This window comes from Marmota flaviventris, chromosome 13, assembly GCF_047511675.1.
Source record: "Marmota flaviventris isolate mMarFla1 chromosome 13, mMarFla1.hap1, whole genome shotgun sequence".
Taxonomy (NCBI): domain Eukaryota; kingdom Metazoa; phylum Chordata; class Mammalia; order Rodentia; family Sciuridae; genus Marmota; species Marmota flaviventris.
In genome coordinates this window covers 102790108-102857921 of record NC_092510.1, presented here as the reverse complement: position 1 = coordinate 102857921, position 67814 = coordinate 102790108, and the positions used below count along the sequence as shown (strand labels likewise).

General features: G+C 56.1%; 4 protein-coding genes across 4 annotated transcripts; 1 reads left to right on the top strand and 3 right to left on the bottom strand.

The window, feature by feature from the left end:
* Positions 1-12858: 12858 nt before the first annotated feature.
* On the bottom strand, positions 12859-14820 carry Lcn9 (lipocalin 9). The gene is made up of 6 exons (XM_027935899.2): positions 14638-14820; positions 14154-14290; positions 13827-13900; positions 13310-13420; positions 12989-13090; positions 12859-12881 (listed from the first exon to the last, which is right to left on the bottom strand). Exons 1-6 carry the CDS (start codon positions 14731-14733, stop codon positions 12859-12861), a joined length of 543 nt encoding a protein of 180 aa, XP_027791700.2. The 5' UTR covers positions 14734-14820.
* Positions 14821-27688: 12868 nt separating this feature from the next.
* Positions 27689-39236, top strand: Glt6d1 (glycosyltransferase 6 domain containing 1). Its single transcript, XM_071600417.1, has 5 exons — positions 27689-27711; positions 31293-31340; positions 37987-38124; positions 38522-38759; positions 38808-39236. The coding sequence occupies exons 1-5, from the start codon at positions 27689-27691 to the stop codon at positions 39234-39236; spliced, it is 876 nt and encodes a 291-aa protein (XP_071456518.1).
* A 3302-nt stretch (positions 39237-42538) lies between these two features.
* LOC117794750 (prostaglandin-H2 D-isomerase-like) lies at positions 42539-45656 on the bottom strand. The gene is made up of 6 exons (XM_034636076.1): positions 45552-45656; positions 44745-44881; positions 43640-43713; positions 43301-43408; positions 42816-42911; positions 42539-42579 (listed from the first exon to the last, which is right to left on the bottom strand). The coding sequence occupies exons 1-6, from the start codon at positions 45654-45656 to the stop codon at positions 42539-42541; spliced, it is 561 nt and encodes a 186-aa protein (XP_034491967.1).
* A 2714-nt stretch (positions 45657-48370) lies between these two features.
* LOC114092801 (allergen Fel d 4-like) lies at positions 48371-51219 on the bottom strand. Its single transcript, XM_034636075.2, has 6 exons — positions 51124-51219; positions 50270-50406; positions 49739-49812; positions 48903-49010; positions 48577-48678; positions 48371-48396 (listed from the first exon to the last, which is right to left on the bottom strand). Exons 1-6 carry the CDS (start codon positions 51217-51219, stop codon positions 48371-48373), a joined length of 543 nt encoding a protein of 180 aa, XP_034491966.2.
* Positions 51220-67814: the final 16595 nt, after the last annotated feature.

Below are 67814 nucleotides of genomic sequence, written 5' to 3'. Positions count from 1 at the left end.
GTGCCAACATGGAAGTATCTCATTGTCACTGCCCTAGAAGTCCTCGAGTGCCACCTCGTCCTTCCTCCTCCTCCTCCTCAGCCCCTGGTAATCACTGTCTTTTTACTGTCTCCATAGCTGGGGGCAGAGGGAGTTGGGACACTCGGAGGGAGCAGGTGCTATGGACATAGGGCAGGGAGGGACTTAAGGATGGTGTCCCGGATGCGGGCCCGGGGGTGCACACCTGTAATCCCAGAGACTTGGGGGTCCAGGAGAAGCATTGTAAGTTTGAGGCCAGCCTGGGCAACTTACGAGACCCTGTTTCAAAACATAAATTATAAAAATGGCTGGGGATGTGGCTCCGTGGCAGAGCACTCCTGGGTTCAGTCCCTGCGCCACCAGGACCTGGAGCAGGCAGGGCCTCCCTGGCCTCGGCAGGCTTGCCGTCCCCTGGGCTTCAGCTGATTTCAGGCTCCTAGCCCGTAGGACTGTGCAGGAGTAGATGTCTCCTGTTTGAGCCTCTGAGTCTGTGGTTGGTTGGTAGCACGACCCCAGGAGGCCACCACAGTAGAGAGGCACCAACACGGGCCGTGGGTGTGACCGCGTCCACCTGGCCCTCATCTGAGAGTTGCTTTTCCCCACACCTGACACTCACTGTGGCTTTTCCTTCTTCTTGGAAAGCCCCCCCCTTTATGATTACAGGGTGTTGTTCCTCCTCAGGGACGTTCCTCAGTGGAAAATCTGCCTTTCCACTCCCGTGGGCCACGACCCCCAAGGTCCCGCACCTGTCATGTGGCCTGTGAGTGTCAGCTTGGGGCAGGGGTTTGTAGATGTGGGGGCTTCAGGACCTGAGATGGGGCGGTCACCCTGGCTCAGCCCCAGGCCAAACACCATCCCAAGCACCCTTAGAAGAGGGAGGCCAAGAGGCTGGACACAGAAGCGGCCGCAGCGGGAGCTGGAGATGCTGGCCGAGGGGGGCCCTGGAGCCAGGCAGCGTGGCCCTGCGCTCGTCTTGATGTCAGCCCAGGAGGACCCTGGCAAGGGCAGCACCTCCCGAACCCTCCAACCTGGAGCGTCCTCCATGGCCACTGCTGCCCATGCCCCTTCACATCTTGGCTCCAGCTCCCCCTGCTCCAACCCGAGCTGTCATGGTGCCCAGAGAGCCCAGCCCCAGCCCTTGGGCCCTGTGGACGCGACCTTGAGCTTCGTCAGGGCCTGGATTGCCCCATTACCTGGGGTTCCCAGGTCAACCACAAGGAAGAAACAAGGAGATCGTGTGCGTCTCTGTGTGTGTGTGTGTGTGTGTGTGTGTGCATGTGCATGTGCGTGAGCAGGCGTGCAGCTCCCGGTGTCTGCAGCAGGTGCTCAGCGGCACACACCCACTTCCGCGAGCAGCCTGCCTGCTGGGCTGTGGACTCTTAGGGTTTGCAGGAAGCAAGGAGCCTTTGGGTCTGGAAATGCCCCCAGTGGAGTCCTGGGGGTGCCCGGCAGGCTCCTGGGGCTCAGCCCAGCGTGCTGACTTCAGGGTGGTCAACCCAAAGGAGTCAAGGCCCCAGATGCTGCAGAGACTCTGGCAGCTCGGCAGGCAGGTGTGAGGGGGGCAGTGTCAGACGTGGGGACGTTTCTTGGTTGGCTGGGTACTTGTCAGGAACGCAGCCGTAGAGGGAGCTGCAGCTGCTGTGGCCCTGGGTTGACTGTCCTCCAAGTCTCTAGGAGGCCATGTTACCTGCTCCAATCTAGGAGGCTTTCCAGCCCAGGGATACTGTCCCCGGCTGCCGGCTGGGGTGAGTTGGTCTGAGCCTGGTTGCCATGGGCAGTCCTTGGCCCACTGCTGGGTTCTCTGTTTATTGGGGCCCCTCCTGCCTGACTCTCAAGCTGGGGCAGAGCCTCTCGGCCCCCCCCTTTATCCATCCCAGCGGGGCGCTGAGTGCGCCTTGGGTGAACAGGTGGGAGCTGTCCCAGCACTTCTCCACTACTGCCCCCAGCAGGTGCACAGGGGTCTGGCTTCTCTCGCAAGTCACCCAAGCTGCACTGGTGCCCGAGGGTGGCCCCCTTCCTGACCTGCTGGGGGTGCCTGGGTCCTGCCGGATGAGGCTCCCTTCCTGTTTCTGGCCTGGTCTTTGGTCTGCAGCAGGGAGGAGGGTCAGAGGTGCTCCTGGCTGGCCTCATCCCCACACCCTTGGTCCTTCCCTGGACAGTGCTCCCAGAGCTCAGGGTGCAAGTCCACCGGTGGCTGGCTGTCAGGTCTCCAGCCTTTGTCTGCGGCAGGTCCTCCCCTCTCAGCCTCAGCTGCTCTGCATGGCTGGGCTGACCATCGCTGGAGGGGACAAGGACCATGACCAGGGCATGGTGAGTGTCCTTTTGTGTGTGCTGTAGTCTGGGTCTTGTGGTAGATGGCCACTGTTTGTTATCCCTCCTGGTGTGATCTGCTTAGTTTGTCTCCCAGTTTTTAAAATTTATGGTAGAATACATGTAGCATAAAAATTAGTCTGAACTTTATTTCCCCTCTTCCGACACGGGCTCATGTGCTGCCCCAGCTGGCCCTGATCTCCTGGGTCTAGTGACCCTCCCAGCTCGGGCCCCTGAGCCGCCGGGACTGCAGGACGCACCTCCACGCTGGCTTCCTTAGCCTTTGTAGAAGCACAGCCATTCACACTGGGGTGGGCACCCTCACGCCGTCTCCATAACGTCCCCGAGGTCCCAGTCTGCTCTGTCCAGCATGGTTCCCGCTCCTCCCGCTTCCTCCAGTGCTGTCCTCTTCCCTGCTTCGTCCCGTGTCCCCCTGTGGGCTTCCTGGTGCTAGAATCTGCTGTGGACCCGTGAGTGTCGCCCAGCCGAGGCCCGTCCTTTCTCTCATGTCCCTGTTTTGGTTTTCATTTACTTTGATCTGTCGACAGAAGACAATCACAAGTGTCGTTTAGAGGTCTTGGTTAGTTGGTCTTTGCCATTCTAGAACCAGGCTGCTCCTCATTGCAAAAGGGGCACTCCTGTGAGCACAGGAGGTGGCTTCAAGGACAGGGAAGGGACAAGGGCCAGTGCTGGCCTGTGGGGGCCTTGGGCTGCTGCTCCTCTGCCTTGGTTCCTTGGGAGGGAGGTCACTCATCTGTGCCTGCTGGGTGGCACTGTGGTCGGTGACCCCGTTCTGCCTGGGTCTGCTGGGTCCGGAGTCCTGGCCAACTGTGGTGCCTGCAGTCTCCTCTGTCACCACAGATGGGGCGATTCCACAGCACAGTTTGTCCAAAGTGGAGTTTCTGGCTCAAAGAGGTATGTGTGTCCAACTCAATAGCTGTCATGTTGTCAGTGATTTGAGGATGAGAAGGAGGTTGGATATCCCCAATGCGGCCAGTCGGGTGGGTGAGATTTGGCATGCCGCTGCTGCATTAATTAGCCTCCTCTGCATGCCCGGGAGCCTGTGTGTGTCTCTTCAGGCACTCCCCTGGTGAGTTGCTGATTTGTAATGGGGCCAGTTGCTCATCCTGGCCTTTACTGCCTCCCAGGTGGCTTTGAGGACAGTGGTGTGGGGGACTGTCCGCAAGGCTGCACAAAGCCCTGGCTCCCTGTGAGTGCCATCTACCTAGATCTTCCAGAAGCATCTCCAGGTGCTGTGTGGTGCAACCCCACAGGAAGGTCAGTGCCCTCTGCCCTCTGGTTCTCCCCACAGGGCTGTCTGGGGGGCGGGGCGGACAGCGTTCTGACCTGGCTGCAGTTCCCTCTGCTGGGCTTTGTTCAGCCCCAGTGCGGCAGGGCCACCAGCACCCAGCCCTGTGACCTGGGCTCTGGGTCGGCCCCCCGGAGGGCTGGGTGTTTGGGGGGAGGAGGCCTCGGCGAAGGGGTTGTGGCCTGGAAGGGTCCAGAGCCCAAGGTGTCCTGGGGGGAACCAGTCCCTTGTGTATCCACTCACCCCTCAGTTCACAGACCTGATTCTCTTGAGAGCCACCCTCTGTCCCTCTTAGCTGCCTCCCCTCTGGCTCCAGGAAGGACATGGGATACAGGCCAGGTCACTGAGTGGCAGCAAGAGCTTCAGCCTGTGTTGGGAGGGCCTGACCCAGTGAGTTCACCACCGTAGGCAAAGCCCAAGAATGTTGGCTGCACCGTGGAGAAGAGAGGCCGAGACTGGCAGAGACATGGCTGGGAAGAGATACACCTGTGCCTGGATCCACCTGTGCCTGCAGGTGGTCACCTCAGCACCTTTCAGACGTGAGAGCCACTAAATCGCATCTGTTGTGTGTCTGTGAAGCTTTTCTGTATTTTGAGCTGAAGAGTCCTAATTGACACGAGTTTGCCTGTGAAGTGGGAACTCGTCACTGTGAACTCATCACTTGGTGAAGACTAACAACTCTGGGGAGGGCCCAGCTGCTCCTGTCAGGTGCCCGGACTGGGGAAGACGCTCCCTCTTTCCCTGTACCTGTTTCTGCAGATGAGAAGAAATGTCCCCTGCAGTCTGACAGATTCAGAGTCACCTTGGATGAAAATCCTTTATTGAGCAAGGAAGGGCCAGGGCCGAGAAGCAGGGACGGGGAGGGGCCGAGCCCTACAGGCTGGTGCGGAGGGACCGTCTGCAGACATGGGCCCCTGGGCGCCTCGCGGCCCGCTGCAGGCCCCTCTGTGGGCAGGGGCTGCACAGGAGAGGTGTTCGTGGTGGGCTTCCTGGAGGGTTAGAAGGGGTGGGCTAGCAGAAGTCCCCGCGAGCCCCATGCCTCCCCGGGTGCCCAGTCTTGGCTCCCTCCCGGCTCCAGGGACAGGATGCCTGGGTCCTCTGGAGGGGAAGGTGTCACCCACCATCGCTGGTGTGGCAGTCCTAGAGTCTGAGCTCTGGCAGTGGTCTGAGGGGACAGAGTGGCCTGGATCAGCCCAGGCCTGGCCCTACCCCAGCTGCCCCTGGCTATCAGGCAGGCCACTGGAGGGCAGGGAGCCAAGCAGGGCAGGGAGGGTACGGCCTTGCCTGAGAGTTGCAGTGGCTGGATCTGCTGCCCGAGGCAGCCCAGGTCCTCGAGATGCTCCCAAAGTTGTCCTGGATCCCCCACTTTGCAGGGAGCTCCTGCACTGGGAGGAGAGGGACTGTGGGAGCCTCCCCTGCTGGCCACGGGGGCAGTATGGCAGGACAGGACATGGAGGGAGCCTCCCAACTGGCTCTTCTGACAGGCCTGGGCCAGGGGCCACGGGGGAGGCTGGGCCACGGGGGAGGCTCAGGCGTTGTGCTCTCGGACCAGGGGAGGGCGCCCATCTGGGTGGGCAGTTTCCATCTGTGGTGAAGAAAGGAGAGAGCTGTGTCTGCCCCTGGGTGGGGAGGGAGAGGCCCAGAGGGGAGGAGAACGTTGACTGCGGAATCCAAAATACCGACTGGCCCCGTGGGGGAGTTTGCCGCCCGCTGTCTAGGAGAGAACAAACCTGCCTTGATTGGCCCCTGGAAGCAGAGACCCTTGGGCCTGCTCACTGGGAGGGGACCAGTCCCCTGCTCGTCCGCCTGCCTCCTCCCTCAGGAGGCCCTTCCTGGGCTGGCCGCCAGGCTGCGCTGACCCTCGGTGCTCATTGATTAGGAAGAGGATCAGATAGTCCTGGGGCTTCACCTTCACCAGGTAAAGTGTGTGTGTCCCCAGTCTGTGAAGGCCAGGACTCACACAGGTTTGGGGCCATGGGCCCTGGGAGGCACACCTGTCCACCCCTGCGGCTGAGCCCCTACCGCCTCTGCTTAGGGCTAGCGCCGGGACCTCCTCTGCCCCCTGAGAGTGGCTGCCAGTGCCCAGTGGGCATTGGCCCAGAGCTGCCTGCCCAGGGATGCCTAGTGCAAGCCATGCCTGCAAGCCCAAGCCCTGCGTCTCCAGGCCATGCTGCAGGCGAACACTCACACTCACACTCGAGGCTGAACTGGTTCTCCACGTGGGTCTTGAAGGCCACCAGGGTCATGAGCTGGCACTGCTGATCCTCCTGCAGTCGGGCGGGGGCATCCCCGGGCTTCCCACTGTGGGACCACGCTGCCGTGGTGCCTGTCTGCGCTTGGCCCCCTCAGTCCCCTGGCCTTGGGACCATGTCGGCCTCCCATGTAGGCTCCTGCCTCCCCTGGAAACTGGGTGCTATGGTCACCCTAACAGGTCACCCTAGGGAGGGGCGATGACAGATACACTTGCTCCTGCACACACCTGTGAGTGCCCAGCCTTGTGGGAAGCCCTGAGGTGACCTGAGCCCATGGGCAGCCTACAGTGACTGTGGCAAGTGTCAGGGGACAGCAGCTGAGAGAGGGCAGGTCAGTCCCCCTGCCCCCCAGGTGTCCACGCTGGACTCATGGCACAAGGAGAACTGCATGAAGGTCGCCGTCTGTTATGTCCAGAGCCTTGACGAACCCTGAAGGACCTGCGAGGCTGGATAAGGGCCGTGTCGTTGGAGGCCAGGGCTGCCATGTGCCGGGGCCCAGAGACCTGTGGGCGGCAAGCAGGGAGGCCGAGGGGCGGGGCCTCCTTCCTCCCCGGAAGCTACCCCCTTATCCATGGTCAGCACGGGGCCAGACCTGTGCAGGAGCCCCCTGAGGCACTGAGCAGGCTGGTGGGTCCCAGGCCCTCAGGACAACCAGGGGACATGGTGCACGGGGTACGTCAGGCCCAGGCAGAGATTCCGTCTTAGGGTTCTGCAGCCTGAAGGTGTTCAGGAGGGGCAGCCTGTGGGTGCTCTCCAGGGCTCTGTGCTGCCTCCACTCTGTCCAGGTGCTCCCTGTGACACTGTCCTCCAGCCCTGTCCTGCTGTGCCTCCTGGGAGCCCTGCCTGCCCTCTGCCCCTTACCTCTGAGGGGTCTGCCTCCTCCTCCTCGGAGGCCTGGTCCTGGGCCTGTGATAAGCAAGAGGGGCTGCATCCTTACTGCGTGCTCTGTCTGGGTTTGGTGGCAGTTGGGGACTTTCCCCAGGATGCCATCTATATAGCTTGTGGTCAGGGTGCCTGGTGAGGTCACCAGGAAGGGCTTTTCTCCGGGTGGGGGCAGTAATCCTCCAAAATGTCAGCCAGCCATTGTCTCTTGGCTTCTCTGCTGCTTTGGATGCCAGCACTGGCTTGTCCCCACAGAGCCCGTTTCCAGAATCAACAGCCGCTGGGACCCAGCCAGCTTGGGGCCTGAGTGGTATCAGGGTCACATTGGGGCACCCTCTGCATTGCACAATGATTGGGACATAATTAGGTGGACACAAGCCGTGGACAGAGGGGTCCTGGGATTGGTCCTGGCGTCCCCCAGGTGTTATGAGCCCTGTGTGCCCAGGAAGCTGCCCTCCTGGCTGGCCTAGCAGGACTGAAGTCTGCTAGGGTCGCCCACATACCCAAGGAGCACGTGGCGGACATCCCAACCCCAGAACCTCAGGACGGGGCCTTGTTTGGAAACAGCGTCCTCTCGGCTGTGGTTGGTAGGAGGCACTCATCCTGCAGCAGGATGGCCGTCCTCCGGGTAGAAAGTCAGAAAGGGGCATTTGGGCCCAGGAGGGATGTCGGGGTGCAGCAGAGGTTGAAGCCATGCTCTCTCGGCCGGCATCCTGGGGCTGCTTGCTGAGTCTGGCAAGACCCAGGCCTTGCCCCCAGGACGCCGTCCAGGCCTCCACCCACAGGTGTCGGGGTGCTGGACACGGGGGCCTTGCCATGTGATGTGCCCACAGCTGTCAGCCTGGCCTTCCTTGCAGTCCCAGCTCTGCACCTTACATCTGGTCCTGACTCCTGTGACCTCAGGGCCTGTCCCCTCTGCCAGACCCTCCAGGGACAGTGCTGCAGCATTCCCAAGGCCGTCCCGTCTGCCCGGCCGCAGTCCCTCACAGACCCCGCAGTGGGGCCACCTCCTGGGAGCCCTCCCCTGTGGGCTTCTCCTGGACTCTGCCCTTGCCCAGCTGAATGCAGGGAGCAAGTGGAAGAAGGCCAGGGGCAGAGCCCAGGGCTCTGTTATGCTGCCAACCTACTCTGGCACCCGCGGGGTTCTCTGGGGTCACCTGCCCAGATGAGTCCCTCAGGCCTTCCGGGATCAGAGAGCAGGTTATTTGAGAGCCTCGTCCTGGGCTTCCTTGGCCCCAGGTTTGACACTCCCCACCCAGATCTGCAGGTGAGGGGTGCTGGCCCTGGTCCTCAGGAGGGCAGAGCTGCAGGAGGCCATGACAGTACATGCCCACCATGCCCGGCGTCCTGGTCCTGTATGTGGGGCCCAGCGGGTCTGCCCACGCTCTGGGTGGCTAGCCCAGGGCTCCTCCCACTGCCAACATAGAAGCCTCTCCTCCCACTCTGTCCCCTGCTCTTTCTGAGAGGGGCCTGGGTTCCTGTGAACTTGGCTGACCAGGACCCTCCCAGTGCAGCCTCCTGGCCTCCTATGCCCATGTGCTTTCCCCCAGGACAATGGCAAGGTCACCTCCATCCATAGTCCACACACGGCCCTGTCAGGTACTTTCTGGTTTTGAATGTTGACCTTTAAGGACAACACAGAGGGCTCTAATGGGTCAGCATCTGGATTCAGAGCAGAGCCCTGACCCTGGACCTCACTCCTGACTCCACGTGGGGACCCTCCTCATGGATTATTTCATCGGGAGCATTTGTGCAGCAGACTCTGGGGGCTGTGGAGAGCACAGTGACGGCCAGGGAGACACCTGCCCTGTGAACCCATGTTTACTGGAGTGACGTGACTGTCCCCCCACCAGCATGGCAGTGCCAATCTAAGCCAGTGCTCCCTGGACAAGCACTCGCCCACGGCACTCAGTACATACCCACAGGCCCTGGCCCGGTCCTCACAGCGTCATCCTCAGGAGCAGAGGCTCGGGTCTCCCAGGCCTCGTGGGTGAGGAACACGCATGGAGGTAGCCAGGTCACAGAGCTGGTGAGTGGCTGGGAGTCCAGGGAGGGGTAGTGTCAGGCTGCCTGCAGGGTGGCACAGGAAAGGTGCAGCCAGCCCTGGAGCCAGGACTTCCCCAACAGGCACAAACAGCCCGGGGCAGGTAGGAACTTAGAGGTAAGTTTCCTGTGACAGACGAGGGTAACCAGGCGGAAGGCCGGAGCCGGGGGGCGGACGGCTGGTGCTCTTGGGCAGGCAGAAGTGGGTTGATGGCCAACACAGCTCAAAGTCAACAAGAAGAAGACAAATGCAAAATGGCAAGGGGTGGGGACAGGCGGTGAGGGGTGGGGACAGGCGGTGAGGGGTGGGGACAGGCGGTGAGGGGAGGAAGCTGCAGGTGACCCAGTGGGAGCCCCAGGCCGCTGCCTGCCTGGGCACAGAGCCCGGGACTCAGGGCAGAGGTCTCCTCTTACAGTGAGGTTAGGTCTCCTCCTGAAGTGGGGGGCAGGGCCAGGGGGAGTCACTTGGAAGTTTCTGGCAAGACCCTCAGGCCTGAAAGTGGGATGTTGCTTGGGGGGATCTGGGCATCCCAAATGCCCACCCTAGAGGAATGGCTAGAGGTGTGGCAGGTGAGACCGGGCGCTGCAGAGCAGTAGGCAGGACACCCGGAGTGCGCCCCTGACCTGGGCGCTGCTGTCCACCCGGGAGTGCTGGAGCCTGGGGGGCCCTGGCTCCATCCTGGCTCTGCAGTCAGTGGAGGAGCACCTGCCGGAGCACCTGTGGCCAGGTCAGGAAGGCAGAAGCGGAGGGAGCTGGAAGAGCTGTGCGGGCAACATAAGCGTGACCGCGAGGGACAGGTGCTAGTATCTGTATGTGCATCTGGGTGTCCGAGCTGTCTCCAGACCGAAGAGCAAAGGGAGATAGAAGACAGTGGCAGAACCCGAAGTCCCTGTTGGAGGCTGAGCTCGGCGTGGCTGCAGGCAGTGGACACACAGGCACACCTGCTGGTGTTGGGACAGGTGACTCTCCGTGGCCGGCAGCCCCTTAAGCAGGCGCTGTGTCTGCCGCCGGGCCAGGGGTCTGGTCAGTGGTGGCCCCGTCCCCCAGCACTTGTCCTGCGCCTCTTCAGGGCTGTTCCCATCTCATCTTGGGTGTGTCCTGCTGGGCGCTGCTCCCCAGTGCCGACTTTGCCCACCACAGGTGCTGGGCATGTGGGCAGCTTCCTGTGTGTCCCTTGTGTGGCTCAGTGGGCTGGACCAGGAATGGATGGGAAGCTGGAAACCAGAGAGGCCTGTGGGACAGCCAGCCCCTCCCCCACCTGGCAGGTTGCTTTGGGGATGAGCTCTGCCAGCCTCTGACCCCGCAGTGCCTAAGGGAAGGGGGGGCGGGCGTCTGGACCCTAGTCCTGAAGCACCCACACCTGGCTCCTTCACCAGCAGGCGCTGGTGCTGGGATGTGTTGGGCAGTGTGGGTACTGAGTGACCCCTGCGTCCACCATAGAACCCTGGGCCTGACCACCCAGGTGGTCCAACCCCCTGACTCCCTCCAAAGGGACTTGGGGTGGGGCCAGCTGCTCCTCATACTGAGGTGCTCTGGTCAGGGAGCCACTCCTTGCCCTCCAGGCTGCCCCACCATCCACCACCCAGTAGGGCCTGGGGATTCTGGGGGGACCCTGACTTCCAGGTGGGCCACAGAGATGGGGGACTGCCCAGGACCGAGGGACAGAGGCTGGCAGGCTTCCGTGGGCCTCTCCTGGGCTCAGAGGCCAAGAGCTTTCATTTCAGCTTTTATTTGGAGAGGACCGAGATACTCATGCAGTCGCGAGGAAGACCACAGCCAAGTTCCAGGGCCCACGCTGGCCTCCCAGGTCACTGGCCGTGTGCCCAGCTAAGGACGCCACCCTTGTGTGACATGGATGCTGCCTGCATGGACAGGGTGCTGTTGCCTGTGCACTGCAGGGTGAGATGAGTGTGAGAGTGGGCAGGGTGTGAGAAAGTGAGTGTGAGAGGAGTGTGAGAGTGGGCAGGGTGTGTGAGAATAAGTGTGAGAGTGGGAAGGCTATGTGAGAGTGGGCAGGGTGTGTGAGAGTGAGTGTGAGAGTGGGCAAGGCTGTGTGAGAGTGAGTGTGATAGTGAGTGTGAGAGTGGGCAGGGTGTGTGAGAATGAGTGTGAGAGAATGAATGTGAAAGTGTGAGAGTGAGCAAAGCTGTGAGTGAGTGTAGGAGTGGGTAGGGTGTGAGTGTGAGAGTGGGAAAGGGTGTGTAAAAGTGAGTGAGAGTGAGTGTGAGAGTGGGCGAGGCTGTGATTTTTTGTATGCTCCTGAGTGTATGTGCACGTGTGTGTCAGCATGAATGTGAACATGCATATGTGAGGGACTCCACCTGACTGTGAATATGTATGTGCGTGTGTGTGAGAGGGTGTGTGTGCATGTGTGTGTGAGTGAAGGTGTTTGTATGTGTACCTGAGAGAATATGTGTGAATACTTGTGATGTTAGTGTGTGTTTCTCTGAGTTTCTGCACAAGTTGGTGAGTCTGTGTCCATGTCAGCATTATGAGTGTGTGTGAGGTGGAGAGAGGTGTGAGGCTGTGGGAGCAAGTGTATGCCTGCAAATGTGACGGTCTGCCTGTGAGTGTGAAAGTGTGAGAACATGTGTCTTTGAGTGTGTGTTTTGTGAGTGTGTGTGACTATAGAGTGGTTATGTGTGTGACTACTCCTGCATGAGTGTGAGCCTGTGAGCATGGTGCGTGTGACTATGCCTGGCTGTGGGGAGTGTGGGAGTAGGTGTATGTGTGTGTTGGTGTGAGTGTGGGGTTGTGATTTTGAGTGTATGTTTCTGTGTGCTTGGATGTAGTTCTGTGCCCTGTCCCATGTGCAGGTGTGCAGCCACCATGGGCACAGAGTGCACAGCCACCTGGTGCCCGCGGGCGTCCCTTTGCACACTTAGCATTCTGGGCAGCTCTGCCGCTGAAGGCTGGAAACCTGATCCGCCCCACCTCCCCACGGGATCCCCAGGCGCATGCGCATTGATCCTCCCCGTGGCTAAGGACGGTGCAGATGGACAGAGTTTGCTCAGCTGCACCTGTTGAGGGACCTCAGGCCGCGTCCCATGATTGGTGCCTGTGAACGGAGCTGCGGGGACACTGGTGATGGGTGAGTAGGGGACAGTGTTTGCTCCCAGCAGGGCCAACAGACAATCACCTGGGACCCACAGGACAGCGGTTGGGCTGCTGCCTCTTTATTCGCCACCATGCAGTGGGGAGGGCCTGGTGCCTACGTGGGTCAGCCCTCTCCCTGGGCTGCCAGCCCCACTCCTCCTGACTGCGAGGCCCTGCAGGACAGGGTCCTTGAAACCTCAAGGACTCGCAGGCTGAGCTGATGTGGGGGTCCAATGGGGGTGGCCTCTGGGAAGGGAAGGAGGACTTGGAGGGTGATCTTGTGGGACCATGGCTCGTTCCTGAGAAGGGACTCGGGAGGCTGAATGGTGGCCTCCAGGAGAGATGCCCAGACCCCGGCTGGGACTCATCTGGAAAGGGGCTCCATGCAGCGGTCCATTTGGGTCTGGAGATGAGACCTGCCTTAATTACTGGGTGGGCCCTAAACCTAGCAGGTGCTGATGAGAGGGGAGAAGGGACACAGACAAGGAGGCTGGAGCAATGCTGCCACAGTGGAGGGACATGGAGCCATCAGCAGCTGGAGGAGGTGGAAGGGTCCTGTGGAGCCCCGGGGGAGTGTGGCCCTGCGAGTCCTGGACCCCCGAGTTCCTGGCTGCAGAGCTGTGAGAGAGTAAACCCCACTTTTCTGCCCAGAAGCCCAGGACACTCCTACAGCATGAGGTTCTTTTCTGCCCAGGTCCCACGTCCCATGAGCCTGGCTCCAGCAGTGATCTGCCCCTGCACCAGGCGCTCCACGCTCCCTTACTTCTGCAGGAGACCCCAGCAGGTGGCTGAGGACGGGTCTCAAGGGATGGTGCTGGTGGTCCTTCTGGGCTGGGACCCTGCCCTCTGACATGAGCCCCAAGGCAACCCTATCCGCTTCCATTGCCACCCTGAGCTGCCCGTCCTGCACCCAGGAAGCTCACGCACCGAGGGCCTGGCTGGGTGCTCTACCTCTTGGAGTAGCAGTGATCTGGGGAGACAAAGGTCCCCGGTTGGCTCGCTGGGCCTCCCCCCAGACCCCGAGCCCTTGGGCCGCTGGGCCAGGCAGCCTGCGCTGGCCTGAAGCAGGAGCCCTACCTTCTTGGGTCAGGTCCATGATGTTTTTGGAAGTCAGTCTGTACTTTCTGCAGACTCTTTCGAATCTGTGTTGGAAGTTGTGGCTCAGCTTTGAGATCCGCCCTGAGGACAGGTTTGGGACCATGTCTGGGGAGGGCCTGGAGGGCCTGGGCAGGGCTGCATTGCTGACCAGCAAGAGGGGCTCGTGCCAGCAGGTGGGTGAGGGATATTGAAGCCCCCACTCACCCACCTCTCAGACTTGGGGTTCTTGGAAGACCCCCACCCACCCAGGGTGGCGCCTGTCTCAGAGCAGGACAGCTGGGACAGCTGGGGCTGGGGTACCGTAGAGCGCCAGCACGCGGGTCTCGGTCCCATTGCGGATGTTCTGCATGTCGAAGATGACATACATCTTGTAGTCCGTCTCCGAGACCAGCACCTTGTTCTCCCCCTCGTCTGTGTGGAGATGCCACTCAGCACAGCCCACCGCCACGCCCCACGCCCCCCAGGTCCTGGACCAATGCGGGGTCACTGTGTGTGGTAGCCCTCAACCACCAAGAGGGAGGGGGAGTGGGAGCACAGGAGCGGCTCAGATGGGTCCCCCGTGTGGCAGTGTGGGCAGCAGGGCGCCTTGGCCCCCTCTCCATCCACCCCAGCCCCCCGGTGGGCCTGAGCCCCTGGCTTCCCAAGAGGAGCTGGTCTGGGAGCCCCTGAGTTGGAGCCAGGCTAGGTCCTCTTGCTTTGGGGTCAGGGTATCAGGGATCTCATAAAGTGCCTTAAGTCGGTGGTCACCAGAAACAGGGCAAGGCCGGGCAGAAGGACCCCTGGCTGTCAGACCAGGAAGAACCCTGCCCGCACTCACAGGAGATGGAGTACTCTCCGTTCTTGTTCGTCTTCTGGCAGACCATGCTCACGCCCACACACTCACCCTGCACCCTGGAAAGGAGCGGGGTGACGCTTGGAGTGGGGCCCCAGCCCCAGGGTCTGTGGCAGGAAGTATCTGTCCTGAGGCACAGGCTTCACGCCCCAGTCCCGCCGGGGGTCTCAGCTGGGTCCACAGAGAGGGCCATCACCAGGCACGCTCCTCTCTCGTGTCTCAGGATCCCTCCCCGAGGGTGGGCCCAGAGTGTGAGTGTGAGTCCGGGTGCTGGTGGGAGGAGTGCAGTCCCCCATGTCCAGCAACACTCACATGAAGCGGAAATTGAACTTGAGGCTGCCGTTTTTTAAGTGTTCAATATTCCGAATGAAGAGCCTCAGGTCTCCGTCTTCTTTAATCCGCGACAGGTTGTTTGAGGCCATGGAAATAGAGTACCAGACCCCTGAAATCTGGAGGGAAAGGTGTGACAATGGGGAGCCCTGGATGCCATGGGGCTCCTCGGTGCCAGTTATAGGTGTCAGCTGCAACTAGGGGTCCTCTCCCTCCCAAGGTCCCCTCTGACCTCCCAGGCCCCCTCTGTCCTTCCAGGGTTCCCTCTGACCTCCCAAGTCTCCTCTGCCCCCCAGGGTCCCCTTTAACCTCCCAGGTCCTCTCTGCCCTCCCAGGTCCCCCCTGGCCCTTTGGCTTCAGTCACAGCTGGGGAGGAGAGGGCCCCCCATGGCAGAACCACGCTGGCATAGGTCAAAGACCCCAAGTTGAGGGGAGCAAATGCCCCAGAAGCCTGGCCTGTCCCCACCCTGGCCATGTTGTAGTTCTTATCCACGACAGCCAGGGGGTTGAACTTCTGCGCCCCAGCCAAGCTCAGCCCCAGGACCAGCAAGAGCAGGGTCATCCTTCCTGGTGGGTGCCTCGGCTGTGCCTGCCCTTTATGCCTGCTTCTGCCCTGTGGTTTCCAGACCCTGTGGGATGACCTGGTCTCTGCCTGTCCACAACATCCTGTGCCCGTGGGAATGCAGTTTAAAGTCCCCTGTGGCTGCTGCCCTTGACTGCTCATGACCTGACCTGAGCTGACGTTGGCATCTGCTTGAACTGGTGTCCAGCTGGGTCAGAAAGGAAGTGACAGAGGGAGTCAGGAGCAGGCCAGGCTGTGGAGACTGGGTGCGAGGGTCAAGGGCCCAGATGGGGCTTGGCCTCCAGCCTGTGCCCTTCCTGGCAGGGGATGGCAAGAGGTGAAGATAAGCATCTCCTGGCATGTCTGCAGCATCTGCTCAGCCTGCGGGTGTCTGGAGCATCCGGGCACAAGGTGTGCTGGTGGCAGGTAGTGGGGGAGGTCCCGGCTCCCACATGAGATCAAAGCTGGGCCAGGCAGCGAAGGACCGGGAAGAGCCGACCCTCCAGAGACACAGAGGAGCTGCCCACAGGCTGCCACTCACATAAAGCTAGGTCTGCCACCTGGGCATGGGCCCATGTGGGTCCTGGGGCCTGTATGAGCTGCTGGCCCGGCCCTGCTTTGCAAGGTTGTGGCAGCTCTGGGGACTGCAGACCCCTTCCCTCCCAGGTGGGCAACGGGGGTCGGCCGGCCAGGGGCTGGAGGGGAATCACTTTTCCCAGACAGGCGGGCCCTGGGCTTCCTACCTAGGAAAGAGCTTCCAGGAGGTCGGCCGTCCCTTCCAAGAGGCCACGCTCTTCTCCACAACTTCCTACCACTTTTTAAAAGAAGAGATTTAAGAAATGGTGTTCAGACGGGCAGAGAATCTCTGCTGACAACGAGTGGCAGAAGTGTCTCTCCCCACCCGGGCCAGGTGGCGGGCAGCTCCTCCTCCCCGTGGCTTCTGGGTCTTGGGGGAAGTCAGCTCCAGACAGACTGGAGAGGCCGCTGCAGAGGGTCGAGGTGGCTGTGGGTTGGCACCTGGGGTCTCTGTGATGGGGGCTGGGCCAGGAACATGGCGTCCAGGAGCCCTTCCCCTTGTAGGGTTGTGCTGGCTCCTTTGAGGCCTTCTGCCAGGCCCACCTGTCATGCCCAGCTGCTCTGACCCCTCGCATGGGCATCCCTGAGTCTGCCTCAGTCCAGAAGCAGAGGTGGAGGCAGCTCAGGATTGGGGTCAATGTGGCACTCCAGGCCCCTGCAAGACTTGGAACATTCCCCTCCTTCTGGGAAGTCTCTGGTGTCCTTCTCCAGGCTGGCACAGTTCTGATTCCTATCCTTAGGAAATCTGAGGAGTCTCTGGGACCGGGAGGTCTGGGTGGCCTGTCCTGGCCAGGGAGTGGCAACACCCAGTGCCAAGTGGGATCCCACCTGGCGTGAGGACACCCGACCCTGGAAGGCACCCCCGTGTAATTCCTGGCTAGCAGTTGAAGAAGGGGGCCTGCACTTCTCTCCAAGACACCACGTCTTGGGGCTGCCCAGTGTCATGCTGGTCTTCACTTGGTGAGGCCAGTCCCCGCTGGAGACACTGGCCGTGCCCTGAGTCAGGGACAGGCAGGAGGGTGCAAGCTGCTGCCTTCTCTGGCATGTTCTAGGGAGCTGCTGAGATACAGAGATGTGAGAGACGCGGATGAAAAGAGGGGCCACACTGACTGCAAAGTGCTGCCTGCGAGGGATCGGTCCACTAAGGTGGCTGTGGGGGCCGCTGGCTGCAAAGAGAACACGTGGAATCAGAATCCTTTGGATGGGCCAGCCCGAGCTGCTGGAAAGGCAAGAACAAGATCTGACCTGTAGTGGGTCGGGAGCTGCCCACAGGAACCGAGCGCCCTTAGCCTGAGTGATGAGAGTGTGGAGATGTGGCCAGCCGCCCTGGGCTGTGTGGGTGTGAACTGTGAGCACGGAGCGCACAGGGTGGACAGACCCCGTGTTGTCCCTCTGTTTGGGCGGGCTATGAATGCGTCCCTTTGCTCACTCTGCCTATGATCCCACATAGCACACGAGATGGGCGTGGCCTTCATAGGTGTCAGTCAACCTGCCGACAGCAAGACATCCTGAAGTTAGACTCAACCCCCTGAAACCTGACCCCTTGCCTCATTTGAATGGCTTTTCCCCAATAAAAGGGTTCAGCATGTGCTCCTCGCTGTCTTGCCTGCCTTGCCCCCCTTGTGGGAGCTGTGGCTGAGGAGAGGTCACTGAACCCAAAGAAAAGGTACTTTCTGTGTTTTTATTTAGTCCCAAAATTCACTTGGAGTGACTCTGACTGGTTTAGACGTGTGACACAACAATTGGCGCCTGAACAGGGACTCCAATGTGAATTTTGAGAATTGGTGGTTTGTTTTTTTCTCTCCAGTAGTGATAGTGTGCATAGATTTAAAAATTATTGTGGATTCATTTGTAAAAGGGTGATAATTAGACAAAAGAAAGTCAGTGACCTTAAACTTATAATATCTGGAAATTTTTGTTTTTAGAGACAGCAAGAATTTTATTTTTTGCAATTCTGGGGACAATAAATAGACATAAAAATGAGGAATTAGAAAATTGCAAGTACCACAGAAATTAAGATGATTGATAAAGGGTATGTTGCTAAGTTCAGTCCTCTCCCATGGGAAAAGCGCTTTGTGGATTTTTTCTGATTGTTTTTGTGAATTCTTATATTTTGAAATATTAGGTAAAGTTTTTTTTTTTTGAGTTATATGTCAGGGATCTGCGCTTGGAGAGCGAGAGAGCAAAGGCAAAGATTTCTTATGGTAAGATTGATATGGGGGATTTTTTCTACTTCTAGAGAAGCAAATTTCGTTTTTCTGCTGTTTGGGGGCAGATGCAGGGTTTGGCTGCTGTCCCTTGTGGAACCGCCAGCTAATTCTGCCCCTCAGAAACCTTGGTAACCAAACCCTTGAGCCAGCGTCTGCTGAGGGGCCCATTTTTCAAATTCAAGATGCTGCAGGAGGGCGTGCACTGCGGGAGGAGGGTGCAGGGAGTGGGTCCTTTCCCTGACAGAGTGCTGCCCACTGACCTGGCTCTGGAGCTCACGGAGCAGGAGGTGGAAACACGGGTAGCAGTGGCTTGCAGGAGCACAGGCAGGGCCACCGCCCTGGACGCGGGGCTCCAGCAGGGCACCCCGGGAGCACCCGCGCGGCGCTGCCCCCGAGGGTTTCCAAGCAAGAACAATAACCAGATGGAGCAGAATCCCACACCTGGGGACGTTCTGGGAGCGAATAACAGCTGGGAGCTGCGAGCATCTGCCCCAGAAACTTCCAAGACGCCACCGTTCAGGGGTGCCAGCTGCTGACGGGGACTCACAGGGTCACGAACCTGGCCATCACATCCCCTGCAATCCCAAGCAATACGGGCACCTGCGAGAACGGCCATTTACAGAGGCAGGGGCGCTGCTGTCACCCCGGGACCACTGGCGGAGTGCCCACGCTAGCGCGGAGGACTGCGGACCCTGGCCTGGCCATCGGTGCAGGCCCACCGCGCGGCTCCCATGGAGATGCTGACAGGGAAAGGACAAATTGCTGGTTTGCGACCCCAGCTGGACAGCCCAGCGGGCAACGCCCACCCCGAAAAACTGGCGGGACACCCACACAGTGCAGCTGCTCGGTGTCCTATGCCCCGGGGCGAGCCGGGCTGCGGGGCCACCAGCGCCACTCTTGCTTCCTCTCCGTCGTAACCGCCTGGCGCCTGGCTTCAGGTTCCCACTGTGAACCTCCACCCGACCTCGGCGACGCGGGGCACCGGCGAGGTGCCCGGCCACGTGGTCGCACGGAGATGTGGAGTGGACATGCAAAGGGACGGCCAACATCGGGGTTCTCCCCGAGGCTCTACACCTAGGAGTTCTCCCGGCACACGGCGGGGACGAAATGGCAGAAAAGTCCCGCCTCCCGCGTTTTCCCTTTCCCTGTCACTCAAACGGGGCTTTTGGCCCCGCCCCCGCGTGGCTGGCCCCGGGGCTGCGGCCCTCGTCTTGCAGGAGATGTCCACTGCCGGTACCAGCCAAAGATCCCTTCCGCGGGCGCCTGCGGGCAGCCTGAGCCCGACTGTTCTCGAGCTGGGCAGCCTCATCTCTTCTCCACAGCTGCAGAGGCCGTGTCGCGACCGCCAGAGAGACGCGGGCTCCTCCTGTCTTCCTTTTGGAGCTTATGAGGATGCATTTTGCTCATCACAGGAACAAAAGCCGGAGACAATTTGTCACAATGTTCCCGTGATGACCGAAAAAATCCTTGTTTTCATTTGTAACTATACAAATACAAAAAATAATAAATGTATTCGCTGGGTTCTTATTTTAACTAAATTAAGGGTACACCCATAGTTAAAATAAGTTGAAATGGATCCAAATAGTTTAAGAACCATGTAGTTTCATAAGGTTGACATAATTATAGCTATACCTTTATTCTTAATACATATTTTTCCAGTTATTTAATCTATGATCAGTAATTCATAAAATAATTAACACATATGTCTATTTATTTAATTAATATGTGTCTATTTGCTTCTAATTGTTTTCCTTCAACAGAAAACACAGAATTTATATTTCTTATACATGCATTTATCTAATGCTCTGCCTTTTATAGTTTAAAACATTTAAGATAGCGCTGGGGCTGGGGCTCAGCAGTAGAGCACTTGCCTAGCACCACATAAAAATAAATAAATAAAATAAAGGTATTGTGTCCATCTACAACTAAAATACAAATATTAAAAAATTAAGATAAATGTATTTTACTATAAGAATTTTGCTTTCAAGAAAATACAACCATCAAGTAATCTCTAATTCTCAAATTATTGTATAAACTTTATTAGATGATAAACAGATATGATTCTGTCTACAGAAATGTCTAAGGGCTTTAATTATATTTTTCATTGAGATATTTCTTCTTATTAAGGTACAATAATTTGTTTAGATTCTAAGATTTACAGAAATTGTTCCAAAGTATAACCAAAAGAAATTCCAAAAGGAGAGGAAAATACTTCCACAGAGAGCAAGCACACATTGGAGATCTGAGAAGAACAAAGAAATTATCTTTGGGTAAAACAAGGTCTTTATTGTCTAGATTTTAATGATAAAAAAAATTTCCTAAATAAGGAAATCCTTATATCATTATCTAGACTGATGATATAGAAAGTTAAAATAATTGGAAAACAAATGTATGTATAACTGGACTGACTATAACAATCTGAACTGATTAATTCTAGGATATTTCAGACTCCCTTCCCTGATTTTATTATACTAATATAAACCAAGATTGGGTCCATATTTCAACATGATAAAGACCTATTAAAATGTTAAGTTTGTTTCCATCAAGTAAGGTCTTTATTTACCTAGTGATTCTTAATGTTTAAGATAAGGATTAATTTTAGTTAATTAATTTACTTCTTTGATTAAATAATAAATATTTTGAAATGCTGACTTAAATTTCAATTTGACACTTCTTCTTGGAGACTAAATTTGATTGATTCAAAGATGCCAGTAGTGATTCCTGTTGATTCTTACATATTACTTCTGTTGTTGGATACTTGTAGGATTTGGGAGAGCATTTTATTAGAACTTGAGCTCTCCAAATTAAAATCATACATTAGTTTTGAACAATAAAATCTACAAACTTTGTTGGAAATTTTTTGTATTATCTAAGTTCTCTGACTGGACATATTATCCATAAAAAAATATGATAAGGTTTATATACTACTCCCTACACTGGGAAGCGGCCTTAATCATATTTTTTAAAAAGACAAGAGATAACTATTTAAAAGATAATATTCTGAGGTATAGAGATATTTTGAGACCTTCTCTCAGGAAGGGATTGAGGGTTCTTCTTAAATTGTCCATTTGCAGGTAACATCAAAATGGATCAGCTAGTCTATGTACTAGAAAATCACAATGATTAATAAAAAATGTCTCAATTTTATATCTAGCCTCATTTACTATTAACAGAGAAGGCCTTAAAAATTACCTACTGGAAACAAAGATCAAAGGGGACCTCTCAAACTTAATACAGATCAGAACAAACTCAGGGAGGTTTTTGAGAGATCCAAATTCATATATTGTAATATTTCAAAATTTATGCCAGATGTCTAACCTTATCTAGAGAGATGTGCTGTTACTTAGCTAAACCTTAAAATAGAGGGCCATCTTAAAAACAGTTTTAAAGGAGATTTATCTTAACCATGTCCTGATTATCTGTCTGGAGCACAGACAACTTCCCCAAACAGATCCAACACATAAACAAAATGCCTAAAAAGGAATTTTAGTAAGCCTTTAAAAAATCCTATTTTCATAGAGAGACTCAAAAAGACAGTGCAGCACCTTAAACTTCTAGGGGGCCACCCATTTTCAAAGTTGGGTTTATCATCCAGTTAGCCCTAGACCTTCCCTGGGATTGGCAAAGGTCAACACAGTCCTAGACAAGTTTAAATGTTACACCATAGGTGATTGGAGACCAAAGGAAGGAAGACAGACATACAGACAGAAAGAGATTGAAATGCTAATCTCACCCCAAGAAAAATAAACTTCCTTGTTAACAAGTTTACTCCTTTTCTAAATTATAATCAGGTTTTGAAAGCCTCTAAACATTAAAACAGGGTCTTACTTTGAACCCTTGTCAACAGTTTATCACTGAGAAAAATGACTCTAAAAATAGTTACCCCTAAAATATTAGACAGACAGCCATAAATAAATCAGCTCAACAGCTGATAGCTTATTTCAATAAAAAATTTAGCATGATAGACCTTTTCTCAACTTTAATAATATAAGGTGATGCCCTACATACGTTGATATTTTTAAAATTAGTAAAGTCATGGATTATGCATGGTGCTGGAGCTAATTTTGCTACATTGAGTGGAGTTGTTAAGGATGTTTGTGCAGCTGTTTCTTTATACACAAAGATTATTTTGACATAAACCCCTCAAAATGTCATTGTAGCTCGATGTCATAAAATTTTAAATTAGATCACTGTCTTAAACCACACTGTTGACTTGTCTTTGCCCATTAATATTTGAGATACTAACTCCCCCTACTTAGGTCAACACTAAGTTTGATAACAATAATGACAGTTTTTCATGAATTTGTAGATAAAAGAATATTCACTTCTCTAGTTCATTCTTTATTAATGGTAAAAAACCAAAACATCTTCTCTAGGCTTATTTAACATATGTACTTCCTATTTTGGACAGATGTCTATATGTTTCTCATGCCCCTACTAAAGACCACCACTCCCAAGTTATAAACTCTTTCTCTCACTTCATTCCAAATTAAGATAATTATTTAAGTTAATCTAGAGCTAATTTCAAAATATAAATTTTTATATACAACTTATTGTATTCTTCATTTTTGGTAATTCTGTTAAAGTAAAAATCAAGTCATGCATTCAGTAAAGGCTAAGTTTCTGTTTACCATGGTCCTTTTAAATAACTTCTGTCAAAATTCAGGACCAACTAAAGACAGTAAATCTTTTCTTATTATTCAAATACGTGTACTATTATCTATAACTTAAGCTTATGATGCTATGGCTTACGCCAGGCCTTTACTCAATTTTATTAAATAAAAAGGGGGAAAAACAGGACCCCACAGGCACATAGTAGGTCTTACAAAATATTTTAACATTTTTTCTTAATCGTGATACCGAGAGTCTTACTGCTGCTGAACATGATTTAGTAAGTTAAGTCAAATTTCAGAAGGTAGAGTTTCAGCTGGTCATCGTGGGGAGGTGGACACAGCACGGTGGATCTCCAGCTGCAGAGTTCACAGCCATGCAGCTTCATGGGCTTGACAGGTCACTAAAAATCACAAACATTTCTCAGGTCCACCTTTAAAGTGCCTTGCAGTGAGGACTAAGTCTACCCATGAAACTGGACTAATTGTACTGGTTGTAGTGGTCAGCTGCACCTCGATGTGGATCCTGTGGTGAACAGGCTGTCGGGGAGTATCTTCTGAGAAACCTCAACCAGCCGGTCATGCTGGTCCTTAGAGATTAAGACTATGTATCTGGACAATCGTCAAAACAGAGAGATTGCTGAAATAGAATTTCCCGCAGGCCAGGTATTTACCTGAACTATCCACCAGTGTATTACAGCCCTGATCCTTCTACAATAGAAGGCGACACCTTTTCTGGGTGGTGGGTCGTGCGTATGCCCTGCCATAAGGGGTCTAGTGGATAGATCTTAGGCTGGTCTCCTAGAATCACGAGGATGCCATCACTCCTAGAAACCTTGATCCTCAGCGAGATGGCACCCCAAAGGATGTTCTGATGTTTGACTTTTGCCTTTTTACCTTCCTGACAGACCTAAAAGACTCCTTAAATGTGAGAATTGAGAGGAAGGATGGATACATATCCTGTAACCTATAAAAGGTACGACTTGCCTAATCTTATCACTAGTTATGGTAGAGAAAAAGGACACTGACCCTGTGTCCTATGGCCAGCCGGCCTGCTGAGGCTGACATTCAGGCCTTGAAACAGGCGCGTGCCATTAACCAGACCTGGGCCAGCTCTTGGTCTTGGGATCCTTGAAGTGACTACTTAAAATATTATTCATGGTTCCTACAATACAGCCTTTGTGGCTATTTTTTTAAACTTACAACATATGGGTTTTTCAATAATTTGACTTAAATTACTTCTAAGCCCCTTCATCATCAGATAAGTGCTGAGGGAAAGATTGGAACTACGCTAAAATCTTAGAAACCACTGGGATGAATACTGCGAATGAGTCTCTGCTCTGTGGTTTGTGGAAAGGGTTAAATGCCAAATAAAAATGCCTGTGTTTCGATGGCCAAGCACAACGCTTGCCAATGAAAATTGGGAAAAGATCAAGAATCTTCTAATGAGTGTTTGGCAGAGGAATACTAATAACCTGGATCTTCCAAAGTTATTTGAATGACCCTGACCCTAAATCTGCGGAAACATTCGATGGGTATGGTATTGAAATGATATGTCCTTTGGTTTCAATAGGAGGTCAAGACAACCTTGGACCAAGAATCCAGTGACTGGAAGATAGAATTCCCCAATTGCCTTCACTTATTAGGAAAGGGGGAATAAGTGGGGAGCTGCCACACAGGACCCGAGCGCCCTTAGCCCTGAGCGATGCGAGAGTGGAGGTGTGGCCAGCCGCCCTGGGCTGTGTGTGAACTGTGGGCACTGAGGGCACAGGGACGTGTCCCCGACGTGGGCCCTCTGTTAGAGCCTCGCTCTGGTCTTTTCGTGCGCCCTGCCTTGATCCCCACACAGCTCATGAGATGGGCGTGGCCTCCCCAGGTGTCAGTCAACCGCTGACAGCAGACATCAGGAAGCTGGACTCAACTCCCTGACCCCTGACCCCTTCTCTCATTTGAGTGGCCTCTCCCCAATAAAAGGGTTCAGCATGGCTCCTCGCTGTCTTTCTTGCCCGCCTCGTGGCAGCTGTGGCTGAGGAGCCGTCACTGAACCCAAAGAAAAGGTACTTTCTGTGTCTGTGTCTTTATTGAGTCCCCAAATTCACGTGGAGTGACCCTGACTGGTTTAGTCGTGTGATGCGATATAGTGGTAGTGATCACGCTAAAATGAGACAGGTCTGTACAAAGTAAACAATGATCTTTCTAAAGACCCCAAAAGAAAATTTGTAAAGAAAAAATTAAATAAAAGGAGAAACACCCACATTCTTGGATGGAGGGCTCCGTACAATGGAATTATTAACGTTCCCTAAGCACGTCTGTGTTCTCTCCTGCCGCAACCTGCACCACAGGTTATTCAGGGCTACTGGACGGGGCTGTGAGGGGGAGCACGGAAAGACAAACAGAGGAAGAGCCAGACTCGGGGGTTCAGCAGCCTCTGATGAGGGGGACTGGCAGCTCTGCACGTTTATTCTGGGGGTTCAAACATCAAAAGGATTCATTGTGAGAAAGTTTCTTCAAAGCACTCAGAGTGAAGGATAAAAGTCTCTGCAGCCCAATTAGCAGTTTGAGCCCATAACTCCCTACCCCCCGGGTCGGTGGCATTTGAACTCGAGGTAAAGAACTGATAAAACTCTGAGACTGGCACAGAATCTCCCTTTGAACGGGGCATCACCATAGCAACTGGGCTATCTCCATCAAAGCCTTGCTTGGAGAATTCTCCAGAGGGGCATGGCCTATGTCACAGAATAATTTGAGACCCATAATTCAATTGCTGCTCCTGACACTTGACATAAGCACAAACACATGCTAATAGGGCAGTGAGGCCATGGCAGCCTTGAACTTGAACTTGAACTCCTGGGCTCAAGCAATTCTCCTGCCTCAGTTTCCTGAATGGCGTGGATACACCACCACGCCTGGTTTCAGGGGTATTCACTGAGAAACAGGGCAGATAATGTATTAGTCAGTTGTTGTTACTATAACAAAATGTCCAAGGTAGCTAACTTTATAAGGAAATGAGGTTTATTCTGGCACATTGTTCTGGAGGTGCAAAATCTAGGGGCTGCAGCTGGTGATGGTCTTCTTGCTGTCAGTCCCAAAGCAGCACAGACATGAGACAGGGAGCACATGTGTGTGTGTGTGTGTGTGTGTGTGTGTCTTGTGGTCTCTTCCTTTCTTATAAAGGCGCCAGGAACCAGGCATGGTGACATGTCCTAAGCCATTCAGGAAACTGAAGCAGGAGAATTGCTTGAGCCAAGGAATTCAAGTTCAAGCCAGCCTGGGCAGTATAGTGAGACCCAATTTAAAAAAAAAAGCCACCAGGATTCAGTGTTGGGGCTCCACCCTAATGACCCCAAATCTAATCCCCACTTCTCAATACCACAGCAGGATTACGTGCCCACCCTGGTGATACCATTAACGGAGGACTCTGGGGTAAGTTCCTGTCTGAGTGGGGAGCACCTTCCAAACCAGAGCGGAAAACAGAGGCAAGAGCTCCGCTGGCCAGAAGGTGCTGCCCCTGCCCCCTCTGTGGAGCCAGGCTGGGGCTGGAGGGGCTTAGGTGCCCAGAGCCATGCAGTGGGGCCTGGGGGCGCCCCTTGTGCCTGGCCTCCATAGGAAGGAGCGGCTCCCAGACCCTCAGGAAGAGGCCCAGGCTGGGCACAGCGAGGGGCAGAGGCAGCGAGGGGGTGCGTGGCCCAAGTGGGAGCCAGGCATCCGGCAGCAGGTGCATCAGAGACGGAGGCACGTAGGTGGCTCCTGCACCAGCGGACGCGAGCTCGGCAGCACTGGAGAGCAGAGCTGCTCACAGCAGCACTCCAGCCTGGTGCTCAGCTGGAAGGACTGGCTCACCCCCACGCAGGATTCTCAGGAGCCCGTCCCCCAGGGACCTTCCTCTTAGATCTCCGGGTGCCGAGCCACAAGGGAATCGGCGAGTTGGCTTGAGGCCCGCGTTTGAGGCAGCTGCTCCGCCAGCCACGAGAAACTAGTGTCCAGATTTTTTCAGTAAGAAAATCTTTCATTTTCTGATGGGTCTGTGTTGTGGTCACAAGTCAGGACGTCCTCTGGAGAAGGCAGGCTCACACACACCCTGTCTTCGTGCTGTAGCGTGTAGGTGTGTGTCCTGTCGGGGAAATGAGCACCAGCAGGCTCCCAGGAAGAGACGGGCACCCCGGGCGGACGCAGGGAGACCAGGACTTGGCTTCCTCTGCCCCACCCGGAAGTGCCCACGCCCACTGCTCGAGGTGCCCTCTAGGAGGGGGTGGGCCACGCACCTGCACAGGGGCACGGCAAGGCAAGAAGAGCATTTCAAGGTACCCTGGGACTCCTCCAGTGGCCAGGCCTGCTGCAGTGACAGCCCAGGGATGCCCGCATCACAAAGGAGAACAGCGACATCACCACCTTCAGAAGGCAGGAGAGCCACAGCAGGGTGTGACTCTTGACTGGACAGAGGTCGCAGGACAGTACCTGTCCCTGGGGGACGACTTCGACTGCCTCCTTACCCACCCTGACCCGAGGTAAAGGCAGCCCAGGGGTGTTTGGAGGTGGGGGTGATGGTGTCAGTGGTGGCTGTGACCACTCCTGACCTGACCTCAGAGGACTGTTGGCTGCACCAGCAGGGGCGGGTTGCTGCTGGGAACGGGAGCAGGGCAATGGCTAGGGGGACCACACTGGCCCCTCCGCATGCTGGTTCCAATGGCCTTGAATTGAAAAGGTGGACAGCTTCAAACTACAAAGGCCTGAGAACGTGCCCAGGGGTTGTGCAGAGTGGCCAGGGGAAACAGGGTGGGAGCTACGTCTTGTCCAGTTTCCCTGTGACAAAGTGCTCGTCTTGCCCACCTTGGCAAGTGCAGGTGCCATGCATGCTGTCCCCACGGCAGTGTGTCACCAACATAGAGTGTCACCAATATCAAAACCTGCGAAGAGCTATTTCAGATCTTTGCTCTCAGGCTGGGTGTCTTCAAAGGCCAGTGTGCTCCCGCCTAGAGGCCCCCATCAGCTCAGAGCAGTCGCGTTTCAGGAGGTTATCAAATGAGTGTTCAGTGATGAAACAGAGAGGCTCCCCTTGGCCTGGAGACCCCCTCCCTGCACGACCCCCAGGGGGCTTTTCTGCAACACAAGCTGGGCCCCAGCCAGAGCACGGGCTCCATTTTGGGGGCTGGTGCCTGTCTCGGACCACCATGGCCTCGGAAGCACCAGCTTACTGTCCCTAGGAGGACAAAGGAGTACAGGCCACTGGGGAAGGCACCTGCAGCTGAGGAGGTCCCCGGCTCCATCCCCGGGGTCTGCATTCCTCACGGCAGCCAGGGGGACATCAGGAGCACCCGCTCCTGGAGATGGGCAGGCGCTGTCCGTAGAACTGGGGTGTCCCAGCTCCGGGCTCCCTCCCCGAGGCCGCACCCTCTGAAAGCGAGGCCCTAGGTGGTGTCCAGATGTCTGCCCGTTGACCTGTGGCTGGAGGTGACAGGGTGTGCTTCCTTGTGGGTTAAACCCTCCCTCCCTCCCTTTCCTTAGGAGGCAATGAATTCTAAGCGGAGAATGCTGTTTCTGATTTTGGTTCTTTTATCCCTGATGACGGCCAAGCACTACTTCAGGTAAAACCTGACGCCAAGTCTCCAAGAGCCCAGTGATGGGGGGGACTGCCCTGCCCTGTCAGAGGAGGTGGGCAGCACTGCTGCAGGCCCAGGAACATCAGGGTCCCATGGAGGGCAGGGTCCCTTAGGGTCAGGGATCAAAGCCTTGTGGGGTTGGCGGACAGCAGAAGGCCCAGAGTCCTCGAGGCCGTGGGCTCCTCTGACGCACCTGGAGGCGGAGGCTGGGAGTCAGCTCGGCTGAGACCACGTGGGCAGCAGAAGACCACGGAGCCACACGGCCCGAGACGAAGCCCCAAAGTCAGACGCACCGAGACAGGACCCTGGTCTGCCCTGTTCTGGGAGGATGCCAGGGCTTTCCCAGGTGACGAGGACCAGCTCCCGGGCAAGGGGCAAACGTGTGTGGGAGTCACTGAAGTGCCCCCGTGACCGTCACCTTATGGCATAGCAAACCACAGACACAGACTTGAGGCACAGACCTGAGTGGTGACGAGGCCTGTGGCACGTGAGAGGAGGCAGGTGCCACCAGAGCCCCCTCTGCATGCGAGGACCTCAGGACCCGGCCTGCCAGCCCCGGAGGTGCCAGGACAGAGGCACAACCCTGTTCCCTGTGAGGCGTGGACACCTGGGTCAGTGCTGACTCTCTCCTGGGGACGCAGAAGCCCCGACAAGGCCTGGCCTGGGTTTGGATTCTTCTTCCTCCTCCCGACTTCTTCTTTTGGGTGCTGGGGTTGAACCCAGGGGTGCTGCACCACTGAGCCACGCCGCAGCCTTTCTAGGTTTTGAGACAGGGTCTCCCTAAGTTGCTGAGGCTGACCTTGAACTCACCATCCTCCTTCTGAGTTGCTGGGATTGGAGGTGTGACCACTGTGCCCAGCTGGGCTGACACTCACCCAGAGCCATCTCCCCTGTGGTCCTGGCAGAAGCCCCCAGTAAAGAGCAGGTTCCCACTGCCCTGTGCCCTGCTGGCTCCTCGGCCACAGCGAGGAGGAGCCAGCGTTCGCTCCCTGTGGACGCTGGCGGCTGTTGATTGGGCGCCAGTTTACATGCTGGGCTCCAGCCCGGGAAGCGGGAAACCACAGTGTGTGCCCGCAGGGGTTTGCCAGACAGAGAAAAACAGACACGTGGTGGGGCAGTGCGTTTATATGGCAGGACACCAGTGCAGCCAGCTGAGAGGCCAGGAGGGCTCTTCTAGGTGGGTCACAAACCATCTCCAAGTTCCGACCACGTGTCTGATGTAAACAGGACCTATGTGTCCCAGGGGCACCTCTGCCAGCTGCCCTCGCTCCCTCTTGGAAATCTGAACCCCAGTCACCCTGTGCCACTCCCCACGTCCTCCTTAGGAGCAACACGGTGTTTCTGAGCACCTGTGGAGAGGGGAGTGGGGGGGACACAGAGAGAGATAGGGACAGACATAGGGAGGGAGAGAGAAGAGAGAGGGAGAGAGAGAGAGAGGGAGAGAGAGAGAGAGGGAGGGGGAGAGAGAGACAGGGAGAAACAGAGATGGAGAGATGGAGAGGGAGAGAGACGGGCTGGGGCGGGGGGAGAAAGCCTTTGCCAACCCCGTGGAGGGCCTGCATCTGAGCTTGTAAAGGAGGGAGCCAGACATCTAAGAACGGGCATGAGAGCCATCCAGAGCTCACCCGACAGGACATGCAGACAGAACACGAGAGTACAAAGACGCCCAGCGTTGTTTGTCATTGAAGGCATGAGCTGCCACTGCCCGCCAGGCTCATTTCTAAAACCCTGAGGTCTGCACAGCAGCTGTACAGGGGCTCACAGTGGAAGCGGGGGCCAGGGACTCGGCCATCCACCTGGGAACTGGGCATCACGCCCGCATACGTGAGACGCTCAGGCATTAATCTGGTTAAGAAATGAATAAATACATGGAACTTCATTCTAGAAATTTAAAACTTCAAATTGCAAAAGGTCTTTGTCCAAATTCAAAGCTTGACTGTCTCCTGCCCCTGAAGAAGGAGACCCTGTGCTGGGTTGGTGGATTTGGGAAGTAGAAGACGAGGGTGTCCAGTGGGGCCGAGGGGCCGGACCCCGTTAGCAGGGCACCCTCCCCCCACAAGCCCCTCCACACAGCAAGGTGACTCAGGACAGCAGCCATGACCTGCCGTGTTTGTTCAGCTGGAGGGAAAAGCTGCTGGTTCGGCTGACGTCTGTTAGGTCTGAGGACCTGGGGCTGGTCCCGGAGAGGACAGGGCGTGAGAGGGCAGCGTAGGGTAGGCTGGCACAGGACGGCCGAGGGCAGCCTTCTGCAGCCCCGGGCAGCCTCCCTGAGGGGACAGGCAAGGGGAGGGAGCTTGCCTGCCCAGGGAGTGGCCTTGTGGCATTGGGAGCCCGGGGCTAGAGAGCTCTGAAGGGCCGCAGTGGCTTGGGGTCTTTCGGGTCAGGGCCGTTGGGACAGCGCAGCAGCATGAGCAGGTGTGACTGGATGTGCAACTAGCTTGCTGCCACCCTGCTGTGAGCCTGGGCTGCAGGGCCACCTCCACCACCAGGGTGACAGCCACACCATGGTGGCTCAGCACCTCCAGGTGTCCCAGCACCAGGGTGGCGCTCGCTGCTCCCACAGGGTCCCTGTGGGATGGTGACTTTCTTCAGGGTGGGGAGCGCTCCTCCACCAGCATGTCTCCTACCTGGGACTGGAAGTCAGCAGGACCAGCACTGTGAAAGACGTGGCCTTCATCAAGTTCCCTCCTGATGACATCCGGCCTGGACAACTGGATTCTGAGAGTGTGTGCTGGGAGGTCCAGCGCTGAGGACACTCAGATAATGTCTGAGGGAATGCACTCCGAGGTCCAGAGCACTCTGGACGGTTGGTGCCGCTGCCCCTGACCTGCCCTGTTCTGCACCAGCTTTCTGCAAAACTGCACCCCTCGTGTCTGCCACTCAGCACGGCCTTCAGCAGTTCAATGAGGTGGCCAGTGCTGTCTCAAACAGGCTCTGCAGGAACGACTGTCCCCATAGGCTGTGAGGGTCTGAGTGCGGCCAGGCCTGGCTGGGCTGAGCGGACTCGCTGGGCCAGGGGCGTGAAACATGCTTCCAGCTTACGGTGCTTCAGCTAGCAGCATGCACCAGGGGACGGGGCTGCCGTGAGTCCAGAGCATCTGTGTCTAAGAGAGTCCGAGATCAGGTCTGCACCTCCCCGACACTCCTCACCAACACAGGGCGCAGCCATTGGTTCTCAGGAGGAAATCAGCCAACTCCATGCCGGTCTGGATGCCCACGCTCTTACCTGGAATGTGATTCCAGAGTCCTCCAGACACAGGGCCTCCTGGCCACTCTGCCTCGGGTCACAGCCTCTTCTCCGGACACCACTTCCCTGGGCCAACTTGTTCCTCCAGACCCTGTGGAGACCTCTCTCCCACTGCCTCTGGACCTAGGTGTGGGTTGGTGTGCTGGGGAGGGGGGTCCCGGGGGCCAATCAGTGCTGAGGGTGTTCCCAAGGACAGGAGCCAGGGGCTGCAGATGTGGGTAGAGCTAGCTCCAAATAGCGCCTCCCCCGGGGGCTCAGCACATAGGTGTTCCCTGAGCAAACTGCTTCTGTGATGACCTGCTTTCCCCTTTGTCCCCAGGAACTACGGCGTAGAAGAACCTCAGCTGTCAACCTGGTTTAAACCCAAGTAAGAACAAACATGTCCCTTTATGAAAACAGCCTGTCTCCCTTGAAGGGACGGGTTCCTTCCTCCAATCCCCATGTCGTAGCGCCCTGGGTCCAGAGTGGTGCGCTGGTCTTTGAGGCTCTGGTGGGTGCTCAGGTTCTGCTCACCAAGCCCCAGCATCAAGGTGAGGAGAGAGTGGACGCACTCTGTCCACTGGGCTCCGAGGTCCTGGCTTATCCAGGGGTGGCCAAGCTATGTGCAGCCAACCCAGGCCCCTTCACTCACGGACACTAGCACTCAGAAGAGAAGAGGGGACTCCCAGGCGGCCATGTGTGCCCACGGGTGCACAGTTCAGACGGACGGCAGGGCCCAGCCCGCTGTCCCAGCTCAGGATTTGCTCCTGGAGATCAGGAAGTAGTTGGCTTCAACAGTCCCCATCATGTCCCCGTGACAGAGGTGTGTCTGGTCCTTTAATATCAGTGACTTTTAGGTCAGAAGAGCGACTGAGGGGGTGGGGGACAGGCTGAGTCTCGAGGGTCTGTTCAGGTTTCCCTGCTCACACCTGGAGGCACGATGCCAATGGTGGTGCTGCCCCGGGGGACCCCCTGGGGCCTCGTCCTGGTGGCTGCTGTGCCTCCTCTGGGGCTGGCCGAATGATTGAGCCGGACCCTGGGGCTCCGGGTAGCTCACAGGTGGGGGAGGTCCTCATAGTGGGTCAGTGGCTGACCGGTTCTTCCTTTTTGTTCACGATGATGTGTATTATTTGTGGGATAAATTTCTGAAATGGGGTTCTTAGATCAAAGGTCATAGACATCAGAACATTCGATGTAAAGGTAAAGTTGCTAGATGTCCCTTTAATAATCGTCCCCTTTCATCTTCTTATTTACAGTGGATAAACTCACGTCTCATCCACTCTTACAAGTGGCAGAACTGCTTATTGAGCCCCTCAACTCAGTCTGCACTCCCAGGACTGTTGCGGGGTTTGAGGGCCTCTTTGTGTTTGGCTGGTCTCTTGTGCGTCCCTCTCTCACCTGGGTCTTTTAGGGGACCCCGGGTGGGCAGAGTGGGTTCAGGACAGCCTGCGCAGGTGTCTTGCACAGAGCCCACTCAGGCTGCCTGTCAGTCTGCTGGCTCTTTGAGACAGGGCTGCAGCCTTTCACGCCCCTGGCTGGGCATCTGTCCTTCCCTACCCTGCCTGTCTGTCCGTGTCCACCTCTGCAACACTCACTGGCCCAACTCCCGTCGCTGACCGTGTGGTCCTGGTGGGTTGACCTCCACTCTCCTTTCCCTATCATTTTATCTCACCTGTATGTGTTCTGAAGCATCCACATTTGAATCTTGGTCATAGCTTTTCAAAGGGGACCGTGCGTGTTGGTGGTCTTCTGGGTCTACCCCTTCCTTGGTGCCATGGGGCCAGGATTCACCCAAATTTTGCACATTGTTGCAGTTCTTTTTGACATCTGTGTAGTACTCTGGCGTGGAAATGCCCCAGCAGATCCACCCTCTGTCCTGCTCCTGGGGGCTCGAATTGCTTTGCTCTTGGGATCTGAGCTGCCGTGAGCGTTGGCATGCAGTGCCTCCTGGTCGAGAGCCTGGTGCGTTGCAACACTGTGGTAACAGATGTGAAGGTCCCACCTAGGGCGCAGGGCGTGGTACTTGTTGTACTCTGGCTGCTTTAACAGAGTACCATTGACAGGGTGGCTTTAACAATAGCAAGTTGTCACAGTTCTGCAGGCTGAGTCCTGGGGAGTAGCACGGTCAGGTTCTGGTGAGGGCCCCCCCTGAGCATGCCCAACCCAGAACTTTTCAAAACCCCTCTGAGAACTCTTCCCACAGCTTTTCCTCTTAAACTCTTTGCTTTGTCCGCGCCGATTGCTACGGGCACAGGGTCGGTCTTGGGCTTTTGATGTGGGGTTTATGTTGATTTTCAAATTTTGAGCCAGCCTGGCACATCTGAAATCCTGTTGTCATTTCTTCATTATGGAAATCTAACCGTCTCCCCTGTTTCTGACTTGTCTTCCGACCTCGCTGGCCCCTCGGCTGGCTTGGAGCAGGCATGAGGATGTCCACTGGGCATGGGGGCGGGGCGGGGGCAGAGGCACGGTGCAGGAGGCCGTGGGCCCACTGTGAGCTGGCTTCGGTCTGTAATGGAGGGTTCTTGGTTGGGCTGCTTTTCCCCTCCAACTGCCCTTCTGCCACCAGAGCTGGAGGAAGTGGCCTCTGGACCTGGGAGGCAGGTGGGGGCTGAGGAGAGCTCGAGGCAGACACTGGCCCAGCAGTGTGAGCCTCATGTTGACCGTCACCCTGGGGTGACGCACTTGACCTCTGTGGGCTCTGCACATGCTGGCAGGCAGGACACCCGTGCATGCCTCGGAGGGTCCTGCCAGGGCCAGGCCCTGTCTAGTGCCTAGGAGGGGCTGCATCATGAAGATTTAAACACATATATTAAATTATGTAGAGACATTAATGAACAAGAGCAAGTCGTGGCAGCTGCAGTAAAACAGGCTTTAGATGCCAGAGACATTAATGAACAAGGGCAAATTGTGGCAGCTGCAGTAAAACAGGCTTTAGATGCCAGGCCAAGAACATGCTACAATTGTGAACAAACAGGACATTTTAAAAGGAATTGCCCCATTGGAGGAGGGTTTAACAAAACTAGGTATCCAAGGAGTAGAATACCAGGTATTTGCCCACGATGCCGTAGAGGGAGACATTGGGCTAATGAATGCCGTTCTCAAACCACCATAGAGGGTACTCCATTATCAAAAAATGAACAAGGACCAGGTGTTTATCCACGATATCGTGGAGAAAGGCATCGGGCTCCATTGCCAAAAAATGGACAGGGGGGCCCAATGCTCCGGGGCCCAAAACCACAAATATACGGAGCACTGGAGGAACCCAGCAACCCCATCAGGGTAGTGCCCAGGACACATTGTCCATCAGATCCCTCATCAGACAAACCAGAGGGAGCGCAGGGTTGGACATCTGCGCCTCCGCCAGAGCAGTACTAACTCCAGAGATGGGAGTTCAAATCATTCCCACAGGGGTGAAAGGACCTCTTCCCAAAGGAACAGTAGGTTTATTATTGGGACGCAGCTCTTCTACTCTAAAAGGACTTATGATAAGTCCTGGGGTAATTGATCCCGATTATGAAGGTGAAATAAAAATTATAGCCAGTTCTCCAAAGGGTATATCAGTAATTTCACCAGGAGATAGAATAGCACAGTTACTAATAATACCCAGCCTACATGATAAATTTTCCAGTCGTACTGTAGAAAGAGGTTCCAAGGGATTAGGCTCCACAGGTGTAGATTGGGCTATGCTTTCTTTAAATTTAGATTCTCGCCCCATGCTAAAACTAAATATTCAAGGACATGAATTTAATGGGCTACTGGATACAGGTGCAGACCTTAGCATCATCTCTCGTCAACAATGGCCAAAACATTGGCCATTACAACAAGCCACTCAAACGCTTCGAGGCCTAGGAGTGGCGACTAATCCCCATAGAAGTGCAATGGTATTAGATTGGAAGGATCCTGAAGGATGTGAAGGAACTATACAGCCATATGTATTGGATCATCTTCCCGTAAATTTATGGGGACGAGATGTCCTAGATCAATTAGGTTTGACATTAACAAATAACATCAACCAAAATGCACCCACTATTATGACTAGACAAGGTTTTAGGAAAGGAAAAAGATTAGAAAAACAAGAACAAGGTATAGCAGCACCAATACAAATAGATCAAGGAACAGAAAGACATGGGTTGGATTTTCAGAAAGGGCCACTGAGACAATAAAAATTACTTGGAAATCAGAAAGACCAGTATGGGTTCCTCAGTGGCCCCTGACTAAAGAAAAGATACAAGCAGCCCATGACCTGGTCAAACAACAATTAGCGGAAGGACATATACAACCTTCTGTACCTCCCACAATCCTCCTGCTCTTGAGGCCGATTGGCTGGGTCACGTGGGCAGAGCCAAAAAGTCCCCCAATGAGCAGCTCCGTGGTCTGAAAGGGCAGGGAAACAGTCCAATGAGCATCACCGCAGAGGAGCCAATCAGCTAGATGTTGCTGGGGCCGAGGAGCCAATCAGCTAGATGTTGCTGGGGCCGCTGTGAGCCAATCATCAGCCGGCAGCTGGATTGCTGGCAGCTGGAAGTTTGCTGGGGCCCCTTCGGCTGTGGCTCTCAACATCTCCTCCTCTCTGTTTAAACAACAAGCATTTGGCAGATGGACGTCACACACTTGCCAGAATTTGGAAAATTAAAATATTTGCATGTTACAGTTGATACTTCTTCTAGATTTTTGATGGGCTCCCTTCATGCCGGAGAAAAAACTAAAGATGTTGTAGCTCACTGCTTACAAAATTTTGCCACTGTGGGTGTTCCAAAACAGTTAAAAACAGATAATGCCCCTGGTTATACTTCTACCTCTTTTAAACAATTTTGCTCAACATTTGGCATTACTCATATAACAGGAATCCCATACAATCCACAGGGACAAGGCATAGTTGAAAGAGCTCATCAAACTATTAAAATGTACTTATTAAAGCAAAAAGAAGGAATTGGGAAGGGGTATATATTCCCCAAAGATAAACTTAAAATAACCCTTTTTACTCTAAACTTTTTAAATTTGGATTCATCAGGACTTAGTGCTGCGGAAAGGCATATGTGTCCAAAAAATGTGCATAAGCCCAAGGTACTTTGGAAGGATATTCTAACAGGACAATGGAAAGGTCCTGACCCAGTAATTGTCTGGAGTCGGGGGTCTGTTTGTGTGTTTCCACAGGGAGAACAGCAGCCGATTTGGATTCCAGAGAGATTAACCAAGGTCCTGACCCAGTGATTGTCTGGAGTCGGGGGTCTGTTTATGTGTTTCCACAGGGAGAACAGCAGCTGATTTGGATTCCAGAAAGATTAACTAAAGCGATTTCTACAGACCAAAAAGAAGATGATTTGGCTCAAATCCATAACAACTGATATCCAAAACTCCAGTTTGGTTATTCTTACATCTGCAACAGAACCAGGATGCTTTTTTCAATATCTATTTTATTATTGCCCTTTGCCATATCATGAAGTTCTATTTTGTTTTTTGAGCTCATACAGACCTAGGTTAATGTTTTGCTGATCAGTTCTATTTTTTGACTATAGAGTTTTTAAACATTGCAATGGAGATTTCACCTGTAAAAAGTTATAAGGCCTTTACTATAATGTTATGTGTTGTATGTATTATATTATGTGTGCACACTTGTGTTTTGTGTTATATGTTTGAATGTACGTATGTCCATATATCATATATGATGAGCGCTCATGATAAAATGGATCCAAATATTTTTTTTTTCACGTGATTTATATGGTTTAATTTAAATTGGGTAAACAACTGTTGAGGATTGTTTTAATATGTAAACAAAAAAGAAGGTTAACAGATCTGTTTGTTTACTTTCACCTTTCCTTTTCATTATATTTAATAATTCTCTTAAAGATAATGTAAATTGTTAAGAAAATTGTTTTCTTTTAGTGCCTTCTGTAATGTTACATAATTTTTTCTTTAGCCATTATTGCCAGAATTCCTATCTTCATCCCAGTGCCGGTGAAGACAATGTAAATTGTTAAGAAAATTGTTTTCTTTTAGTGCCTTCTGTAATGTTACATAATTTTTTCTTTAGCCATTATTGCCAGAATTCCTATCTTCATCCCAGTGCTGGTGAAGTCAAAGATAAAACCAATCTACAGCTTCTACAATAGCCATCACTGAACTGCTTGCAGAACTTGCCTGGACACATTGTGAGCTCACCTGTATGCATTGTGAACTATCTGTTGGTGCAGCGACTTGTGGTAGTGTTGGGGTATTTTTGCTGATGATGTCACCGGTGGTACAATTTTTCAAAGGAGCCCTCAATTGGCTTAATGTCATGGCATTTTGCATCCTCCTCTACTAGTGATGGTCTAAAATTTGGGGGCCAACAGAGGTGAGGCAAAGAACCTCACCCCCTCACTGGTGCAAAGGCCTATCCACAAGTATAGCTGTATGCTGGACCGGTAGTCAGTGACGGGTATGATCCAATTGCAGTGGTACCAACCTAAGACAGGAGGCTGACGCCTAGAGGTCAGTTCATCCGATGACGGGTAAGGACCATATGTTGAATTGGACTGCCTAACAGACACGGTCCCTAAGCCACATGCTTGTTGTTTAAACAGAGAGGGGGAGATGTTGAGAGCCACAGCCGAAGGGGCCCCAGCAAACTTCCAGCTGCCAGCAATCCAGCTGCCGGCTGATGATTGGCTCACAGCGGCCCCAGCAACATCTAGCTGATTGGCTCCTCGGCCCCAGCAACATCTAGCTGATTGGCTCCTCTGCGGTGATGCTCATTGGACTGTTTCCCTGCCCTTTCAGACCACGGAGCTGCTCATTGGGGGACTTTTTGGCTCTGCCCACGTGACCCAGCCAATCGGCCTCAAGAGCAGGAGGATTGTGGGAGGTGGAAAGAAGCTTGTGGGGGGAGAGACAGGCTTGTGGAAAGCCGGTGGTGGCAGTTGAGGCTCTGAGGATTTTTCCTGAGAGGCTGTTTTGTTTGGCGTGTTTGGTTCTGAAAATAAAGTTAGTTTCTTTTGACAAGTGGCTTCTGATTGTGCTGGCCCTGCCTAATTGTTCTGTGTATTGCCCAGGAAACGCTTGGACGTCACCACCACCACTGACTGGCTGGCCCCCATCTTGTGGGAAGGCACGTTCAGCACACAGGCCCTGGAGAAGTTCTACAGGAAGCAGAACCTCACCGTGGGCCTGGCTGTCTTTGCTAGAGGCAGGTAGGTGCCACCAACATGTGCCCTTCTTGGGAAAAACTGAGGACACGCATCATGGACGTTCTGCCCCAGAGGGCAGCTTGTCCTTGCCATGCTGCTGCTTCCAGCTGACCTGTACAAGAACTTTGCTGTGGTCACTTTTCCACCTTGGCTGGGTCCGAGGGTCCACTTGGGAGGCCAGCATCCACTTAGCTCTGGCTCAGTGGTTCCAAAATTCCAAGGCACGTCAGGCCCCGGGGCTCACTACTTCCTGGCCCTCTGACTGACCCAGTGGAGCTGCAGCCCCACCTTCTCTCCCAGGGGATGTTGGGCTCTTTGGCATCAGGTGGCCTTTGGTGGCCTCTGTTCCCCAGAGAACACGTAGGGAAGGGACACAGGCTTCTTGCTCCGTGTGTCCCAGGTTTGCTGATGAGTACCTGGAGCTGTTCTTGCAGTCGGCCAACAAGTACTTCATGCCCGGCCACAGGGTGGTCTTCTACATCATGACCAACAACTACGTCAAGCGGCCCAGCATGGAGCTCCGTCCACTCTGCACCTTCCAGTTGCTTCTGATGGAGGAGGAGCAGTGGTGGTCGGACATCGACCTCATTCGCATGAAGGTCCTGGGGGTGCACATCGTGGCACACATCCTGGAGGAGGCCGACTTCCTCTTCCTGGAGGAGGCCGACTTCCTCTTCCTGGAGGAGGCCGACTTCCTCTTCAGCATGACGGCCGACCTGATCTTCCAGGACAACTTTGGGGTGGAGACGCTGGGCACCTCCGTGGCGCAGCTCCATGCCTGGTGGTACTTCAGGAACACCCGGAATTACCCTTACGAGAGGCGGCCTCAGTCCTCGGCCTGCATCCCTTTCGGACAGGGAGACTTCTTCTACAGCGGCTCCATCATTGGGGGCACACCCCAGAGAGTCCTGGACTTCATCAGTGACTACATGGAGGGCGTCATCCACGACCTGAAAATCGGGCTCAACAGCACCTTCGAAAGGCACCTCAACAAGTTCTTCTTCCTCCACAAGCCCACCAAGCTGCTGTCCCCCGAATACGGCTGGGACCCCACGTTCAACGCCCCGCCCCAGGTCCACTACGTCAAGGTGGCGCTGCACCCCGAGAGGAGCTGAGGGGGCTCCACGCCCTCAGGACAGGAGGGAGTCCCCGCGGTCACACTCGCAGGACGCCAAACCTCCCCATTTATAGATTCAAAACGTACCCCCCTCCAGAGGGCTCTTCCTCCTCACGATTGCGACTCCTCTGACTCGGTTGATCTGGGATGAAGAGTGAGGGTGTGCTGAGTGTTCGTTCACGGAGGCTGCCGTCTGGTGGTGTGGACAACGTGAACATGCTTTTGACACAGAACGATTTTATTTTCTTTTAATGAAGGAACACTCCAGTTCAGAAAAAGTCTGTTTGCAAATCAGAAAAGTGTTATTAAATAAACGTAAAAAAAAAAAAATCTGTTTATTCTCCCAGCATGTGGCACGAGCTTGGTGTTGGATGCAGGAAGGTCGTGGCCAGTCTGTCCTGCAGGTGAAGGTCCTAGGTGGCTGGAGGCGGGCTCTCTGGCAACACAGAGAGGTGGTACGCCGCGGGTTTAAAGCTGGCCCTTTGCCTCTGTTCCTGAGGAGCTGTTTGCTGACTACCTGCTTAAGCCTCTCGGTCAGAGGTGGCCAGGATGGTAGTGTCCTCGGCAGCCCGGAGGGTTTTAAGGAGATGAGCCCTGCAGGCTCAGGGGGCCACTGCTCTCTGGCAGGCTTTGGGCCCCTACGCAGGGGTGCACCCTGAGTGCTACGGGCTGAGGAGTGGTCCCCCTGCCTCTCATTTTGGAAGCCTGAGCCCTGGTTTCTGAGAACATGACGGGGCATTTGCAGAGGTCATGAGGTCAAGATGAAGCCCACAGGGTGGACCCGACTCCAGGGCAACAGGAGTGAGCTCATCAGAAGAGGAAATCAGGACTGGGACCCATGCGGACGGATGACCAGTGAGGCCCAGCCCAGGAGAGGCCTTGGAGGGGCAACCTGCGGCTCCAGGCCCTGGACTTGAGCCTCCAGTGCTGGGAGGGGGCCTCCCGCCCACCTTTGCCCAGGTGCCTGGCAGCCTAGTGAATGGGGGGGGTGTTCCGGAGCTGGCGGTGACCCTGCTGCTGACACCGCAGGGCAGATGGGGGCCGAGCGCTGTGGCTGGAGGAGCTGCCGCCTTCAGGGTCAGACCCGGGGCTGTGACCGCGGTCACTCCTGTCTCCTCCCTGCCCGGCCCTCTGGCACTCCAGGGCCAGGCTCGGCTCCGCTCAGCCGTCTGCTCTGAGTGATTTCCCCCTTGCATTCAGTGTCTCCACAGATGCCAGGAGTGAGGAGGGAGAAGGACCCTGGCCACAGCCCTGTCCAGGGCCATCTGTCGCTGCCCTGGGTCTGACCTGGCAGGCAGGGGGACTGCCCTGAGCAGGGGCTCTGCCAAGGTGGCGTCGAGGCAGGGAGGGTTATGGAGAGGAGCTCAAAATGCCCACGTACAAGCAGCGGAGCCAGCATCAAGGCAGACCAAGCCCTTGGTTCACCTGGGGACAGAGGTCAGCTGGCCAGTGGGTGGGCTTCTGGGGCCACGCTCGGGTCTGCTGAGGAGTCCAGGGAGGCCTGCCAAGCCCTGTTCTTACTCGAGGGCCGCCCTCCCCGCACAGTGGGCATCACTGAATCTGTCTAGAAATGTCCCTGTCTTATTTGGTGGACAATGAGGGGTCTTCTGCTGGGTGGCTCAGAGCCCGGCCCCCCTCTCTTCACATTGCACTCGGCAGCTCTGGGTTCCGCGAGTGTGCAGAGAGCCCCGTTTGGGGTCTTTTGCTCATTTTTCGAACTCCCATTTGAATCAGGGAGTAGCTTTGATATATATTTATCTGTGTGATGGGAATTCATTGTCAATTTCGTGGCAAATATTAGTGACACTTTTTTTGTATTTCAGTTCTGCAGGTGATAACTGATGTGCGGGGATCCAAAGGCTCCGTAGGTCCCTCTTTTCCCTTGGGGTTTCTTTCTGTCCTACCTGTTGGCACCTCGGACCCCAAGTATAGGGAGGACAGAAATTTCTAGGTTTCTTCTTTTAAAGAATGGGTCAGGAGTTGAGTTAACCTCTGCCCTTCCTGTGCCCCCAGAGGTCTCTCTGCTGCCGTCAGCTCCTTTATTCAATGCAGGTGCCATTAGGGTGGGCCATTTTGTCACCCGTGCTGTAGGGACCTGTGTCTGTCTGCTGACCTTGGGCCTCCGCTGTCTTTCTTCCTGCCCTGCGCTCCTGCCACGTGATTTCCCCCTGTGGTTACGTCCCAGAGGCAGACCATTTCGATGCTTTTCTTTTTAAACATTTCTAAACTTGTATTCTTTCATGTAAATTTTAGATCTGGGTTTTTTTTCGGGCAAATGTCCCCCTGGAGCGCGGCCTCGGTGGCTGGCATGTGGAGGCCAACTTGAGCTGGGGGACCTGTAGGACCCCGAGGAGCGCGGGCATTTATTCTGTTGACCCTGTTGGGCGGTGCGCCTGCTGAGTACGCCTCTGTCACCCAGCCGCACCCCAGCCCCGGGCGGCTCTCTGAGTCCAGAATAAGGATATCTTTATTTCCACAGAAAGTCTGCACCTTCTTGGGTTATCACATTTCCAGGGCTGCTGGTTATGGGGAAGCGGCTCTGTTCTGTCGGTCCATTTTGTCACCGTGTCACCAGCTTTTGAGTCACCCCTGGCAAAACCCTCCTCGTGGTGGTTCAGTGTTTTAGGTCATGCTTATTTCACTCTGGTGGAGCGTGGGGACAGCTGGCCAGGCGGGGCTCCTGGTAGGCTTTGCAGAGGTGTCTTCTGGGCTGGGCACCTGCCAGGCCTGTCTAGGTGGGTGTCAAGGACTCTGACCTGGTTTCCCCGGAGCCTGCCCAGCTGGAGCAGAGGTGGGCACGCACTGTAGGGCCCTTGGCTCTGAGCCGGGAGTCCACTGCCTCAGTGACCCATCCGCACATCCCCTGGCAGCCCCAGCTGGCTCCCAGGGGGGAGTGTGGTTAGAGTCGTGGTCACTCTCCAGAGTGGCCCAGGGCAGACCCAGGTGGGCCAGGTCAGGGGCAGGAGCGCCTGAGATGAACCTCCTGGGGTTGCCTTGTGACGCACACCACGGGGTGACACTGCCAGCCTGGGCCGGCGTGAGGACCTTGGCAATCTGCCCCTGCAGGTGTTTCTGCGGAGGTGGGGACGTGGGGCCACACGCCCCTCCCACTCTTTCAGGTGCAGGCCAGGCTGGGAGATGCTATGGGTCCCTATGTGGTCAGTTGGCAGGTGGCCCTGTGACCCACAGGGAGGGGGGAGAGGACAGACTGCAGGGGCTTCAGGCTCTTGGGCAAGTCCCTGGCCAGAAGACAGGGGAGCTGGGGTCAGTGCAGAGGGATGGAGGCCCAGGCAGGAAGGCTCAGGGAGTGGACTCCCCTGGGCCTGGGCTGGGGCACTGTCCTGTGGAGGGACAGAGAAAAAGGCCTTCATTTGGTCACTCTGAAATTGCTCAGGTAATGAACCAATCACAGGACCGGCCTCTTGTCCCCCGCTCCCACCCCCCACCGGCCGTGCCTCCCCTCCCGTGTGGCCCGTGGACTGAGAGAGACCCGACAGGTGAAGCACCTGCCCGCGTCAGCTGTGGTCTTCAGCTGTTGTGGCCAGGCAGTGGCTGGGAGGAGCTGGATGCAGCTTACCGGCCACATTGAAGACCGGGGCGCTCTGCAGGCGGAATTTCTCCACGTACTCCCAGTACTTCCCCAGCCACGCGGGGTCCTCGAGCATTCTTCTCGCTGAAATCACAGGGCTGTGGTCAGGGCCAAGGCCCAGGGCCGCATCTTCTCCATGCCCTCCTCTGGGGTGAACAACAGGGAGGCTGAGCCTGGGCGGTGGGTGCAAGCCCTGGGCCTCAGCCCTCTGATGCTGCAGCTGAGATGCAGGGCACACACTGGGGCTGGTCCACTGTGGGGCCGCCTGCCCTGCTGCCACCAGGCCCGGCCTGTCCTCTTCCCTGGACTGTTGCAGTGGCCCCTGCCCTGAATCCCCTGAAAGCAGCCCAGGGCAGAGCCGCCCAGGGCTCCTTGAAGGAGTGGGCCCGATGCAGACCCCAGAGGGCCTCCCGCTTCCCCTCTGGTGATCTGGGCGACATGCTGGCCAGCATTGGAGAGAGCCGGCCACTTACCCAGCAGTGCCCATAGGCTGGTAACCTCGACGTCCTCAAAGCGTACGTAAAGAATGAGGTTGCTGTAGTCGGAGCTGACGAAGCAGACGTGCATGCTGCCCCCCGCGACTGGGGACCCCAGGCAGCTGAGGCACCACACCTCTCCTCCTCCCCGGCCCCCGGCCCCTCCCACGGGCAGCACAGAGCCGGCTCCAGAGGACGCCCCGCTTCCTTTCAGCTCGCGCTCTTCCCCACCCCTCGAAGCCCACAGCCTCCTGGTGTCAGGGCAGAATGGAGCGTCGGGGGCCCTGCTCACCCCTCCCCACTCAGTGAGGGCCAGACCCCAGGCTGGGTACTCACAGGAGCCTTGGTACTGGCCTGGCAGCCCAGCTGGGTGGAGGGTGACGTTCACTCCTCTACACACCCCTTCTCCCCTGGGAAAAAACGTCACCCTCTTATGGCTCCCAGTTACCTGTCTCAGGGGGACATTGGGGAGCCCTGTGCTGGGAGTGCTGGTGTCCCCATGCTCTTGGCCCCTTGGGCTTGGGGCAGTCTGGCACTGGTACCTGCATCAGGGTCAGGCATCTGGGGGAGGAGGATGGGGCCACGGTGCCCAGAGTGGAGCTGAGGGGCCCTGGGCAAGAGTGAGGGAGTGGGGTGGCCTGTTGCTGGGCGGACCCAAGCTTCCTGAAGGGGTTGGACTCATTAGCCCCAGGTTCTGAGCTCTGGGTCTTGGGGTCAGGGACCTGTCTGCGCTGTTCCTCTTTGTCCAGCTCCGTGTGTGGACAAGCCCCACCCCCTCGGCCCTTGCCCCAGGGGCTCCAGATCCGCGGGCAGGGTCAGGGCATGTGCTTATGGACCCGTGTCCCCGGGGCCACCGTGCGTCTGTGTCTAGAACAGGCCATCAGCTAGGCAGTGGTCTTTTCTCCTAGGCTGGGTGCAGGCTGGCACAGTCCTCGTGGGGTTAGTGCTGAGCAGAGGTGGCCCTGGGCAGTGCTCCTCCGTGAGGCTTCTTGGGAATAATTAGCCACTTCACTTATTCATTGATAATTAATATTTGAGACAGTCTCAGCTGGTTCAGGCTGACCTTGAACTGCCAGCTCCTGCCTCAGCCTCTGCAGTGGCAGGGATTCCAGGCATGTGCCATGTGCCGGGCAAGTCGGCTGCTTCAGATGGCTGGAGACAGAGGTCTGCCCCCTGGGCTAGCGACGGTCTCCAGGCTGGAGCTGAACATCACAGCCGGCTATGCCCTGGGCCCAACTGCCGCTATGCCCGGCCACGGCCTGGGCCTACGGGTTTAGGGGTCTGTCCCTCCTGCTGGCCCCTCTCTTGGAGTGTGAGGGCTTGCCCCTCTCAGGGAAGGGACCCCAGCCCAGCTCACTGTCATGTGTCTCCCTGGTTTGGGCCTCTGGTGCTGTCCTTGGGGGCCTGGGCCTGAGAAGGAAGATGTAGGGCCCACGCTTACATCCAGAACAGCACCAATGCCAGGTCCCCACCCTCTCTGGTCCAGATGGAGTGGAGAGCAAGCCTCAGCGGGTCAGTTGGCAAGACCAGGTCTGCGTGGCTGGTGGCCAGCTGCATGGTGAACCAGCGTCCCTCCATCTGTGGGAATGTGGGCACAGGGACAGGCAAGGCTGGCTAGTCCCCTGTCCAGGATCAGCTGAGCCTGGCCAGCAGGTGGGCAGGGACTCCCAGGGCGGGTACTGGCCACGGTTCCACTGGGGGCGTGTTGGTGGACTTCCTCGGGGTCAAGTGTGGCTTCCCTTCTTGAAAACATCTCGCTTGCTCTTGACTCTCAGGCGCTCTGCCTCTCTGACCTGATTCCTGACTCCTGCTGCTCCCTTCCAGGTCCACTCCCGAGTCTGACCCAAGCTGTCTCCTCTGCGAGTCCAGGGAGGGCAGGCAGGAGAAGGGTCTGTCCTGCAGCTGCTCTGACTGCCCCTCCTAGCCTGGATCCTGAGTTCCCACGCCTGACTGTGGGTGCTGAGACCCCAAAATGGGTGGGCAGGGACAGACAAGGACTCTCTCTGCTCCCTGGTGTCATCCAGTGGGGGACCCCTCAACCCAGCAGGCTGTGGGGGCCTCTCTTGGCTTCTGTCTCTTGGGAGAAGACAGGAAGACCTTGAGGTTCATGCTCCTGGGTCCACCAGAGCTCCTGCGGCACAGGCTGGGCCGAACCCCAACCCCTGCCTCTGGCCTGAGCACCTCCTCGATGTGACGCTGTCCAGTCCCTGTCCTGGTACCGTCTATGGGCTGGGCCCACGATACCTACCTTTTGTGCGTCAAAGCCGGGCTGCACTGGCACCTCTTCCAGAGTCCCCTGGGTGCTGGCCAGGCCCAGGCCGAGAGCCAGCAGCAGCAGCCCTCTCTCCAGCATCCTGGTGCCAGGTCCTGGGAGCCGCTCTGGCAAACTCCCCTGCTCTGCGAACGTCCTCCAGCAGCCACTTGTCCCCAGCAGCTGCCTCACCAGCTCTGGGTCCTCCCAGCCCTGAGCATCCCAGTCCTCCCCCAGGACTGACGCGGCCTCCTAGCCCCCACCCGCCTGTGTCTGGGATGTGAGGATGTGGCCTGGTTGTCAGGCCAGCCTAGCCACCTGCGGGCCTGCCCTGGGAACCTGGGGGTGGGCCTCCTGCCCAGGGAGGCCGAGGAGGACCCGGGAGGATAAGACGTGTCTGCCTCGCCCACAGGCCCAGCTCCTCCTCCCAGGCCTGTGAGCAGGCCTGCAAGGACCACTCGTGTCCCCACTCACCTGCACCCACTTAGTTCCTGCCTGTGGGGGGATTGAAGGGGGTGGCACAGAAGGCCCTCAGACGGCACTGGGCCTGGGCACCAAGCCAGGGCTGGTGCTTATTTGTTCTGTTATGAACGTTATGAATCAGCCGCCTCTCTCCACCCCAAGCCGCCCCCCACCGTGTGTCCAGGATGGTGTGGGCTGCCCACTTTCGGGGGTCCACCTTTGCCTTAAGGAATCCGTGCCTACCCCCTGGCCCAGCCCTCCCCACCTTGTGCAACTGCAGAGATGCCAGCTGGTCTCCGAATGGGACGCCTGCCTCTGCACCCCACCTTCTGCTGGCCCTTCTCACCTCGTCTCCAAGCCCTGCCCTTCTGCGGGCCTGGCCTGGCCAGGAGCTGAGCTCAGAACTGACCCCACCCCCCGCACCCCAGCCTGGAGAGCTGCCCCAACAGGATCCAGTTCCACATTCTGGAATCTGGTGCAGAAGTGGCAGGTCCAGGGTCACCAGAGGCCCAGGCTCCCCTGCGGCAGAAAGTTGGCTCTGGGAGTGACCGACCCTGTGTGGGGCTCGAGGGTGGAGTTGGCTGACCTGTGCCAGGCACCTGCCCAGCACCTGTCCTGGGAGTTGGGGTAAAGTGAACTTCCCACCAGCTTTGGTGTGGCATGAAGCCGTCACCTGCTGGGGAGGGTCGGAAGCCCCAGCCAGAGCAGGCTGGTCTGACCAGCAGGGCCCTCCTGGGGCTTTCTGTGAGGCAGAAACTGGGCCCTCTGGGGCGGGGACAGCCCCCTGAGGTCGGCCTTGGCTTGGGGCCGGGCTGGAAGATGGGGTGGCCTCCCACTCCTGGCCACAGACACGTTTGGCTCAGGCCTTGGGAGCTGGACGAGGACCCGGCAGGGCCTGCCTCCCACAGCCGGAGACAGCGCCTGAGTGGCAGACCCCCACCTGCCCTGTGGGCTGAGCGGGCTGTGCTCGAGGGCCCCTGGTGAGTGGCCCGCAGCTCTCTGCATCCTGACCATGCTTCCCAGGCCCAGGGAGCGTCCCCCTGTACTGGCCACTCTGGGAGGCCCTGGAGGGACTTGGTGGGGTGGAGCAATCTGCCCCCTCCCTCGCTCCTCTGGCCAGTGACACGCAGCCTAAGTTATGCCGGCTCCGGCTCAGGAGGACAGATGCAGACGGGGGTGGGGACTCCTTTGGGTCTGAATGGGATCACCAGGGCCTGGGGGGCCTGGCACACCCTGTGGCCCCTCCAAACCCAGCTGCTGCCCTTGGTGTGGGATTCTGCCGCTGGGAGCCCTGCCTGTGCCCCAGGGGTTGTTTCCAGGGATGGAGAAGCTCTGCTCTCCACCACACCTCCCTCTGCCCAGGGAGGTCCCTCCTCGGAGCAGAAAAGAGCCCGGGTGGCCTCTGGGCACAAGAAGCCCCAGAGCAGATGCAGGACTGGTTTATTGTACGGGGGAAGGGCGCAGGTCAGGAGGCATCCAGATTCGGGGCCACAGGAAACGCTGGCTCTGGGCTGCACACAGGGGCCCTGGGAAGCCAGAAGCTTTGCTGCTGATCTCCGGCCCAGCAGGTCACCCCCGCCCCGCCCACGTGCTAGCCTCTGCAGGGCCCTGCAGCCTCGTTCCCCAGGCCCTGCATACCCCTTGGCTGAGCAAGAAGGCAAGCTCCTGCATCCCTGGAGCCTCACGGGCCTCTGTCTCGAGCCCCCTACACTAGGCCAGGCCTCCAGGTCACAGGCGCTGAGCCTCCTGTCCCTGGTCTTGAGAGGTGATTCCTCGGTATCCCCCCAATCCTCGAGCCACTGAGACAGCCTCAACGTTGGCCTGGGAGCCTGCCTAACAAGCCAGAAGGCAGGGTGTGGGGAGGCATCCTGCCCTGGGTGCAGGGGAGGACCCGGGAGGCCCTGGAGGGATGAGGGGCTGACTGTGCTCGGCAGAGCTCTAAGGGGCACCAGGATGCAGGGAGCACTGGGCCAAGCACAGGATGAGCCAGGGAGTGGCCGGGAGTGTGTGTGTGTGTGTGTGTGCACCATGGTGTGTGTGTACAGGGGTGGGCAGGAAGGGGGTGACTGCAGATGAGGAACAGGGAGGCTGAGGCCAGGGGCGAACCTCCCTTCTCCTGGGTGGCTGGAAGCTGTGGCCCATCGAGATCCCAAGCTGGGCTTCTGAAGAGGGGCCCAGCTCCTCTGGGCTGGCCTAGGTCTGATGTTCTGACTCAGTCTCGGTCCCAGAACACAGCCTCTTAGCAAGCATAGCCCAGTGGACTAGGGGCTGCACTGGGCAGGGTGGTCCCCAGAGAAAGCCACCTGCCAGAACTGGTGGCAGTAAAGACAGGGGACAGGCAGGTGTCTACTCACCTAGGACCCCAGGGAGGTGCATCTTGCTGCAGACCAAAGAGGGAACAGAGGTTACTGACCCCAGATGAGGCCACCCCAGCCCATGCGGACCCCCTCTTCCTGTCCACTGCCCTCTCTGGCCCCAGGGAGGACTTCCTACGGGGGGTTTTACCCTGGCCAGCGTGTTCCGGTCCCTGTGAGAAGTGGCACCTGCCGAGGTGGCTTACCGTGAGCAGACAGTTCCACAATGTTGTCTGGCTGGATACCTCTCCTGAGCGTGTGCTTCCTGTACGCCTCCTGCCCCACCTCGTTCACCAGGAAGGTCCTGCCTGCAGTCCCCGGAGTCAAACACCCAGTCACAGGGGACTGCAACCTCTTGGAACCCGCTGGAGGCCAGCAAGGAGGGCCCTGGGGCAGCCCCTGGGGAAGGCTCCAGCCCTGAGCCCCGCTGCCCACTGCGGCCTGCCGTCCAGCCAGGACCCCAGGTCTCCTCGCCTTGTCCTGAGACATGCGCTTCTTCCGCTGTCCCAGGTGGGATGGGGCTGGCACCTACCGTGGAGCTCCACCACGATCAGAGCACCCGCTTCACGGCGGTTCTCCAGGTCCATGATGAGGAAGCCATCGCCCACAGCCACGAAGGTGAGGAAGTTTTTACCTTCGTCTGCAACAGAAACCAGGATGGCGTAAGGCCTGCTGGGTCTAGGCACCCTGCCCACCAGCACCCGCGCCTCCCCCAAGGGCTCAGCCTGCCCATCGCTCAGCATTGACTGGCTGGCCACAGCCCAGGACCCTGCCACCCAGACCACAGACTCCATCAAGCTCTGTGTCTCTGTGTCTGTGTCATTGTCTCAGTCTCTCTCTGGGGCAGGAGGCAGGGAGGGCAGCGCAGGGGGAAGGGGGGCCAGGACTCCCCAGTCTTGACAGAGCTGTCTATGCCTCCTGCCAGGCTCCAGCTCGGCAGATGCTAGACGCAGCCTGTCCATCAGGCGCCACTCAGCTCTGCGCCCTCCTCTCCAGGGGCGCAGGCTGGTACCCCGCCTCACCAACGTTCCTTTGTGCTTTGGGACCTACGTTCACGGGGGAAATGTTAGCCGCACCCCAGGGCCTGGGCAAGGAAGCGCCAGAGCCGTTCTCTCCATCGTCCTCCCTCCAGCTGGAGCCTCGGGGAGCGCCCAGGAGAAGGGCTGCAGTCCATGAGGAACCGTGGCATTCCAGGGAAGAGTACGGGGCTGCCGCTCTGGGATTTTGAAACTCAGAGGGGTGGCTACCAGGCTGTGGGGGCACCTCCCCCTTCACCCACTCCCCACTTCTTCCAGAATATTCCTGGCCAGTTGCCTTTGTACCCGCTCATGGCCAACCCCTGCCAAGCCATGGGGCACTGTGACTCACACTCAAAAGTGTAGCGGCCGGGCGTGTTGGTCTTCTTCCCAATGTAGAATTCCTGCACGCACTTTCCATCTTTCCTAAAAGAAAGCAACGTCCTCCCTCCTTCCCCCTCTCTCCCTCTCTCCCCCTCCCTCCCTCCCTCCCTCCTGTGTGTGTGTGCGGGGGGATGGAGCCCAGGGCCCCTGCACACTAGGCAAGCTCCACCGCTGAGCCACTCCCAGTGCTTACACAGCACGTTTCCTGAGACCTGCCTGCTGGACCCGGGTCCCCCCAAGGGCACCTGGAGCAGGAGCCAGTTGCTGGCCTGGGTTTTCCCAGATAGAGCTATGGACACCATATCCCCTCCAGGAGAGTGGCCCAGAGGACCCAGCAGTGTTTGGGGGTCCTCCTGGGCGGGGTCTCGGGGGCGGGAGGTTGAGCTGTGAGCAGCTGGGAAGCCCTGGGGAGAGGGGTTGGGATGTGGCCGGGCGCAGCCAGGATGGGAGACGGGGTCATGCCAAGGACGCAGCCCCAGCCCCAGCCCCAGCCCCTCGCTTGTGGAAGTAGGTGATGTTCAGGTCTCCGTCCTCCAGGAGTTTGATGCCAGACATGGAACACAGGTAGGAGCCTCCTTCCTCAATAACAGACGGGTCGGTGGCGCCGAGCTTGACGGTGTGCCAGGGCCCCTCCACCTGCAGGCAGCAAGGCCCTGTCCTCACCCTGGTGGTCCTGGGGAGCCTTCTTCCCTGGCGCCTGGTTGCAGTAGTGGGCAGGGGCAGGGTTGCCCCGGAGGGGTGCAGGGTGCAGATCCACCTTATCTCAGACCTCATGCTGATAGGGCTTGAGGGCTGCGACTCTGCCCCCAACCCAGCCAGGCTGGCCAGTGTAGTGTTGGCCATGGCGATGCTGACGGGTAGGCCTGCACCCCAGCCCCTGGCAGAGTGGGGAGTCCTCTCACACAGAGGCCGTGGGGCCGTGCAATGGGACACAAGGGGGGAGCTCTGGCCTAAGGGTCCCGTCCCTCTTGTTCAGGCCCCAGGCTTGCAGCCCTCCTGGGGGCTGGACCTGTGATGGGCTCCCAGGTGGCCACACATCCTGACGGAACCCAGAAGAGTGAGGGGTCACTGTTCCAGAGCTCCTGGCCTCTGGAAGGACACTACTGTCCCTGTGGGTTCTCAATGCTGAGGCTGGCTCAGACCCACTGGTCTGCTGCCTCCCAGCTGTGGGGGAATGGAGCTTGGTGTCTTCCTGTGACACGGGCTGATCACTGGCTGTGCTGAGGAGTGTCAGGGTGTGCAAGGGGCTGTGGTCATTGGGGTGCACACTGGGGGTATTGGGGTACAAGGGGCCCAGGAGCAGCCTCAGGGATGGGGGTGCCCTCCACCCCTCCCTCCGGCCCCCAAGAGCACCTGTTCAGGGTGGAAGCCGGGTTGCACAGGCACCAGGCTTTGGTCCTGCTGGGCCCAGGCCAGGCCCAGCCAGAGGCTGAGCAGCAGCAGCGTCATGGCCCTGTGTGGCTGTTCGGTTCAGGATGCAGCTTGCTGGATGCGGTGTGGACAGCCCTGCTCTGTTGCATATATACTGCTCCAGAGCCAGGGCCAGGGCCAGGGCCAGGGCCAGGGCCAGGGCCAGGGGGAACAGCCCTCCTGCTGCCTCGCCCCGTCTCCGTCCTTGCACCATCCCCCGGAACCAGCGTGTTTGCACAACAGGGAGTTTGGAGAGGGTCGCTGCCAGCCCTGGGGCCATGAGCTGCTTCCTCTGAAAAGGTCTTGACGGGGGCTCTGGGCCAGGCCTCCAGTGCCACTTGGCTCCTGGACTGAGAGGCCTTTGTGGTGGCCTGGGCACATCCGGGGCTCCAGTGGCTCACAGGGCTGAGGGCCCTGCAGCCTCAGCACCACAGGCCGTTGGTAGGAGTGGGGGTTGCACCCCTCTTCTGGAGAGGCCCCGCTTCCCCTGGGGGCTGGGACCCACTAGTTGAGGACTGTAGAGCTTCCCGGGGGGCCTCGGGCCCTCAGTCCCAACCCCCACCCCGAGTGACTGCATTGCTTTATGGGTCTCTGTGTGGAGGTGGGCTCCGGGGCAACCTGGGCCTCTGGGGCACTCTGGGGCACAGCAGCTGGACATGGGACAGCTGAGGCTGGCCTTGCCCTGCTTTGGGCTGGCTAGTCTATGTGGCTGGCCCTGGCGCTGGCCTCATGCTGGTGCCCACTCCCAATGCCAGGACTCCAGGCTCCATGAGACCTGCGAGGGGCTGGGAGAGGCCAGGAGCTGACCCAGGTTGGGCTGAGCCAGGGAGAGGACACGCTTCAAGGGTAGGTCCTCTGAGCCCTGCCCTCTGTGGTCACGGGAGCCCATGAAAGCCCTGCGCAGCAGAGGCCACGTATCCGGCTTGGCCCAGCTCCTTACCAACGTAAGGAGGCCGAGCTGCTCAGCTGGCGAGACTAAAAGGATTACGCTGGCCGAGAACTCGGAGTCATCAAAGGTGCAGACCGCCAGCGGGAGAAGCACGTGGCTGCTCATGGGCCAGCTGGAGGATGGTCTGCTGGTCATGGGATCATACTCCCAGATGATGGACAGGCCAGGGGAGGCTGGGGGCAGCGGGGACCGGGTGCAATGGCTTGCTGTGCCATGAGCCCCCTGGGGACTCCTTCTGGCTCTCGCTGCTGGCCCTTGGGCTTCCTGTCCCTGTGGGGTGGGGAGGCCAGCTGCAGCCGCTGCTGGATCTCGCCACGAGTGTGCACACATGTGAGAGTGAGCGTGAGTGTGCCCGAGCGTGCACATAGTTCCGTTTGTGTGAGTGTGTACTGTCACGTCTGCAGCCAGGTTGTGCCGGGGCAGAGGGTAGGTTGCCAGGAGAGGAACAGGATGCGGGGCCCCAACACAGGGCCTAGGGTTGCCGTGGCGTGCTTCCGGGGACAGTCCAGGGCCACAGGCCGACAGCCCCTGTGTCCCTCTGTGCTTGCCAAGCAGCAGCTCCGCTCCCTCCCGGTGTTCTGCCCAGTGGCGGCCAGCTGGACAAGTGACACGTGTCCTCTCCACGGTGCCTTCAGTCCCGCCCCAGCGCCGCTGAGAGGCGTTCTGTGTGTCAGGCTGCCTACGCAGCTCACGGTGTGACCAGCACCCCGAGGAGCAGGGTCCTGGCTCGGTGGAGGAAGCCTGGGTCGGTCCAGATCAGAAGGACCTGGGCTTTCTGGCCCAGCTCTGCTCCCACGGTTCTTCAGCTTGGCAAGGGTCTGAGAAGACAAAGGGGCCCTCAGGGACACCGTCTTCACCGTCCCCCGTCAAGGACTTGTATCCCGCGTGCACTCATCCGCCTCTGCACAGGAGGGAGCTAAAGATGCTTGGAAGGCTGTGGAAACGGCCACAGGCACCTGGAAGTCCAGGGATGTCCTCAACAGCATCCCCCAAGGTGTGAGCAAGGCTGGCAGAGCTGCCCCTGGACACCCGGGGACAGCATCAGCCTGAGGCCAGCAGAGGAAGCATGAGCTGGTAGAGTCCTCACTGTTGTACATCTGGTTTTAGTTGCTAGCTCTCTGCGGAGGAGAGCAGGTGGCCACATGTGCTGCAGGTGGGCTGTGAAAGTGCCCGTGGTCCTGCAGGTGGACTCGGGCCCCCGCCAGCCACAGCTCTCCTGGCCACCACGACAGATGACAGCAGCCGATGAAACGCCCACCAGTATTTCTGTAAAATTCCAACCAAATTTTCCCAGGGCACTTTGATGGAATAAGAGGCCTTGGGCTCCACCAAGCGGCCATCCTGGGGCATGGGTGCTGTGTCCATCCTCCCGAGCGCCAGCACAGACCTGCTAGGAGTGGGCTTCTGCATTGGGTTCAGTCCTCTGGATCCAGAGCACTGAGGCCCACGAAAGCTGCCGGCTGGCCTTCTCCTTGCGGGGCTGTGAGCGCCGGGGGCCCCTCTCCCCTGAGGTGCGGGGTGGCTTTTCAGAATCCACACTGGTCCCTCTGAGGAGCATCATCAAGAGAGCTAGAAAAACCCGTCTCTTTACACAGGGTGATGACACTGTGAACTTCCAGCTCTTCCAATAGCTTCTGGTGGCCTCTCGGTGGTTTTGATGTGCATTCCTCAGGGTTCTGAGCTTCCTTCAACTGCTTGTCATTTGCATCTCACCTGGTGAAGCTCCTGTTCAAATATCTTGCCCATGTGAGAAACAAAAGAAAACACTTTATTTTGAGATGATTTAAAGACTCAGAGAAGAACTGCAAACACAGAACAGAACTCCGTACCCTTTATCCTACTGGCCCCAGGATTAACATCCCACCCCAGGGGAGGACCGCAGAAGCCACATTAACGAAGTTACACAGGATTCTCTGCGAACAGGCGCTGTCTGCCCTGCACAGCTTGATACAGAGTCTCCGTCGCATTCAGTTGTGTCCTCCAGTCTGTGACAGGGTGGATCTGCGTCTTTTAGGATCCTTCCGCTGTTTGAAAAATCCAAGTTTTGTCTTAAAGAAGTCGTAGACTCGCATGCACTTGTAAGAAGTGGTACAGAGGCATCCTGCCGACCTCCCCAGCTGGCCTGTGGTGACCTCCCCCACACACGGTGCAGCTTCAGCACCGAGTTAGGGTTACGGATGGACACTGGGGATGGACGCTGGAAGAACACGTCTACTCAAGCGCCCCCTGCTGCCCCCCAGCGGCCACGCCGCTCCCTCCTGGCTCTGTTCCTGTCTGTACTGTGTCACTCAGCAATGTTCTGGAGATGGAATCACACAGTGCTATTCCCTAGAGAGCCAGTGGATTTGTGCCCGTAGGAAGTGTCTTCTCCTCATTGCTGAGTAGCCCCCCATGGTGTGCATGCATCAGCTCCAGGAACAGAGCTGCTGTCCACCCCTGTGCACGGTGCTCTGGTGAACACAGATTCTGCTCTCTCTGGAAGAAGCGTCAGGAGGGCCCTGCTGGGGGCGTGGCCGAGCATGCTGCGCTTCCCCAGTGGCTGTGCTGCCTCCCACCGGCCCCGCCCGGCGTGAATGACCGAGTCTCCAGCACCAGGCGAGCCACTCTTCCTGGCCCTTGTCGTCCTGACGGATGTCCATGACATTTAATTTCCCTAATGGCTGATAATGCTGAGCACTTTTTCCTGTGCTAATCTGCTGTCTGAATAGTCTTTGGGGGAAATGTCTCTTCAAATCTGTTGTCCATTTCCTAACTGGCTCTTCATTTTTTCTATTGTTGAATTCAAGTACTTTATATATCCTAGACACGCCCTTGGCCAGGTGTGTCACCTGCAAGTACCTCACCTCTGTCTGATCCCCGCCCTTGGCCAGGTGGTCACCTGCAAGCATCTCACCCCCATCTGTGTCTTTTCGTCCTCTTCACAGAGTCTTTTGCTGAGCAATTTTTAAAAATTTTGTTCAAATCTGATTTTTCAACTTTTTAACTTTGTGAATTGTGTGTTTGGTGCCAAATAAAAGCTCTTTACCAACTGTAGATTCTGGTGGTGTTTTCCTGTGCTCTTATTAAAATCATAAGCCTCATGTTTTGCATGAGGCCCAGTCTTCACAAGACCTTTACAAGGTGGGAGACTTAGATTCAAGTCCTTTTCTTTCCTTTCCTCCCCCCTCCGCTCCCCCTCCCTCTGTTCCCTCTTTTGCCTGGGGTTGTGAAATCACACAATTTCTTGAGAAGGCCATCTGTCCTGAATTGAATTGCTTTTGTGCCTTTGTCAAAAATTGGCTGGCAGATTTGTGTGGACTTGGTTCTGGGCTCTCTAAGCCACTCCCTGGATCTGTGTGCCCATGTCTCTGCTAATATCACCCAATCTGGATAACCAGATTAATAACTCTTCAAATTTGATAAGTTGACTCCTCCCATTTTGTTCTTTTTCAAATTATTTTAGTAAATAATTTTTTGCTTTTCCACATGAATCTTAGAATAATTTTATCCATGTCTCCGAAAATCTTGCTAGGAATTTGAAAATAATTTCATTGAACCTGTATGTCAATTTTGGGAGAATGGGCATCGTTACTAGATCTTTCTTTATTGTGTCAGGATTGTGTACCCTTCAGCAGCTAAAGCCCGTGCAATCTAATTTACATTTAATTTACACTCATTTTTTTCTGAGTGTAAGTGGTATTGTGTTTTAGATTTCAGTGTCCACATGCCCATTGCTAGTGGTAGAAAAGCAATTGAGTTTTGTATCTTTGTCTTATATCCTGCCAACTTGGTGCATTCATTTATTAGTTCTGGTAGTTTAAAAACAATGTCTTCTTTTTCTGCACATTCAATCATCTCATCTGCAAATAGACATAGTTTTATTCTTCCTTTCAGACCCACAGGCTTTTTATTTTATTTTCTTGTTATTGCCCTGGCAGGAACTTTCTGCCCTATGATGAATGAAAGGATGTCCTTGAGGTCCCTGCCCTTAGCAGCAGCTGTGGACCGACTGTCTGTGTCTCTCTAAAATTAACATGTTGAAGTCGTAATGTGATGTGGAGCATTTGGAGGTGGGCCTCTGGGAGACATTAGGGTTTAGATCCTGCATGGGGGGACTTCATAATGGGACTAATACCCTTAAAAGAAGAGGAAATGATAAGAGATCTCCCCACCATGAGGAATACAACAAAAGGAAGACATCTCAAGCCAGGGAGCAGGTCCCAGCCTTCCAGGCTTTGAAACTTTGAGAAATAAATGTCAAGACACCCAGTCTACGGCATTTGTTAGAGCAGGTTGAGCTAAGGCAGGAAAGATATTCCGTTGTTCACCCTGAAGTATGAAGTTTTTGTAGCTGTGCCATATTAAGTCGAAGAAGCTCCCGTCTATTTCTATTTTTCTGGATATTTTTTAAGGGATGGGTCCTGACTTTTCGTGAAATGCTTTCATGGACTCATAGGACTCTCCTTTGTTGTTTGATGACATGATGAATCACTGGTTGACTGGTTCACATCTTGAACCTGCTGCCTCAGAAGGTGACGTGAGCGCCCGTCAGGCAGGGACGTCCAGAGAACAGCTTGAGGCCCTCCAGGTGCTATGTCCTCCTTCTGGCCTGGTGGCCAGCAGCCCTGTGGATAGCGTCTGACCACCCAGACCCCTGACACACAAGGAACAGTGTCCCTGCCAACCCACAAAGGACATTTTGCATCAACAAGAAGTGGACATTTGATGTTCTAAGTTGGAGACTTTAGGCACTTCATGAACACGGCATAATCCATCTTTGGTTGAGTGGCACTCTTGATGTGCATGTTTGTCTCGGGAATGAGGAAAATATTTAACTATATATTTTCAACACCCTTGGTCTCCTGGGCTAGATCTTGATGTCATTGGATTCAATCTGAGGACGAGTTCCACTTTTGTGTCTCTGTTCCAGATGGGACGGGCCTCCCCATGATCTCCTGGCACCGTCCTCATCCCCAGGCCATCAAGGCAGGCGGGTGTGTCCGCCCAGGGACTGCCTGGTGGGGGCCGCCCATTCTCACCCAGGGGCCTCAGCTATGTGCAGCGGCTTGCTTTCTTCTGAGACCATCGTCCTTTTTTTCTTGTGCTTTCCCAGCCCTTCAGAGTGATCAAGACCAGCGGACGGGCTTCAGGCTGCCCTGCACGTCCTTTCCCATACCTGACGGCCAAAACTAAAACTTAAAGACTAGTTTCTCCACAATGTCTGCCTCCACGAAAGCCACCCAACGAGTGTCCTGTCCCCAAATATGTGAGGCCTAATACACAGAAGCCATGACCCGCAGCCCCGGCTCTGCCCGTGTCCATCGGCAGGAAAGGCAAAGGCAAGTCTCACTGCTTTACTGATTGGCTCACAGGAGGGGCCCCAGGGTGACCCTGGGAGGGGCCGGGACCCAGGAAGAGGGGCTCGGCCAGCCACGGCCTGGGACATCAGGCCTCCTACTCTCTGACAGGGGTGATGCTGTCTCTCCACACGGAGGCCAAGATCCTGGGCTTGAGGCGATGATGGGGTCCCCATGATGCTGAGAACCTGCAGACTCTGGCCAGCGCCTCCTGGCCAGGGCGAGGGGCCCCCCCAGTGCCAGAGGGCCTCCCAGCCCCAGGTTTGAGGTCTGTCCCTCCCAGGCCAGCCCTGCCCAGCCCTCCACCCTCACCCAGGTCCATGCCCAGAGGAACGGCCTGACTCAGCAAGAGCCCGGGACCATGAGGTGAGGTCTTGGAAAAGGGCAGTACAGAGGACAGTGGTGCTTCACCAGGACCCAGGATCCTGCCCATCCTGCAGGGCCACCTGCCTGAGGACAGAGGGGCGCCTGGGGACCCAGGTGGGCGTGCCAGGCCCTGGGGGCAGGACCCACAGGAGCTCCCCAGACGCAGCACTGCTCTGCAGAGGAAGGGCAACAGGGCGTCAGGGGACAAGAGACGTGGTGGGGACTCAGCAGCCCGGGGGAGGGTCTGGGGCTCAGGGGAGGGAGGCGGCACCCCTGGGGGAGTCCTGCACCCACCTACCCCACCTGGGAGGCCGGCAGGACTGGGGAGGGCCCGCAGGACAGAGGGTGCTGCCCTACTCCTGGGGAACCAGCAGTGGACTCGGGTGCCCTGGCTTCCTGCTGAGGGGCAGAGGGCTGCACCCAGAGCTGGGGTGGCCTGGGTCTACTTCCCCCTGGGACAGTCCAGGAAGACCCCACGGGCTGGGACAGTGTCTGGAGCACTCTGTGAAACTCCTCCACGACCTTGGCCTTCATGGTCCTGTCTGTGGGGCGGGGTCAGGGCTGGGCCTGGGGCCTGCGGGGAGCCGGCTCCAGGGCTGCAGGGCTGCTGGGCAGTGCTCTGGAGAAGGAGGCTGGGCGCCCGAGGGTGGCAGGTCAGTGAGGTGCAGGCTCACAGGTGGTCTGTGCCCGCTGCCCACCCTCAGCCCCCTGCCTGGAGAGTGAATGGGTGGTCCACATGGGGACCTGGGAACGCCCTGTGGCCCAGCCATGGTGATGAGGAGCAGGCCACCTTGCCTTGCTCTCTGCAGCCTGAGGGCCCTTGCACACATACCAGCTTCTCATGGGGTGAGAGGGCCAGCAGTCCCCACAAGGAAGGTCACTGGCCTGTGGTGGCCTGCGACTGTGTCCTCAGCCGGCCCCATGCACACCTGCCTTACCCCCAGGAGCGTGTCTTCTCCTTGCCTGGGCCCCACAGACCCCTGTCACCACCGTCACCTCTCCCACTGGCTTCTGCTGCAACACCCAGCCCCCCCCCCCCAGGTGACAGTGGCTGCCCCTCAGCCCTGCTCCATCCTCCACAGGACTCCTGGTCTCCTGGGGAAGGGACTCCTGGGCCCAGGACAGAGTGGGCACGGACCCCCACACCCACCCACCCACAGTGGGGAGGACCCCCAGCCATGACCCCTTGGGTGCCATTTCCCTTGGGCACCAGGGACTTGGGACACACCCAGGTACTGGCAGGTCAGGCTCTGCTTGGGGCGATGGTGTTTTCTAGGCAGAGGGATAGGGAGCTTCTGGTCAGTGTACAGCAGGAAGGCCTTGTCCTGTCCATATCTAGAGAGGAAGATAGGGCCCAGGGATCCCAGATCCCTCCCTCCTGCAGGAGGCTGGGTGCTGGCCGGACCTCACAGAGCAGTGGGACTCCCCCCATGGCCAGCGACCGCCCGGGTCTGAGGGCTCCTGGCCCCGGTTCCTCGCCTGGCCGTGCGTTTCCGCCCCTCATATTCTGGGCTGTGCGGCAGTCACGCCCGCCCAGCACCTCGTGGGGGGCGCAGTGGAACTAGGCTCTAGGGGTGGAGAGACCAGCTGCGGGAGGCTGAGCCACACCCTCCATGGAAGGTGACGCTGGGGCCCTACATGGTGCAACCATGTCTCCAGGTGTCTCCGAGGTGGCAGTGTGTGCCAGGAGGGGTTGCATGAGGTGGGCTGGGGCAGGGCAGGCACAGAAAGTCCCTGGGTGGGGAGGAAAGGACCTGATAGAGGGGAAGCACCCTCCTCCCAGCTGGAGGGAGGGAGGGACCGGAGAAGGAGGCCCAGGGTTCCTGGATGGGCTGGTGAGTCCCCGAGTGACAAAGAGATCTGGTGGGTTAGGGGAGCCCGGCTGGAGTGGGCAGGCCTCTCACAGGGAAGGCCAGGGATGGGGACAGTGGTGGGAGGGCAGAGCGGCTGGTAGCTGAGCCACGGACGCCTGCAGAGCTCAGCTGAGGGCGCTACCCAGAGGTCAGGGAGCAGCTGGGCCCTGGCTGTGGGAGTTAGAGCCACCCACAAGGAGCCCAGTGGAGGCAGGTCACAATGACAAGGTTAGCATTGCCTTGTGCCTTAGCCCTGCGGGGCTGGACACAGGCTCCAGTCCCCATCCCGTGGGTGCTCAGATGGGCCTGAGCCGCCAGGGCCACATGCACAGCTGATGTTGCACTCAGCAAGGTTCTTGGTTCTCTCTGCCATGAGTCCCTTCTCAACGTGCCTGTCACTCTCCCTAGAAAGAGGCCAGGTCTGTGAGCTTCACGTGCAGACACCACGTGGAGGAAACCAAAGCCACAGGAGGGGCCCGGACACAGGTATCCCAGGGAGTGGACTCCAGGACAGCTGCTGGGCACCTGGCCCTGAGCTGATCAGGCCCTTGGGTTGCCTTTCCCTGATGGGAGCTCGGGCCCCTCACAGATCCTGGATGAACTCTGCCCAATGTCACCACTGTGTCCCCATCCCCCAATGAGCAGCTGGTGCTGTGGATGCCCTTGGCACATACCTGTGCCATTGTCACCCACTGGCACGACAACATTGTCATAGCAAGCCACGTGCAATGTGCCCAAATCCTCCCCAACAGGCCACCAGCAGAGTCCTCCCAGAGCTAACGCCTACCACCTGGAGGGCAGCATGGCCTCCCTCTGAGATCACGTGGAGTCACCATGCCAGCCAGCAGCACCAGCCTGGCTTCACACCAACAGGATGGCCAGCAGGAAGGACCTGCACACCATGTCTGAGCAGCATGGTGCCCAACAGCCAGGGTGGGCACAGTGGAGTGCCCATGGGCAGCTGCAGGAGGAGCAGCCGTGCCCGTCCACACAGGAGGAGTGTTCAGCAGGAAAGGAGGGGCTTTCCCACGCCTGCTGCCCTGTGATGAATCTGGAGAACCCCTGGGGTCCCCGCACCATCCACCTCAGGGACCACTAAGGCCAGCGTCAGGCCGGGAAGAGGAGTGCGCTGGGTGGATGTTGGAGATGCCTGCCCTGGTGTGGACGCGCTTCACGCTGCTGAGCTGTGTGTGGAAACAGTGGGGACCGTCAGCACTATGTGGATTTGTTATGCCAGATTCCTGGGACCCCAATAGACCTCCAGGAGCCGAATCCGATGCGATCACACAAGAGTCTTTATTGCAAGCTCGAGCCTGGACTCACAACCGTACCTGATGCAGCGGTCCCAGGGAGTGAGTCCCGGTCCTCTGTTCAGTGAGATTTTACAGGTTTGGGGGGATACTCTATGTGTCACAACATCACACAGCAAATCATTCCATACAGCAGGAAAGTCAAACAACTCTTAGCATTGATTAGCGCATTCAATGGCGAGAACAAGTTGGGTAGGGGTGATTGGCTACTACAGGAGGGGGATTCGTTTGAACTAATTGGTTTAGGCCATGAGGGGTGTTCATGCTGAATGACCTGGTTTCCCAACATGTTATCAACCACCATAAACTACTGGGGGGTCATCTGGCATCCCAGGTATTTCCCTGTCTCATGCTGATTTGAGGTTGCTAGGGGGTTGCCATGGGTCCTCACCTAGCCTGACTGAGTCAGGGACACCTGGCTCCTATCTCTCCTATTATTTACAGACAAACAACTCAGCAGGGTGGGTATGTGCCTGGAGTGCTCTGGGGGTTTTCCCAGGACAAGGGCCATGCCCCCTTCCTTGGACAGGCTTTGCTATGAGGTAGAGGCTGGTTTTTAAAAAATGGAGTCACATTAGTTTCTCAGATTCTGCTGCAGTGAAACTGAAGCCCAATCCCCCAGGAGATGCTCTCCAGCAGGCTCTGACCCACACATGCAGGGTGCCTGTGGCATGGGCAGGGCAGGGAGGGGCCCCAAGGCAGACATGGCCGACAAGAGAGAAGAAGGGTGTACCCCACGGGAAGTGAAGCACACCTCCCCCCGACACTCAGTGCCACAGGCTGTTTGGATGTTGGCTGTGAAACTGGCACAAGAAGCCTGGCTCCTTCTGACCCTCAGAGAGTGAGCGGCCACATGGTCAGCCTCCCCGCAGATGGTTGCAGGGAAATAGGTCTTTGTTCCAGGTCTTTCATGGACAGGGTGGACACAGTGGCCACAGCCTGGGGCAAGCTGCCTCAGTCCGCAGGCTCCTGATGCCCTCTGTGACAGCCTTGGCTGGCCTGGGAGCTGCTGTGGGGCTCAGGGTCTTTGTCCTGGACACCTCAGCCAGGTGGCAGGGTCTTGGGGAAGTGGGGACAACGGCTCTGGAGGCTGAAGGAGGAGCCAGGGGTGACTGGCCACGGAACAGGCACAAGCTGCAGCCCGAGTGGAGAGGGACTGGGGTTTGGAGGTCAGTAACAGGTGCTCTGAGAGCGCTGAGCAGACGTGAGGTGAGGCTACTGTTACCATTGTTTACCGGTGACGAGTCCTTGCTTCCCCAATGCTGAAGTTTAACACCAGAGAAGCACGAGGCAAGTTTAGAGTGGAAAGTAGAAGCTTATTAAGGAGAGCAGAAAAGACTTCTCCCCGAGGAAGAAGGGGACCCAAGAGGTGGAATCTGTGGAAGGGCAAGCTCTTCCCTCTTTTATAGCTAAGGTCTTCATTCAGCTTTCCCACATTTCTCTCTCGTTCCTGTCCTTTGTCCTGTTACCTTGCAGTCATAGAATGTAGGTGGGGAGACTGAAAAGGTGAGGGGCAGATGGGCCTGAGGAGTAATGTGGGCAGGAAGGGCCTGGGGCGGCTTTGGATTAGCACCTCTGGTAAACTGAGAGCTGTTTCATTAACATTTCTTTAGAATGGGCTCTGGGCCTTGGGAACATTAACATTTCAATTTCCCCAATGCTGCTCTGCTTTCCTGGGCTCCATTCTCAACATGGCCTTCATTTTCCATTTTACTTGATATTGGACCTGATTTACCTAACTACACTAACTACCTATCTTTAGATCTGGCTTCATTCCCCCCTCTCTAATTTTGGGAACTCCTTACTGCTGTAAGGAAAGGGGGAGGAGACTGTTCTGGCTTCTTTGAGCTGAAAGGGGGCGGTGTTGAGCTAGCAGTTTTAGAGTCCCCCTTTTTAAAAATCAGGTCTATCCCTGAGTGGTCCATGATAGAAGTTCAATTGAGAAGTAACAGGCTGGAGGGCCATTTGAGTGATGGGTGGTCTATAAGAGAAGCAACAAGTCATTAGAACTGGAACTAGATTAATGCAGCAATAAATGCCACAGCACAGGAGTATGCCAATGAGTATGATGACAAAGACAGAGATTAACAATGTTTTCCATCAGGAAGTACCAGAGAACCAGGAGCTAAGATATTGTTCCCATGACAAGGTTGGCGAGGACACGGCTTCTATCTGAGCAGGTAAATCTTTAAGGATATTTGTCACATTGCCAGAATTGTCAGGGATGTAAACACAACATTCAGTTTTAATAATGGCACAAGTACCACCTTGAGCTGCAGTGAGGACATCTAAAGCCACCTGGTTTTGTAAGATGGCCTTCCTCATAAGTGTTATTTCAGTGTTAAGGACAGAGATATTTTCCTCAATATCATGGAGGGCAGTTTGAGTATAATTGTTTAAAGTCTCTACATGCCACATTACATCTTCCAAACCAATTTGTGGGATAATCAGTGAAGCTAGATGATCATACCAACGAAACACAGATCGTCCCCATGTGTATTTGAGATTGGGGAGGTTTGCTGGCTGTGTTATATTTGGGGTCCATCTCTAGTACATCTTCCTATCTAGCCTGGGGGCAAAGATTGTGCCTCTATGGTGTCATGTAAGGTCACCACAGCATATCCAGCTTTGTGTTCTCCTTGTTCCATAAAGGAACTCCCATCTGTGAACATGGTGAGCTTTGGGTTGGACAGGGGAAGCTTCTGAAGGTCCTTTGGGCTGAGTGATTTATAGCTAGGACTTGTCGGCAGTCATGTTCAGGATTTCCCTCTAATTTCTCTGGGAGGAAGGTAGCTGGGTTTAAATTAGAGCAAGTCCTTATTTGAGTTACAGGTCTTTCTAAAAGTAGGGTTTTTTTAGAAGGCGATTGTCTGAGAGCCATAGTTCTCCTTTTGTATTTAAAATTCCTGAGAGATCATGGGAAGTGTAGACAATAAGGTCTCTTCCTAGGATGATTTTACTTGTCTCAGGGACTAGCAAGGCCGGCTGCTACTACCCTCAAACAATGAGGCCATCCTTGACACTAGGTCAAGCTCCTTACTGACATAAGCTACTGGCTGTTGAGCTGGTCCCTTCTTTTGTGTGACCACTCCTAGGGCTATTCCTCCTCTCTCAGTGACAAATAGGTTGGATTTTTCTTCAGGGGGTAAGCTGAGGGCAGGGGCTTGGAGTAGGGCCCCTTTCAATGCCTTAAAGGCCTTAATCTGTTCTGGTTCCCGTATCAGGGAAGTCGTTCCTTGGTGTAGTGTCTCTTTGAGGAGGCCATAGAGAGGCTTAGCTATCTCCCCACATCCAGGGATATCCAGGGATCCAAAGCCTACAGTATCCAGTTATCCCTAGGAAGCCTCTAAGTTGTCTTATGGTTTAAGGTAGAGGATATTGTCCTATAGGGATTATTCTTTCTGGTCCTAGCTTGTGAGTTCCTTGAGACAGCTATAATCCTAAATATTGAACTTGTTTTTGGCATAATTGAGCTTTTGTCTTCGAGACTTTATAACCCTTATCAGCTAAGATGTTTAAAAGCTCTTTAATGGCTTCCTGACATTCCTTTTGAGTAGAGGCACACAAAAGTAGTTGACTACATATTGTAGGACAGTCAGAGATGTTTTATCTCTGAACTCTGTTAAATCCTTAGCTAGGGTTTGGCCAAGCAAATGAGGGCTGTCTCTAAACCCTTGGGGTAATACTGTCCAAGTTAGTTGAGATCCGCTATCTGGTTCCTCAAAGGCAAACAGATATTGTGATTGGGAGTCTAAGGCTATACAGAAGAAGTCATCTTTAAATCTAACACAGTGAACCAAGCAGTGACTGCTGGAATCTCAGATAACAGGGTGTATGGATTAGGAACCACAGGGTGGAGAGGAACAGCTGCTTCATTAATTACTCTCAGGTCCTGAACTAGTCTCCATTCCCCTTTGGGTTTTTGAATTCCTAAAATGAGGGTGTTACATGGGCTGTTGCAGGGCACTAGAAGTTTCTGTCTTTTAAGGTTCTGAATGCTCTTCAATAAGCCCTTTTTTGCCTCTGGGCGTAGGGGACGTGGTCTCTGATGTGGAAAGACAGAAGGGTCTTTTAAGACTATTTTGATTGGAATCGCACTTTTTGCCCGTCCAATTTTGCCTTCAGTAGCCCACACTTCAGGGTTTATACATAATGGTCCTCTCCGTCCTAAACGCATTGTAATGGACGTCCTCAGACTCTGGCTGTGTCTGGTGGCGGGAAAGTGGGGGAGGATGCACCTCCGCTCCTGACCTCCTGACCTCCTGACCCCCTGACCCCCTGACCTCCTGCACTTGCAGGCTTTAGTTTTTTTGGTTCTCTGCCCGCCTGGCCTTCCCTGTTTCACTTCATTTCACTGATTTCAGACCCCTCTCTGTCACGCTGTCACGCCCCTCGTTCACCTCTGAACATTCCTGCCCTGACAGCAGCTTCTGGGGACCCCTCACATTTGACCTGTGACAGGACACAGCAAACCTTTCCTCTTGCAGGAGACCTTCCCTTCTTCCTAGAGGCTTCAGTGCCAGGGCCTGCCTCCCGGCCTTGGCTGCACCCTGCCTCAGCTGTTCTCCACCCTTGCTCCTGCCCCCCCTCCTCCTCCCCCTCCCTCCCCTCCCTCCTAATCCCCCTCCCAACCCCTCCCTCCCCCTTCTCCCACTCCCTCCCACTCTCTCCCCCTCCCCCCCCCTCCTCCTTCTCCCTCCCCCTCCCCCTGCTCCTCCTCCTCTCTCCTCCTCCTCCCTCCTCCTTCCTCTCTCCCTCCCTTCTCCCTTCTCCTCTCTCTCCCTCCCCCTCCTTTCCTGCTCCTCCTCCTCTCTCCTCCTCCCTCCTCCTTCCTATCTCCCTCCCCTCCCCTCCTCATCTCTCTCCCTCCCCCTCCTTTTCCTGCTCCTCCTCTGTCTCTTTTCCTCCCCCTCCCCTCCTTCCCCTCCCCCTTCCCTTCTTCCCCTCTCCCTCCTCCTGCTCCTTCTCCCTCTCTCCCTCCTCTTCCTCCTGCTACTGCTCCTCCTTCCTCCCCCTCCCCCTCCCCCCCTCCTCCTCCTGTTCCTCCTCCTTCTCTTCTTCCTGCTCCTCCTTCTCCCTCCTGCTCCTCTGCCTCCCTCTTCTTCACCCCACCTCCTCCTCTTCCTCCTCCTCCTTCTTTTTCAGGAGCTGCGGTTGAACCCACAGGTGTGCTGCCACTGAGCCACAACCCCAACCCTCTCTACTACTTTTTAGAATTGTTTGGTGCTGGAGGTTCTACCCAGGGCTCCCTGCGCGTGAGGTAAGCACTTCACCTTGAGCTACACCCTGGCTCCCCCTCCCCTTTCTTCTTTGGGACAGGCTCTCACTGAGTTGCTCAGGTTGGCCTCAAACTTGTGATCCACCTGCCTCGGCCTCCTAAGAGGCTGGAATTACAGGTGTGGCCCCACACCTGGCTTCCTCCTTCACGCATGAGTTATTTAGAAGTGTGCTCTTTAGTTCATTACAATGTACCCATAGATTTTCTTGTCACTGATTTCTAATTTGACTCCACTGCAGTCAGAGAACACGCTCTGGTGTGGTTTCTTGTATGGCCTGGGGTCTGGGCTGTCTTGGTGACGTCCCCTCAGTGTTAAAGACGGCTTGTGTCCAGATGCTGTCAGGTGGAGTTGTGCATGTCAGTCAGATCCTGTTGGTTAATGCATGGTTCCGATCTCTGTCCTTGCTGATTTTAGGTCTGGCGTTCTATCTCATCCATCAAATGCTGAGAGCGGATGTGACAGTTCAGCTTGGGTTTGTCTATTTCTTTTTGGCCTCTGCGGGTTTGCTCCGCGTAGTCTGACACTCTAGTGTTTGGTATGTACCCATTCAGGATTGCCATGTCTTCTGGTAGGTGGGCCTTTCACCTCCGCGCAAGGCTGCTCTGTAGTAGTTCTTCTGCTTTTATTGGAGATATTAACTTTATTTTATGAGTGTTTGTGGAGCTTATCTCTTCTCATTCTTTTTCCCTACCAGGATAGAACTCAGGGGCACTTGACCACTGAGCCACATCCCCAGTCCATGTATGTATTTTATTTAGACAGGGTCTCACTGAGTTGCTTGGCCTAATGCTATTGCTGAGGCTGGCTTTGAACTCACTGTCCTCCTGCCTCAGCCTCCCAAGCTGCCAGGATCACAGGTATGTTCCAACACTCCTGGCTTGAGTGTGTCATTTTATTTCAAGTGTGTTTGCAATTGGCTATTGAAACATGTTTGTGATGTCTGCTTTAAAATCCTGTGGATGATCTCAGCACCTGATGCATCTTGCTGTTGTCTTGCTCAGGTTGGGATTTTTCTGGTTCTTGGTTTGACGGGTGACTTTCTGCTCACCCTTGATGGTTTGGGTCTGGAGTCTCTGGGCCCTACCTCAGCCTTTTATCTCAGCGTCTCGCTGCTGAGGTTGGCACCAGGTCCTGGCTTCTTCTGAGACTGTGCTTCTCAGACAGTTTACTGTCCGGGTTTCTGGGGTCACCTTGGTGTGTAGGTGTGCGGCTGGACTTTACTGTTCTTGCTGGTTTGCCCAAGGGGGAGAGCCAGGGCTGGGGGCTCTAGGGCCCTGCCTGGACGGCACTCTCAGGAAGGAGGCCGGGCACCCTGAGTGTGGCAGTTCAGTGCAGTGCAGGCTCTCAGGTGGTCTGTGCCCAGCTGCCTGCCCTGCAGGTGCCCTGCCCGCTCCTTAGCCCACCCTCCGCCTCCTGCCTGGACAGCGAGTAGAAGCTGGATGGTATCTGCAGGTCCTGGAGGAGAAGTCAGGTGCCCACCTACCAGAAGACCACCTGTCTTCCCACCGGCTGGGATGCTAACTTATAGACTGTGGTGACTC

Coding starts and splice junctions, on each gene's coding strand:
- Lcn9 (XM_027935899.2), bottom strand. CDS start 14,733: ATGACCCTGCTCTTGCTGGTCCTGGGGCTGAGCTTGGCTGGGGCGCAG. Junction 13,901..14,153: donor AAGTTCAATTTCCGCTTCAT/GTGAGTGTTGCT, acceptor GCTCCTTTCCAG/GGTGCAGGGTGAGTGTGTGG. Junction 12,882..12,988: donor CATGGACCTGACCCAAGAAG/GTAGGGCTCCTG, acceptor TTGTCTCCCCAG/ATCACTGCTACTCCAAGAGG.
- Glt6d1 (XM_071600417.1), top strand. CDS start 27,689: ATGACGGCCAAGCACTACTTCAG. Junction 27,712..31,292: donor ACGGCCAAGCACTACTTCAG/GTAAAACCTGAC, acceptor CTTTGTCCCCAG/GAACTACGGCGTAGAAGAAC. Junction 31,341..37,986: donor TCAACCTGGTTTAAACCCAA/GTAAGAACAAAC, acceptor TGTATTGCCCAG/GAAACGCTTGGACGTCACCA.
- LOC117794750 (XM_034636076.1), bottom strand. CDS start 45,656: ATGCTGGAGAGAGGGCTGCTGCTGCTGGCTCTCGGCCTGGGCCTGGCC. Junction 44,882..45,551: donor CCGGCTTTGACGCACAAAAG/GTAGGTATCGTG, acceptor ACATTCCCACAG/ATGGAGGGACGCTGGTTCAC. Junction 42,580..42,815: donor CCCGGTCTTCAATGTGGCCG/GTAAGCTGCATC, acceptor GTCCCTCCACAG/GACAGTGCCCCAGCCCAGGC.
- LOC114092801 (XM_034636075.2), bottom strand. CDS start 51,219: ATGACGCTGCTGCTGCTCAGCCTCTGGCTGGGCCTGGCCTGGGCCCAG. Junction 49,011..49,738: donor CGGCCGCTACACTTTTGAGT/GTGAGTCACAGT, acceptor TTTCTGTTGCAG/ACGAAGGTAAAAACTTCCTC. Junction 48,679..48,902: donor GATCGTGGTGGAGCTCCACG/GTAGGTGCCAGC, acceptor CGGGGACTGCAG/GCAGGACCTTCCTGGTGAAC.